Source organism: Manihot esculenta, chromosome 11 (assembly GCF_001659605.2).
Source record: "Manihot esculenta cultivar AM560-2 chromosome 11, M.esculenta_v8, whole genome shotgun sequence".
Taxonomy (NCBI): Eukaryota; Viridiplantae; Streptophyta; class Magnoliopsida; order Malpighiales; family Euphorbiaceae; genus Manihot; species Manihot esculenta.
In genome coordinates, this window is record NC_035171.2 from 31036987 (window position 1) to 31109075 (window position 72089).

A 72089-nucleotide genomic window follows, 5' to 3' on the forward strand; every position below is an offset into this window, starting at 1 on the left:
CCCAAAGATGCTGACAACACCACCATAAATGGAGCATGAGATGGTTTTCAATGTTGGTAAGTCCTTTTCATTACTCTTTTTCTTTATCTTTTATTTTTTCAAATCTTACAATCCAAATACATAGTGAAATTCTTTATCGACACGTACATCCAATCATTATAATTAATTGTAAAATTTATTATTATTTTAATTTATTTATTAATGAGCATACGAAAATCGATAATTTTTGAATTTTTAGTATTTGAGTTAAGATCGGACTCTAGAGAATAAAACAGATTCAAAACTCAATAGATCCCACCAAACAGATCGATCCATCATCGTGCCTTCTGATTCGTGATTAAAGCAACTCGAATTGACTTTAGACTCAAATCCATGAGAGAATAGCTTAACTTGATGATGTGACGAGATATAGGATAGTAGACTCAGCTATTTTACTGCTCTATTAGTATGCACGCTGGAGGAAAATTAAATAGTCTCCTAATAGAGATGGATACGCGGGTATGTCCATATGTACATATCTGAATAATAATATTGAGTAGCGATTATGTATCATTAAAAAATAAAAAAAATAATAAAGGAAAATAGGTAATCTGTATTAACCAACTCATTGGCATGCTTGGAATTGAAAGAGTATGAAGTAGGGATAGGTGGTGGGAGAGATTAGAAAATCTCTACTTTTTGAAAAATGGGTTTGAATATGCACTTCCTCATCATATCATTGGACTCAAAACAAAGATATTTTCCATTTATAATATTTAACCACTTATATTTTAAATATATGAATATGAAAAAAGAAAAAAAAACTAATGAAAATCAAATATTTTCAACTAGAAAAATCATCACATAGAACAAACGATATCTATTCTATGCTATCTAAAGTAAAACAAAGATTTCCATTCATCATCTAAACACCATATACACATGTTGCAATTTAGTATAAATTTATATACTACAAAATTTAAATGGGATTATATAATATATTCTTATTTTAATTATTTATTTTATTTAATATATTTTGAGTTATTTAAAAAACTTTCAAAATTAAAAGAAATATTTTTTATTTTATTTAAATTAAGTTCTTATTTAATTGTTTTTATTTAAATTAAGATCTTATTTAGTATAAATTTATTTTTATTTAATATAATTTAAAATAATGGGCATATTACACTTGTATTTTTCTAGTATTGACTGCACAGGATTCAAAAGTGATAGAAAGTCAACTACAGAGTACTGTGTATTTATTGAAAAAAACTTAGTGTTTTAAAAAAATAAGAAGCAAAATATGATATATAAATTCAATACTGAATCAGAATACAGAGTCATGGTTTAATCCACTCGTGATATTATGTGGATAAGTCATCTGCAGAAAGAAATTGGTATAAATATTGTATCACCCGTAAAATTTTGATATGATAATCAGTCTGTTTTACACATTACTTTCAATCTAGTATACCATGAACAGACTAAATATATTAAGAAAATTAAAAAAAAAATTAATCTCTACTAATTATGTGAAGATAAGAGGGTAATTGAGTGATATACTCACTAAAATTTTAAATGAATATCGAATATAATATATTTCTAAGAAGTTGGACAAACTTAAGAGGAGTAGTAAAGTGTAAATATAATTTGTATATAATTATAGGAGATTACTTACCAATCGATAAATTATAATTATTTTATAAAATTTATACAAATATAAATTTAAAAAGTTATATTTTAAGAGTTGATTTATTTCGCCAGTAGAATCACTGACAAGATTTCTTTTTTTACTCAATTCACTCTGCCGAAAAGATTTGTATTTCCACTGAAACGAGTAAGAAAAATGCACAATATTATAATAACTTTGCTTTAAAAAAATAAATAAAAATAAATCTTACAAGTGGAAAAATGCACAATCATTGAAGCGAAAAGATTAATTTCAGCCTGGTGCTGTGCCGCTCTGATCAATATTATTATAATAATTAATATTTATTTTTTTAATCTCTTCATTGTTGCTTGTGATGCAATGCAGCCTCTAAATGTGCATGAGTATTTTTTTTTTCCCAAGAAGATCATTATTAAGTCAATTTGATTATTATTTCTCTTCAGCAAATAATAACATTAATAATAATGTTTTTTAGAGAAATAATAAATAATAATAATGTTTAAATATTATTAGTATTTTATTTAAATTTTTAATTTTTGAGTGTGAAGTTGTGAGAATGTTTGTGGACAGCACGTGACACTACTTTTCCCGCATGCGGAAAGCGACGTGAAAATGCTTCACAATTAAAAACACATTAATATTTCGCAGGAAAAAAAATATATAATTACGCATTAAGTTTGTAAATTATTAATTACTATTAAATAAATTTTAAGCTAAATTAATAATAAAAATAATTTTTATAAATATATATATATATATATGTTTTTAAATATGAAACAGTGCCTCAAGTTGAAAAACGAAGCAGCCGCAGGACAAAGGTAAGAAAAGGGGAAAGGGAAAATTGAAGCTGACATTTGCTTTTTAATATCAATATTTGTTGGTCTGGAATTAAGAAACCGTCCTTCCCTTTTACTTTTATTGTTCCAAGACCTCGCTCATCTCCTGTCCATTTTGCCCCTGTTGTGCCTCAATAATATCGAGACTGCCACTCCCCAATCACCATTTAAAAAAAAAAATTTGCTTTATTGGAGAATATTCTTTTTTTTTTTCTTTATTGTCTTTTGCTTTTGATATATAATATAACAAGTATTAGAAGTTTTGACTCGTGATTTGGAGTTTTGAAAATTATTATTAGATACATTTTTCATCTTCTTCTCACATTTCACCTATTTCTAAATTTTGTTCATTAAAAAAAACTATTCTAATAAAATTAATTAATTAATTTTTATTTTAAATATATATTTAAATAATCTATATAATTTTGAGAATTAAATATTAAATTTTAATATTATTTCAGTTAGTCTATCTCTCATATAAATTAACAACAACAATGTTACAACGGAAATGATGTATTAATTAAGTTTCAGAATTATAAAAGTTATTTAATATATTGATTCAAAAAAAAAAAAAAAGTTATTTAATATAATTTTTAAAACACAAAAACTAATTACTAGCTATACAATAAAAATTAAATAATAATTTTTTCAAAATTAAAAGATTGTATTTTAATTTCTTCTTTATATAGACAGATTAAATTTATTTAATAGTAGTTTTTTCGATGTAAAATAAAATTATTTTAACTAATAATTTAAAAATTAAATGCATATTTCATGCAAAACAAAAAGAAATTATTTGCTTATTTTTGTGTTTTTTCTAGAGCTTAAAAGCATAAAGTTTCAAAGCAAAACACTTTCTTCCATTTGACTCCTCAATAGTTCTAGAGTTCCTTCACACTTTCTAGAAACAACATTCACCTCGATGTTTTAAAAAGCATTTGTCTTTTTTCTTCAAATTTTATTTTAATTTTTTGTTATTTTAGTGAGAGATTGACAAAAACTAACTTATACGATAGATCCGGAAATCTAAGAGATCTTTCCTTTATTTTTTTTAATTCATTGATATAATTTGCTTATTATTATAGAGAATAATAAAAATTAAAATTAATATTACTGAAATTAGATTATGATAAGATTAAAGTGGAATAGAGTTGAGATTGATTAGAATCTATAAAAAAGAAAAAGTGTAAGGTGGTGATGAGCACTTACAACAGTAAGTTTGATATTCAAATCAGTAGCATGATGAAAAGAGAATGTAACGAGTTGTTCTAATTCTTATATTAGAAAATAATATACTTTTACTTTTAGGATTGTTCTCTTTTATATCGTGAGAAAATAAAAATAAAAATAATATTTTATAAAAATTTAATAATTATGTGACTGTCTGCTCGATAATGGATATTATCAGTTAATTAAATCAGTAATTCCACGATCTTTTACAAAATAAAAATATGTCTGATAACAGTAATTTTATATTAAAATTCAGTTTATTTATAGTGAGTCTTTGACAATATTTTCGTCACTAAAATAATATTTTTATATTATTTTTAAATTTTTTTAAGAGAAAATTATTTTGTGATATAAATATAAAATATATTGTATGACTTCAAAATTTATTATGATCATAACTTTTAATTTTTAACTCTAATTAATTTTATTTAATTGATAAAATATTTTTTAAATTTAATATATACACATATATTTGCATTACACTTTTATTTATTTTTTTAAATTCACTCATTATTTAACATTTTATAATATATACACGTTGAATACCTTATATAATTTATTCACTTTTGTTAAAAAAATTTTGATACAAGATGAATTTTTTATTTGAGAAATTAAAAAAAAAATTAAAACTTTATATATAAATAAAATTAACCTTAAAGAAATAGAAATAAATACTATAATATTTAGAAACTAATATATTTTTGCCTTAAAGTGTGTTACTAGAAACAAATAATACACTATTTTAGAGACTAATGAGTTTTTATTTTAAAAAGTTAATTATTAATAACAAATAATATAACATATATACACTAATTAGTATTTATCTAAAAAATTAATTATTAGAAATAAATAATATAACATTTAGAAACTAATAAGTTTTTGTTTTGAAGAAATTATTGTTAGCAACACATATAATAATATTTAGAGATAAAAAAATTTTAATTTTAATTATAATCATTAGTAATAAATTTATTATATATCTCCAATTATATGTCTCTAAAAAACAATTTTGGACTGGTGTATTATTAAAAATACCAGTCATAATGTTTTTAATAAAGTATATTGAACATATATATTTGGATAATATTAAAATAACGAGAATAAATAATTTATATTAATTTTTAATTGAAATTGTGATAGTTTAAATGTTATAATTATTACTTAAATTGAGATTTGAGTAAGATATATGTGATCATCCATGCATACATAAATTTTTTTATCACATTATTAATATATAAATGGATATTGATGATAGCTGGATTTCACCATCTCGACATAAAGTCCAACCCATGATCGTAAGCTTAACTCAAGGGTTGAAAGACGTCTTCAATAAGTCGGTCTGGACCACCCGATCTCGAGATTGGACCTTTCGTGGGTCTCAATCTTCTCACACCCATCTTAAGAATGAGTAGTAGCTTAAAGAAAAAAACGAGGAAAAAGGGAGGATTTGCTTCTCTCCCAGAAATTAAAAAAAAAAGGAGCCTTGTAAACATGTAAAAAAAATCCAATCCTTATTGATAATAAATGTCTGAAATGAATCCTTATAATTTCTAGCAAATCTTAATAAGTTCTTATTTTAACAAATTGAGCTAAAGAACTAAAAATGTAAATAATTTTGAGGTCATATTAGACAGTATTATTTTAAAAATTAGTATAATATGTTGATGTTAATAAGATAAAATAAAAATAAATATAATATGTAGAATTATTTAATATTATTTTATAAAAATAATTGATCTTTTTTAATTTAAAGTTGCCAAATAATTTAAAATTGGAGCTTAGTAACATATATATAAACAGAAATAGAAATATAAAAATTTATAATAAGGAATTTTATGCATTTTTTCAAAAAAATAATAATTGCATTGGTTAGCTTTTAAAAGGCAGAGAAAAAAATTACAAACTGTAGTTGTGTCAAAGGATCATAGAGGAAAGAGTCATCTACTAACTAAGAATTTCCTAGCTAAAAGATGAACAACTTTGTTTCTCTTTCTATTGACATAGTCGAGGTTAATGCAATGGCACTCAGCAACTAGGCGAATATAATATGCAAAAATTCCCCTAATAGGCAGAAAGCTTTCTTGTCCTGTAAGAGCTTGGATGACATATAATGAGTCTCTTTTAATTACAACTTTTTAAAAGTAATTCGTGACAAATTTAAGGGTTGTTAAGACTTTTAAAATTAATAAATCAGTAATTTATTTAAAATAAGAAATGTGTATCTCCTTAAATTGAAATTACAAAAAATTTAAGAAATTTTTAATAATAATAATCTTCGATTCGATTATCAAAAATATATTGAAGATCATAAAAAAAAAATATAAATAAATTATATTTCTTGAAAAGGAAAAATTATCTATACAGTCTCATTTTACTCATTCTCTTTTCAAAAAAAATATATACGGCTAAATTTGAAAAGAACGACTGAATTAGAGAATTTCGAAAAAAGAGATGTCTTCTGAAATCATCTCTAAATTTATGAAGCCGTCACCCAAACTAAACTCCTAACTCTGAATTCAAAAGGTTTAATTTGAAAGTTACCTTCACCTACACCAAACCACACCACAACTACCAAAAGTAAAAGCAGTAATTAGATGAAATTTTCACATATAAAGTCAACATACTCACAAAACCAAAAAAGAAGAAAGAAACAAAATATAATACTTATCTACAATCTCACCCTAAGATTAAAATTTGTATACGATCAAAGACGAAAGGGTCGGTTCATTCTATAAAAGTAAAAAAATTACAAAAATTAATAAAAAAAATCTTTATACCTCACATAACAAAAATCTCTCAAAACTTTAAGAGTGACTTATTAGTGAAATTAAGAACTCCATCAAAATTAATTTTAATAACAGCAGTAAGAGGTTTGACCCATCCAAACTTATAATTCTTATTTAATTTTAATAACACCCATAAAGGATTGATCCATTCAAAGTTCTAATTCTGATTCTGAACTGGCTTTTGGAAGATCAATTAATCAAAATTTTCATAACTATAATTTTATCATTTTTAATTGAAATTAAAAAAAAATCAGTTGAAATTATTTTTTAAATATTAATTTGAAATTATTTTTTAAATATTAATTTGAAATTAAATCTAATGCACTATAATTATAAAAATAATAAATATATGCACATATTTTAAAAACCACTGGGTACTACTAGCGGTCGATGACATGAGGGCTAGAAGAGAGAGTCGCATCTGGGTCTAAGATGCGATTTGAGAGAAACTATAGGGAGAAAGATGTAAATGCGCCGAAATTATTAAGAAAACTGGTAAGTTTGTCGGGATGCGTGCAAATGAAACTGATCTCTCTCTCTCTTTTTTCTTCCTCACTGTTTCAAGCTCAGACGCAGATCACTCACTGTCACACCCCTTTTCCCCTCTCTCTCTATAGTATTTCTATTGCAATCTCTCCAAATTTTCTCTGGACTGTATCAAGAGTTATGGTTAGGGTTGCATTCTCTCTTCACATTTCTCTTTTTTTAAGCTACCCACAAGCAGCTTCCCTCTAATGTCGTCCCCAATTGGGCTCTCTTTCTGGAGAGAGAGCTTCCTGGTTTTTGTTTCTCTTCCTTTTCCTTAACTCTAAGCTCACTCGGGGGTGAGAGAGGTTATCTGATCACCAACTGTTTCGGTTTAGATTTGAGATAAAGGATAGAAAACAAAGGAAAAGAAGACGCTGGTTTTAAGAGAGAGAGAAGGAAAAGGAGAGAAATTTGGTACCGAGTTTGGATTTTTTTAGAGATTTCCTTTAATTTTTCACCTTCTTTTGGGTAAAGCAGAATTGGGTTTTTGGAGAGGTTGGTGAACAAATAAGGGAGAGAAGGTTTCTCGAAAAATACACACAGATTCTCTGTTTTTGTATATATTGGCCTTCACTCTGCAAAACCCAACTTGAGTTTGCTTTTTTACCTTCCTCTCCATTCCTCACCCTTTTGCTTTTTAAGTTTCATAGATCATTTGTTAAGTTCCAATCATACTTATCCATCTCTCTCTCTCCATCTCACATCTTTGAAGGAACCAACTTTGCTAAGACCTCAGAGGATCTTTATCCATAAGCCCACGAAAAACAGAGGAAGATAATCCTAGAACAAGTATCCTCACTCTCTCTGGGTGGCTGTTTGGTTATTTAGGTAGTGGGTTTCTCTTTCACTTCCTTCCCTGCTGTGGTAATGGCGATGGCGGTGGCGCAGCACAGAGAGAGCAGTAGTGGAAGCATAAACAAGCACCTTACTGACAACGGAAAGTATGTCAGGTACACGGCGGAACAAGTGGAAGCCCTTGAAAGAGTATACGCTGAGTGCCCTAAACCGAGCTCTTTGCGAAGGCAACAGTTGATCAGAGAGTGCCCCATTTTGTCTAACATCGAGCCCAAGCAGATCAAAGTCTGGTTTCAAAATCGCAGGTAAAGATTAGAATATAAGAATAAAAGAAGAAGCGATCGTCTCTTTGGCTTTTTAGGCATTTGTTTCACTGAATTCTTATGAAGTTTTAGAGTACTGGATTGATGGAAGCTTTGAAGTTTTGAAGTTTTGATTGTAATAAGTTTTGATGCCAAGATTGAGTTTTTTTAAGATAATAGATTGGCTAATATTAGTTTCAGCTGGCATGTTGTAGAATTTTAGGTCAGTGAAAGAATAGGTCACCTCTGTACTTGGGTTTCATTTCTGAAGCCAGTTTAATGTTGCTTTTAGGCAAAAGATTAGTTTTATCAAGTGCATTAAGTCTATGATTTCTGATCTAAGATCACTGATATCGAGAATGAGTATTTTCTTCCAATTGGAATTTTTTTTATAGAAGTCTTAGTTGGCATGTAAAAAATGGTTATGATTGGATATGGAGCTAAGTTTGTTTTGAAGATGAATTGGCTTTTTGGGAAGCTAATATCAATCATTTCTGGCTGGGCAGGTGTCGAGAGAAGCAAAGAAAAGAAGCTTCAAGACTCCAAACCGTGAACAGGAAATTGACAGCAATGAATAAACTGTTGATGGAGGAAAATGATCGCCTTCAGAAGCAGGTGTCCCAGCTGGTTTGTGAGAATGGCTACATGCGGCAACAATTGCATACTGTAAGTGAGTCCTTCACATTCTTATACTTTTAATCTCCACTTTAATCATGGAATGTACGGTGTAAAATGTAAATTGAAAAAAAAAACTTGATTGTCTTTATTCTGTCTAATTATTAGAAATCATTCTAGTTTGGTAGTCTTATATGTACCAATTAACATCAAACCAAAATTCTAGCATTTGCATTTCAATTACTTCATTAACATATTTGATATTGTTCCCCCTAATGAATGCATGCCTCACAGCCTTTTATATTTTCTCATGCTACTGTATTGCTCCCTCTTCTTCCCATTTTGTTGCCCCCTAATATGCTTATTGAACTCCATGAATTTGGTTCTTTCTTGCTTTAGTTTCAATATTTGGACAATTTTCAAATTTATATATCTGCAGGCATCAGCAGGAACTGATGCAAGCTGTGACTCTGTAGTTACCACTCCTCAGCACTCACTGAGAGATGCCAGTAACCCTGCTGGGTAATATTTCCAACCCATGGCTATGATATCAATTTTTGTCTCTCTGCATGTTTGCAACTAAGATTAATTTATATTGTTTGGCAGACTTCTCTCCATTGCAGAGGAGACCTTGGCAGAGTTCCTTTCAAAGGCTACAGGAACTGCTGTCGATTGGGTCCAGATGCCTGGGATGAAGGTTTTTCACTTTCTTCCATGTTTTATTTTTCCATTGATAAATTTTCTTTGAGGTATGGTTCATGATATTGATGCATATAATGAATTATTTTTTGAAAGCCTGGTCCGGATTCGGTTGGGATATTTGCCATTTCCCAAAGTTGCAGTGGGGTGGCAGCTCGAGCTTGCGGTCTTGTAAGCTTAGAACCTACTAAGGTATGTGTTTCCATATCTCTAATATTTTAAGATTGTATCTTTGTTCTGCTTCTGCTAGCCTTTATTTGGCAATGCATTTTTCACTATCTGAATATCATAAAAAATGGACAGATTGCTGAGATTCTTAAAGATCGTCCATCTTGGTTCCGGGATTGTCGGAGCCTTGAAGTTTTCACCATGTTTCCTGCAGGAAATGGTGGAACAATTGAACTAGTATACAGTCAGGTAAAAGTCATTATTGAAATCTTGACTTCTACTTGCAATTTATGAATTCTTACTGTCTCCGGAGCTAAAGTGAAAATTGCTTCAGATTTATGCTCCAACAACTCTGGCTCCTGCACGGGATTTCTGGACCCTGAGATACACTACAAGCTTAGAGAATGGCAGTCTTGTGGTATGCACATCATACATATTCTTTTTTCTACTCATAACGGATAATTAATAATGAACTTTTGCAGATTGGCTGACTAATTGTACTTTTAAATTGTGGAGACCTCATAATGTCTTATATCTATTTCTATGTTTTCTATTTTTTTAAGGTCTGCGAGCGATCTCTTTCTGGTTCCGGTGCTGGTCCAAATGCAGCAGCTGCTTCTCAGTTTGTGAGGGCCGAAATGCTTCCCAGTGGCTATTTGATAAGGCCATGTGAGGGTGGGGGGTCAATTATCCACATAGTAGATCACCTAAATCTTGAGGTATAATAGTTTGACAAGTATTTTTGAATTTAACATCCAAGTGAGAGCTAATTTTCTTGACATTCTTTCAGCCATGGAGTGTTCCGGAGGTGCTGCGACCTCTTTATGAATCATCAAAGGTGGTGGCTCAGAAAACGACAATTGCGGTGAGTTGCGCCTGGCATGTTGGACATGTTGGGCTGTTTTTCTGAGGTGGTTGCTAGAGGAAAGAGGCATGCATAATAGTTGACTGTCCTTTGAACAAATTCAGAAGTTACCAGTCCATAGAGCATGATTGAGTTGAGCAGTTGATAATCATCCATGATCAAGAAATTATGTGATTTATAGAATTTCTAGCTAAGTAACTAGGTTCTGTTGCATTTTGTTGGACTGTTAAGTTGCACGGCCACCTTCGGGAAGATAAAAATTATGACTTTTATTGAAATGTAGGCATGAATTCCTTTTTGTGTACATGGTTTATTTTGTCTGCTTTGTTCTTGTCTTGAATGAAAGTAGAATTTTTCTATCTGGAGTCCATTTGTTTTTCTGCGGAAGGGGAAAGGGGAAAGCGGATTGGACAAGTTTCAACAACATTCTCTGCGTTCCTTGTTTCCCCAATTACTAGAAGAAGGTACTAATTTGCTTGATTCTCTGAAGGCACTGCGTTATATCAGGCAGATAGCTCAAGAGACTAGTGGTGAAGTGGTGTATGGTTTAGGCAGGCAACCAGCCGTTTTGAGAACTTTTAGCCAAAGATTAAGCAGGTAGCTGCATGATTTTGTCTCAATTTCTTTCTTAATTTCAGTAGCTTTCTTCTGTTGCTGAAGACAAATTTATGTGCATAGCATCTGTCAGTCAAGTAATAAACTTGCATGTTCAAAACTTTGAATGTCACTGTGTCAGTGTGTTCATCCATTTCTTATCTGTACTTACCTTTTGGCAGAGGATTCAATGATGCTATCAATGGGTTTAATGATGATGGCTGGTCACTGATGAGCTGTGATGGAGCTGAAGATGTTATAATTGCTGTTAATTCAACCAAGAACTTGAGCAGCACCTCCAATCCTGCTAATTCCCTTTCATTTCTTGGAGGAGTTCTATGTGCAAAAGCTTCCATGCTATTGCAAGTAAGTAAACCGGCATTATGAATTTCCTTTTGGTCACGAGGTGAAATCTTTGGCCTGTTTTATTTATTTTTTTCCCCTGGCTTTTTCATGCAGCTCATGCTTTGAAAACTTGGAATTCATATTCTTAAAAAAATGGGAATTCATATTAGTCATGCTTAAACAAATCAGCATTTATGATGCTTGTCCTTAGGTTCAGGATTGATGCGATTTTTGTGTTCTTTTGTTCATGCCAGAATGTCCCGCCAGCAGTCCTGGTTCGCTTCCTAAGGGAGCACCGTTCTGAATGGGCTGATTTTAATGTTGATGCCTATTCTGCTGCATCATTGAAGGCTGGTTCATATGCATTTCCAGGAATGAGGCCTGCGAGATTCACTGGAAGCCAAATCATTATGCCACTTGGCCATACAATTGAACATGAAGAAGTAGGTTTTCTTACATTAGATCTTTCAATGTAACATTTGTAATCAATTATGTGTTTATATGTGTAATTCTTAACTGAACCTCTTATTCCAGTTACTTGAAGTTATTCGACTGGAAGGCCATTCTCTTGTACAAGAAGATGCTTTTGTTTCAAGGGATATTCATCTGTTACAGGTACTATTTTTAGCATCGCATAGGCATTATTTATTTGTTAAGTGTAACTATTAACAAGATTTTGTTTAGTTTACTTGAGTTTGGGGGTTCACACAATTGCAATTTGAGTATAGATGGGTTGGGCTCAATATTCTCATATCACAACTTCTCTAACATTTTCACTCGGACACTCTTATTTCACAATGACAAAGCCTGGTTGAGGGGTCCAGGTCAGATTTATTACCTTAGGATTATTGTTAAAGTTTAGTTGAATACATTTCCTCACTACCATTGAACAAACTTTGGGAAATTCCTGGGGAGACTAGATGCCAAGCTGTTTTAGTTGGCTTTAAGAGGCCTAGTTGCTTTCTTTAACCATATGCATGTCCCTATAATGGCCTTTGTTTATTTTGTTGGGCAGATATGCAGTGGAATTGATGAAAATGCTGTTGGTGCCTGCTCAGAACTTGTTTTTGCTCCAATTGATGAAATGTTTCCTGATGATGCTCCACTATTACCTTCGGGTTTCCGTGTCATTCCTTTGGATTCAAAAACAGTAAGTCAAACTAGACTTCACTTTAACTCTACTTTCTTACATCATGTATGGTTGTTCACTCATGATTGTTGGAATTAACAAAGCAGTAGGCTGTAGATTATCTGTAAAAACCCAATTTTAAATCTTCAATTGTACTTGACCATATGGAATTCCTTGTGATGAACTGCCTTTGTAGTCATCTGATACTTGGGAATTGAAGCACAATGAGGCTCATAGTAGATTTTTTTAGCCGTGGGGGCTTACGTTGTGTTTATCAAGTATACTAATAATGCAACTGTACAGAAGGATGCTCCAGATGCAGTGAATGCATCTCGCACCTTGGATCTCACATCTAGTCTGGAAGTGGGTCCTGCAACAAATCATGTTGCTGGAGATGCGTCATCATCTCATAGTACACGATCAGTCTTGACTATTGCCTTCCAGTTCCCTTTTGAGAGCAATTTACAGGACAATGTTTCCACCATGGCTCGTCAATATGTTCGTAGTGTGATTTCCGCTGTCCAGAGGGTTGCCATGGCTATATCTCCATCAGAATTAAGCCCGGCTGTGGGACCAAAGTTATCTCCTGGCTCTCCTGAAGCTCTTACCTTAGCTCACTGGATCTGCCAAAGTTATAGGCAAGTTCTGCTGGAATCTTTTGATGCATGATTTAGTAATTATAAGATTGCTAATGCAAACATAAGTTTTCTTCTGTCTCCTGCTTAATTATGTGCATAGATCATGCTTCTATTTTCTCGAGTTATCAAAGTCTGCATCTGCTCTGATATATGGAGGTTGATAAAGTATTCTAATTTTTTCTTCTTTTATCAGTTACTATTTAGGGGCAGAATTGCTGAGATCTGATTCTCTTGGGGGAGATTCAGTGTTGAAACATCTATGGCATCATCAGGATGCCATCTTATGCTGTTCTTTGAAGGTACAGTTACATTTTATTATAGAAAACATTGTATGCATCATGGATGTTGCTACGGCTGCTTACAATTGCGTTGCTACAATATGACTATTGAGTATATTACTCAAACTGCATAATCTTAGAAATTCGACCTTTCTGGTGGTTTTGTAGTCGCTTCCAGTTTTCATCTTCGCCAATCAAGCGGGCCTCGACATGCTTGAGACAACTTTGGTGGCTCTTCAAGATATCACATTGGATAAAATATTTGATGAATCTGGACGCAAGGCACTGTGTGCAGACTTCGCAAAGTTAATGCAACAGGTAACTTTACGTAGAAATATTATTTATTTCTTCTGCTGAAGAGTGCGCATGTCTGAGACATAGCTAACTTGTGGCCTGCATTCCTTTGACCGTATCCAACCCATCAGGAGCTTAACTGAATTTCTATCTGCATTATAACAAAATGATGACTCAAAAACATTTGGTGCTCTTGCAGCCAAAAATGTTCACATCAGCTTTTTGCTTTCTGATGGGTGTTTGAAATTTCATTTAAAGAATTAAGAGGTATCTTGTGCATTATTAGTTGATAGAAACTCGCTAACTGGTCAAGTTTATACTTGCTTTCAGGGATTCGCGCACTTGCCGGGTGGAATCTGTATGTCGACAATGGGACGACATGTTTCGTATGAGCAAGCTGTTGCATGGAAAGTACTTGCTGCAGATGAGAACAGTGTCCATTGCCTTGCCTTCTCATTTGTAAACTGGTCTTTTGTGTGATGATAATTCATTCATCTGATGTCCTCTTGCTTCCCAGGTTGAATATAAAAAGAAAATGGAGGAGAATTTTGAAGATGAAAAAAAAAAGTTTTGTAATATTAAAAACCCCCAGGTTTGCGTTATATTAATTTAATTGATTTTTATTTATGCCTTGTCTTTGTACATAGACAGTGTGAAATTTTCTTGCACTTTTGTGAGAGAAACTGAGGAAAGATGAATTCTGATGTTCATTTCTTACCATTCAGTCCAGCAGTTGCTGTCAAACAAGGGATTAGAGCTTTATTTAATCTTCAATGCTATTTATTACTGTTAATTATGTGGCTTGGATTTTGGTTATATTTTTGTGACTCAGACTCGAAAAATGTTCGGTGCTTCTATCTAAACTCTCTGTTATGTGAGATTTCGGGAGGATACGTTGGGGTTAGAACTCTAAAAGATTGTATCATATGTTTTTCATTTATAGTGAAATTTTATCTGTCTTATCTATAGATGTAAATTTTACGGTCGAATTTATCTCTTTATCTAATATTAATATTATGATTGTGAGTAAATATTGCCCCATTGTTTTCATATTACGTAATTGCAAGGATTTTTCCTAGCCACCAAGATTTGTATTGAAGAGGGGCTGAAACTTTTCGGCACAGTAACTCTGTTGGTTAATTAGTGTGCCTGCAAGTTTCTTCTTCATTTTTGTTATTAGTTCTTACGTACCCATCAAGATAAAGATAACATTAAATGTAGGTATTTGACTTTTTTTATGAGCATTTACTGGGATCCTTTGACTTGTAGGGTTGGTGAGGTGTGCATTCTCTAGGGAGACAATCAATTGTGTCTGAAATGTGTGCTCCCAATCTTGTCAATAAATGTGGTGGTCTCTGTAATTTGTATTCATTCATTTAATCTCTAGTCTTTCACTGTTCCCTTGAAAAGGATGGTTCTCTGTGTTGCTGCCTAATTCATCAGTGTAGTTAATTTGGGCAGGCGATATACCAATTTAAGATATATAATAATAAGAAATATAAACATTTTATAATATAAACAAATTTTGTATAAAAGGGATTATTTATTGAAATTAGCTTGTCTACAACAAGTCTCTAACTATTTTACAGAAGGTGCAATTGAAATATCAAGCTCGTCTAAATCATTTTCCAGCAGATGGATTGGGAGTACGATCAACTGTGGTTGTGTTCAGATCATGAAGAAATCTTGTTATAGTCTGCACAATCACTTCATCAAAGCTTTCGTCGTCCACTACAGAACCATTACCGCCATTGCTGTTTCCTCTACGGTTCTTCTTCTGCAACCCAAATGTAATTCTCTTTTTCATTTATTTCTTCATTATTAAAATTTGATAAATTTACCTTCAATATAAATTTCATTGCTTCCGTTATTTGTAATTCTAAACGAATTTTAACATAAAAAAAAACAAGAGAAGTTAATTACACTCAAACAAATCTTTTAGCATGATTATCAAATGAGAAGAAAAAAAATTACTTACACGATAAAACTAAAACTTTATTATTATTTAAAAAAATATAATATAACTTTCCATAACTCTCAAAATTAGAAAAAAATTATAATTTTTTTATTCAATTTAGATTGCAATTTAGAATTTTTCTAATCGGATCAAAATTTGATAAAAAAAAATATATATCAAAAAATTAAAGTAACATAATTAACGATTAAGCTCCTGATAAGCGAATTAGCACGATAATGTTGATTATGGTTGTGGATATTTTTCAAACACCTGGCTCAAAGTTCATATCACTCATCATTCAGGCATGTGTGATTGTGAAACAACCCAACAAAACCCATTATTTATTTAAAATTAATTTCATTGATGACTAATAATGAAACCTAAATTATCATCGCAAGATTTATATTATATTTAAAGAAAAGGTTATGGAGTAAAATACACTTTTCCTCTTTTGCAATCTAGATCTAGAGTCCACCGAGTCTGTAAGCTCATCAAGCATTAGCACCTGTTGAAGGAAATTGAACTTGATCAATTTCAACACGAAGAAAAATTCCCAAGAAAAGCAAAGAAAAGAAAACACAAGTAAACCTGTTTGACAATTTCATCATACTTCTTGAAGCAGCTGCAAAGTCTAGCATTATCATCATCTTCCCTAGACATCTTTCTTTCTTGGTAAGATCTCCAAGAAATATCTAACAGGTTTGCTTAGATTAACATGCATATATATATATATAGGAGGCAGATCTTACGTGAATCAAGCTTAGGTCGGCTTCAGATCATAACCGCTAGTAACGAACATTATTGGAAGTATTACTTTGCTAATAAAAAAAACATAATACAAAGAGACAAAGACGTTATTCGCCGACCACCACTATTTCTTTCTTCTGTGTTACTTCTCCAAATGCGATTCTCGTGCTGGAAAAATCCGTTAGGTGTCAAACTTCTCCAGAAAAAAAAAGTGTGATTAAGAAAAGAATATTAACTAATTAATTATGTTTGCACATGTTTAATCTTATAATCTGTCTAATTGTATTGCATGTTTTTAAGTTTATAGATAGAAAAACTAAATATATTACTTGTGCCCGACATCTACACAAAATTTCTGTTGACCCGTTAACTTTGTCATTATTAATTTTTAACACTTCAACTTTTATAAATAAATGTAACTATTTGACTCTAAAATTTTATAAAATATAATAACTAAATCTTTAAATTTTATAAAATATAAAGTTTAGATAGTCATGTCAAATTTTAATAACAAGAAGTTAAAAGTTCCAACAGAATTTTTGTATAAAAATCAGATGGCCAAATTATATATATATATATATATATATTTCTTTTATTTTTGGCCAAGGACATAATAAAATACTCATATTACAATATTACATGAATATAATGCTTGATCTCTCGTAAAGATGTAGAGAAAGATGCATCACCTAAGAATTAAAATTATCCAATTTATGGATAAACCGTTTCTGGGTGACCGGTGCCGTCTTTACAGTCTCAGAAAAGATTTCGCCTTAGGACAAAACTCTTTCGGCGTTTTCATGCTTTTGACAGTGCAAATTAGACACGCACGCAAAGCAGTGTACAACTTCTCTCCACAAATGACATGCAATTACCTGCAGCCCTAGTACATCTTCAAAGACACGGTTCTCCTCCACTCTATAAATTACAAAAAATTAAAATTAAAAGCAGCAACAGCCCAAGCTTGCTCGCCGGAGAAAAAGCCACCAGCGGCACCTAGTCCCTTCAATTTCGGCCTTTCTGGGCAACATTCTGAGGCTGATGTCTCGAGCATATCCTTTCTCAGATACAGCCAAGTACTTTAAGAAAAAATAAAAATAAAAAGAGATAGTGCCCAGTACAATCACAGAAAAATTGTAGATTATCACATAAGAGAGAAAATAATGCAACCCTGAAACACTCTTCAAACATCACACGGTTTCATATTCAGATATTCCAAATTGAACATACACACCATAGTGGTTCAATCAAATTCATTTCCTTGGTAATAGACAATGGAATATTTACATTGCATCCTGATTTACAGAACATTCAGGAGGGATCAGAAGTGAATTCAAGCTTTGGGAATTGGAGTGTACAACAATTATGAAGATTACACAAGACCATGTATTTCAGTTCGTCTTAACAAAAATGGCCAGTATCATCATTCTTCCCTTTTTCTCGTTTTTCAGTTATTCTCTTTTGTCATCGGGATGCCAGCGACCAAAAATTCAGGAGAAAAGAAGGTAATGCAGTGAACCAGCTAATGAAAGCCATGGCTGTAGCTGTTTCAAACTGCAAACAGTGATTCTCAGAACAGCTGTTAAGATCGTTATCAATAAGGACTGTGATGCCAGCAGAAGCACAAGCTGCAGCAAATGTAAGAGTGGATGTGATCTGCATAGAAACGATCATGTCATTGAGCCCCAACAACAGGGAAAATAAACCTTCATTGAGATAACTAAACTAATAAGTTAGACAAGTTAACCCATTTACAGAAGTAAAGGCAGCAAACTGCACAGATGATGTGAAAATTCGTCATGGTTCAACTTTTAGCAACAATTATTTAGCTTCATTCTTATTCTCGAATTCAATATGACAAACATGACCAAATTATTCTGATCAATTTATCTGATCATGCCAGTTCTTTCACAGGAATAATTGAAATACAATGCAGATACATCCAGTACGGGGAACACAATGAAAATTTTGCTTCATCTTATTATGTGCCTTCTAAATTCAAGCAATTAGTATTCAGAAGGCCATGATAATGCATGATTTACGATGAACAAGTTCTAGGTCTCTTAGAAGTAAAATAACAAATATCCCAAAATTCACACAAGCACCATGCTGATTATATTTAGAGCAGTTGCACCTGTGGAAGATGGTATCACAGCCTATTCCTTGCCATGCTCAAAGGTAGCAATCACGAATATTAGTCAGAGTCGGTTTAGATTTTAGACTTCATTCCAGACAAGTATGAGAGACATAATTTGCTGAACATGTCTAATACATATGAGTCTGGAAACCATAAATGAAGAGAGAGAGAGGATAGCAGGATAGCGCATTCTGTATTGATTGGAAAAATTGAAGAAACTTGCTGGGAAGGATTTTCATGAGCAGAAACAAGCAGTTTAAAGCTCCTTAACTATTTCGATGCAATATATTTGTGAATGGCCCATGACCAAATACAAGCCAGGAGAAAAATGATTTAAGGATTTATATACAACATTGAGATGAGCAGCAGCATGTGTAAAAGATAAAAGGTCCTACTGTTCATATTCAGCATGTTATCTTACCCCATCACCAACAGCAAACAAGCTGACAACTTGATAGTTTTGCAGGGAGCGCATCACCAAGAGGGCATATATGTCCACAATAGCTAACATAAGGCTCCACAAACATTGCAAACCAGCAGCAGCAACAAGATAGCTGATATAGCATATATACATCAGAAAAGTTTTGATGATATCAGAAGGGTGACAATCACATTTAAAGATATAAAAGCATACAAAAGATCAAGCTGTTCCTTTGGCTATCTAAAATAAATGGCTCATCAATAGTTAATTATATCAAATGCAGATATAAAACATATTGGACATCACATTCAGTGAGAATGGACATTGGGAAGCAATTGTTTGGGCATAGAGGCAACAAGTGAGCACAAATCCTTCCACTGTTGACCAAAAGCAACTTGTTCATCAACACTTCCCATCACTTTCTAGGATCAAAAACATTTCAACAAAAAATATCATCAAGAAATTTGATTTGTTGTCTTCACAAATGTTGTGAAAAGAGGCTAGGATGGGAGATCCAATTTTACATACTATTAACATCACATAATAAACATAACTTTGCCAACACTCAGTACTCCATTCATTTGTAACATTCAAGCACTAAATTTACTTGATCTTTTCAGGGTGCAATTATAGGAATTTAAGTGCTATTTTATGTCCCTCTTCTGCATAAGAATAAAAAAATGCTAAAGAAAATAAAACCATAACATCTTATAAAAGTGAGAATCTTAAAAACCTCATCCAGACCTATAGAAACAAAAGAGCCATATTAAGAACATGTAGATGTTCATCCTTAATCTCAGGGATACTAAGCCCAAAGCTAAGAATATTTGTCCATATAAACTTAAGTACAACAGTAAACCAAGTTATATCCCTGGAATTCCAAGTCTGCCCAGAAAAAAAAAAAAGCCAGTTCATATCCAAGACATAGATTACTTATGCTACGGCATTAACTGTTTCTCCAATCTTCCCTACTTTTAGCAGAATTCCAACTTATAAACTAGTCCAAGCTACCAGTATTTTAGTAAATTTCCAATATAATTCATCCAGGGTATAAATCCCACTTGTAATTTCCTAATTTCTAAACCAAAACTCTCTGGAAATACCAACACTGCAAATTCATATCACACGCGACTAACAGGAGTTAAACTCCAAATAACTAAAAACACAAGTAAAACTGATGAAGCACAGTGAGTGTTTACCAGAAAGCAGTGACAGAAGGGAAGTCACTGGTGGTGCTCATAACAGCAAGTGCCGCAGCCGCAAAGAAAAACTGAGAGACACGCAATGCGAGGCCCCCTTTCGTGCCAGGCATTCCTTGTACATCCTTCATCCTAACTCTCGGCCCGTTGTTGTTATTATTTCCGCCGCCCGTCGTCGGAGGATCTTCAACCGGGTGAACAGACGCATGGCTCACATTCATCTCTCCACTCCACGCGCACTCTTTAATTCATTGTTTTCTCTTCTTTTACATTAATTATTTGAATAATTCCACTGCATAGATAAAAAATCAATTAATTTAAAAGAAAAGTTCAATTCTTACAGATAATCATGAATGGAATCTTAAAGGTTATCATCTCAGAAGCAAATGGTTTAAGAAACTGTAAGAAATTTTCATTATAAAGAAATGTAAATAAAAAAGGTGAAAATTCTTCACTATCTTATCAATTACAATCAGATAACAGAAGCTTTTTTTGCTGTCATTAAAAATAATAACAATAATAATTCAGTTTCCTTCTCCTTTTGTTTCTCCGCAAACAAACAGAATCCAAGATCTAAAAGTAATCGTACCTTAGAAAGAAGCATGTGACAAAAATAGAGCGCTCTAAATTTCGGCGGGCGATTCTGGTAGAGCAGATCTCGATGGATCTACAAACTCTGCTCACGATTGTCTCCTCCTCCGTTCTTTTTTCTACCCGATATCAAGACAGAAGACAAAGGCAAATGCAAGCAACAATAGATTGAAAAGAACAGTCAATTAACACTACTCTCAATTTATTATTATATTAGCAGGTAAGCAGATATAAAAAACCAAAACTTTCCCTTTTAATCCCAATTACAGCTAAAATTTTCAATTTTAAATAATAAAGTGTCACTGTTTAAATTTATTATAATTATAATTAATTTTTAAAATAATTAATTTAATTAAACATTAAAAATTTAACTTTTATATTTAATTATAAATCAAAACTTTTAATTTTATAATCGATATTTTAAATTTTAATTACACTCTCAATATAGTCTTTATATTTTTATATTCAAGGGCAAGTCAGTAAAATACTATAAATAACGATATTATAATTTTTATTTTTAATGATATTAAAATATATTTTATAATAAAAATAGTGAATTTATCTGAATAAATAATTGTTGAAAGGTGAAAAAAAAGAATTTTTATTGGAGTTAGTGAAAATAAAATAAGCAGAAATTGTGGCCTCTTACCCATAACCCATGAAAAAATAATTGAATTTTAGAAAATAAAAAATAAAGGACAATAAATTTAAAAATTTAGAGTGAAATTGTATTATTTTAAAATATTTGAATTAAATAATAAAATATCAAATGTTTTAAAATATATATATGTGTCAAATCTGAGAGTATATGAATAATTTCTTTAGAAAACTGATATTAGTACTGTTTGTTTGGATTTTACCACAAATGAAGCGACTTTTGGAGGAAGACACAGCGAAGACATGACATCTTCGGCGGCGCCATTTTTTGCTATACGAGATTGAAAAACTATATTTCTGTTTTCCTTCCTCTTTAACTTCAATTCATGCTTGTTTGTGCTTCTTCCTAATTTGTTTGTGTTGTTGAACTTGACACTTCTAGTTCTAGCAAGCTTTTGGCTTTGCCTGACTCTAATGGAGAAGTTTGTGGCTATTTGAGGAATGATGTACTTGGTCTTAATAGCAGTAGTGTTGGCAACAATGATGTGAAGATTTCTCTCTGACATCAAAGCTTGGTTCTCTGAGTTAGCAATCAACTAGGACTTTTTTTTATGGGTTTAATCATCGAGTTTGTATATAGATTTGCATTTGGACTTATTCTATTTCATATAAAAAAATTATTATTGTTGATAAAAGAAGATGGTGCCCACTGCGCACTGCCAAGCGTTCCCTCTCCAACTTTTCAAATAAAAAGTCCGTCCAGGGAAGGAAAGGGGCTCGTGTGCGCACGTGAGAACCATAACAGACGAGTGGCGTTATCGGGAAATAATTTTCGATTGAGTTGAACTATCGTCACGAGACTTTTATCACTGCCAAAAACTTCATTATTCTATCGACGTACACGTGTTAATGCGTTGACTAATGGTAAAAGATATCCCTCCGATCGACGAAGTTTTGCAACTAAGGTTACTAATAAAAAAGCTTTACGTCACAGACAAACCTCATTGTTTGGACGGAGAAAAAAGAAAAGTGCAACAGAGGTATCTCACGTGGGACCCATTTATGATGACAATGTTACCACGTATGGACATGGTGTCACCACCATCATTATTGAGCACATTTGAATTTCTCACTTTTTCCTACGGTCTCAACTTTCCCGTCTAAATTATTTGAATAGAGATTTTCTTATTAATCACCAAGTTTTTTTTTTTTTTAATTAAACCATTCTATATTCAAAATTACTAATTAATTCGAATTTGTAAGTTTCAAAAATATTTTTAAGTAGTTGATTTTATAATTCAAAATCTCTCAAATACCCCTGTGGCAAATCATATTAATAGTTGGACTCTAATTAATGAGTCGATCACAGCCACAGATTGACTACACCTAATATGTTTATATGATTATTATTAGTTTGTTAATTATTACTAATGAATTTAAATGACAATTAAGATGATAAACATATATTGGCATGTTTATAGTCTATATTATATTATAATTATAATTATTACTTTTATATAATTTTGTTATGCAACATTTTTAAAGTTTAACATGTTATGAGATTTTTTTAAATAAAATTTAGTGATACTAAGGATTCATTTGTTTTACAAAAATATTTTTTATATTTTATGATATTTAAAAAATTTAAAAAATTTAATCAATTAAATATATTTTTTTACCCAAAGAAAAACATAAGATATTTTAAGAAAAATTATTTTCTTTTTCAAAAACAGAAAATTATCTTTCGCATCTTGATATTTTTATTAAACTCTTTACACATAAATTTTTTAATAAATTTTATTTTTTTAAATTAAAATTAAATAATACATTTCATTGAAAATTATTTTTTACAAAAAATAATTAAAAAAATATTAATATTTTCAAAATATAAATTATTTTTTACAAATAAATATAGGCTAAATATATATTTAGGCTTTTTTTTATCATTCATATATAATATTCTTAATATTATTTAAGGCTCTATTTATTTTAGAGAAAATATTTTTTATATTTTTTGACATTTAAAATATTCAAAAATTTATTCAACGAAAAATATTTTTTTGATAAAAATATTTATTTAAAAAAATAATTCTTTTACACTAAAATTCTTATTAAAATCTTTATATAAAATTTTATTAATAATTTTATTTTTTAAACTAAAATTAAAAAAATATTTTTTTATAAAAAATATTTTACAAATACAAATTTTTTGTGCAGATAAACAGAGCCTGGAAAGCGGCTGCGAGGTGAATCCACTCTCATTATTGTTTTTTTAAGATGAAACTCGTGAGCTCCTTAGAATTGCAACTAGGCTAAGCGATATTGGTTTTAATCGAAAAGTCTATTGAATTAATTTAATTTTGAAATTTAGTTTTATTATTTTAAAAAATTAGTTTGATTTAATTTTAAATTTTTAAATATTTTATTCATTTCAAAAAAAGTTTAATATTTTATCTATTTAGTTGGATTCAATTTTAAAAAAGTAAAATTTTTTAAAAAAATAAATCAAATTGTAACATTAATAACAATAAATTATATTTTAGTATCTAAATTTTTAAATAATTAATGAATTTATTTATATATTTTTAAAATCGAACATTTAAATTAATAAAATTTATATATAATTATTGTAAATTTATAATTCAATAAATTTATTATTAAGTTGAAAAATTTTCACATAATTAGGAGAAAATAATTTTTAGACCTGCTTATTTTAATAATTGATCGATTTTATAAAATCTCACATCTTATAAATAATTTAAGTGGGTGATAGATATTCTCTCTTATTTTTATTTTTACATGTTATGCATATTTATAATTTCTTATATATATATATATATATAATATTATATTATAAATTTATTGAGTTACTTAAAAAATAAAAAAAAATGTGATCTATTATTACACTATAATAAATATAGTTTTTAACGATAAAAAATAACAACTAGTTTAATTTATTTTTAATAAATATATATAACAATCAATAATATAATTTACCGTTATTATATTAAACTGTAACCATCATCATAAAATGTTTTTATTAAAAGTGAGAGTATTTATTATTAAAGTATAAATATATTTTTTTTAATTTCGTATAAAAAAATAAAATATCACATAGACCTATTATAAATTAACAAGTAAGATAATTTATAAATCGAATAAATTCATAATTAGTATAAATTAAATTTTTTTATTTTATAAAAAATAATATGTACAGAGTTATTGTTGATATCAAAAAATAATATTATAATTTTAATTATTGATTATAATATTATTATAATTAATATTAATGATTAATAATATTCTCATAATTTTTTTTAATGATGACTTAATGATGGAATGAAATAGTTGTTAATAATTTTAAAACTATCCATTTTTAATATTTAAGGACGATAAATTTTTCACTGATTAATAAACGCTTTTCTTGAGTTTTAATATAAAAACTTTTCTTGAATTTTAATATAAAACTATATAATATTCATTTAATTTTATATATTCTTTTAATTGTTTTTATGATATTTTTATAATAAATCTATTTGTCTGGATATGCATGTTAATTATATTGTTTAAAATTACGAAGATTTGTCCATAAATTTAAAAATATGAAGAAATTTATTTTTTAGACAAAATTTATAAATAATTATATGACCTATTAACTTATAAAATTTTTAAATAATAAAATATTTAATTAATTTGACATTAATATTATTAACAAAATTTTTAAATTTGTTTGTGATATGTTTGCAAAATTAATTTAAATGCTGTTTTTAATAGAATTTTAAATAAAAAAATTATTCATATATTTTCTTTATTAATATATGTTTTTTTATTAAGTTAATTATTCATAATAGTGACGAGTTATATTCCTAAAAATTATTAGCAATTAACATATGCATATTTGCAATTAATACATTATCACTTAACTCTATTATTAGCGATGTCATTCAAATATTATCATTAAAATAATATTTCTTTTCAAAATAAATTATTTTAAAAAATTACAAATTTATTATAATAAAAATTAAATTAACATAGAATTTAAATACTTAAAATAATTATTTAGTTAATTTAAATTTAAATATAAATCTATTTCTTTAACTACTTAAATAGAAATTTATTTAACCAATCATATTCAATATTTTTAAACAATAATAAATATCTACATTATTTTCTAATCAATCAAATAAAAAAATAAATTATAATTACAAAAACTATGAAATTTCAATTATTTTCTCCTTTTATTTACACTTATATATATTATATATAAATATTGACTTTTCAATAACTTTTCAAACTCTCAAAATATTTTCTACCAAATATAATATTATTTTTTAGTTTGGTTTACTTAATGTTTTATATTTATATTTTATAATAAAGTACGTTAAGAGTGTTTTATTTATTAATAAATTAATATGATATAAATATAATTTAATTTTAAGTAGTAAGCTGAAATTAAAAAAATTAATATTTTTAATTATATCTGAAATATCATTTAATTTTTTTATGTTTATTAATTATTATAATTAGTAAACGTTAAATATGTGGAACAAGTTTTGTCTTGTTGGATTAAGGGTGTAAGATTTTGACAAATAAACAATTTATGACCATAAGTTTAATAGAAACCACATAATTAATTGTTGAAACCATTTGAGAATAACAGTTGGCCATTAGATTAAGTTGACTCACCTTTGAAATAATATGTGTCAATGATGGATGGTAAATTAATTTTCTTATGGCATGCATGAGAGCTATAGTCTAATGAATGCATAGTTTTTCCGTAATTTTAATTTTTTTATAAATAATTAACTTTCTAATAAAATATGCTTTTTATGAAATGATTATTTTATACATAATAATTATAACTTTTTGAAAACAATATGTGAATCAAAATATTCAATTGAAAGTTAAAATTTCGCTAATAAAATAAATTTACCTTATTTTAAACAAAATAACTGTAAAATTCAAATTGTGATTAACAGGCATAATTTTCATTTATATTAGGTAATAAACATAGATATTTAAATCCCAATTGGAGTCATTCTACTGTTTTTTTTTTATTTTAAAAATAAACAATTTGATGAAAATCATTAAAAATAAAATTATAAAAAAGACAATATAGATTTTAAATTTAATTAATATTATTAATTAAATATATATTTACACTCTTATAGTAATTGAGATTAATTTATTTTTTATTTTTTTTGAAATGCTATTGAGATTAATTGATTAAATATATAAATTAAAATCATAACTTATTCAATACTTAATGTTATAAATTTTTATGAATTAATAATGTTAGAGAAATATAATTTTATAAAAATTTAGAACTAAATCAGAAAAATTTAAAATACAACTAATAATAATTTAAATTATTTCTGATAACTTTTAATAAAATATCAATTGTATAATTAATTTATATTTAAATGTTATAATTTTAAGTTTTCCATAAGCTATAATTTTAATTTCGATGTTGAATGACTAATATGAAATATTAAAGGGTGCAAGTATTATTTTATTGCCGACCATTACATGCATGGATATACACATACATGCAATATCAATAATAACCATCCATCCATCCATCCATCCATCCATCATGGAATTGGTTTTTGTGAATTCCGGAGTACCTCTTTTGTACTTTTCCGCCTCTCCTTACTCCATCTTCTGTTCTTCGCAGCTGCTCCTGCTCCTGCTCTTCCATTTTTATTTATTTTTTAATTTTTTTAACCTTTGCTTCCTCTCTACTCTCGATCTTCTAGGTCTCCCTCTTCTTCGATCTCTCTATTCATTCAATTTAGGGTTTCTGGCTTCAGCTCTCTCGCCAGCTATTACTCGAATCTCGAGCTCTTCATTTTCAACAAGACCTAGATTTTTGCTCGCTCTTTTAGGCTTTATAGATCTACACAGCTTCCGCTTCTACCTTTGCTGAATCTCTCTGACACTTTTTAAGATGTTTTGGAAGCTTACAGCTCTCTCTGCATCCTCTCCTGTGAGTGAGAATTCATAGCTATTTTTTCAATTATTGATTTTGTTTTGCTTCGTTTTTTACGTGATTTGCATGATTTGTGGAGTTGCGAATATGTCAATTGTAATTTTAAATGGAAGCTTTGTTCTTCAAGTTTTACTTGTGTTTGCTGTTTAATTGCTGGTTTGAGCTTGCTGTTGATGGTTGCTGGGGTTGGATTAGGGCTCGTACACTTGGGCTTTAGTGGTTTTTGAATTCCTGCGATTTATTTGCTTCTCTCGCTGTAGTTTGCTTTTTCATCAATGAATGTAGTTTTAGTAGCAGAAGTACCATCGGCAATTACGGGTGTTTACTATTTCATTTTACAACATTGATGTTGGCGTTCAATTATTATCGCTGGAACTCTTTTCCCTGTAGAAATGAAGTGAGCATTTTATTGACATGAATGCTGTTTTAGGATATAGTTAGGCTTCCATTTGGTATTTTGGTTGGGAGGCCAAAAAAACTGTTGTTTAGATGTTTTGAAGTTTTGATGACTAAGAAATTTCAAATTTAATTGTAATCTAATTTCTAATATCATCTAACATATTTAAGAAGCTTTTTTTCTCCACAGTAGCTTCAATAGCTATGTCAAACAGATTCGTAATATATGTGTGCTTCTGCAATAGAGGACATTTGACAAGTGGTTTTTACTTTATCAATTGTGCCAATTCAATGGTCAATTCTACTGGACTATAGTTTTTTCTTATAACCTTGAATTTTTCATGGTCAATGTTGCTTTAGATTTAAACCAATTGCTGTAGTGCATTACTATTTGCTTTTGTTCACATGTTATCTGGTTCATCTATTCTAACATGCTATTGCTGTTGTAGGTGGAGTCTATACTGGACAAGGAAAATTTCACGTTGGAAGAGCTTCTGGATGAGGAAGAAATAATCCAAGAATGCAAAGCTTTGAACAGTCGCCTTATCAATTTGTAATATTTCTGTTATTCCATCTTTACTCTTTCATGAATATTGCATCTTCTTTTTTGTGTTTTAGGGAATATATTATATAGTTGATTTTGGTGTAAGGTCATCATAATTTTTTTTTTGCAGCCTACGAGATAGAGCCCAGGTAGAGCAGTTGCTGCGGTATATTATTGAAGAACCAGCAGAGGATGCTGAAAGCAAACGTGCTTTCAAGTATATCACTTTAACTTGTAAAGAGAATATGTTTTGTTTTGCAGTGTCTCCTAGTTCGCTTCTGACACTCTTCTATTTGTTTATTTTTTTAAGGTTTCCCTTCATTGCCTGTGAGATATTTACATGTGAAATTGATGTCATTCTTAAGACTTTAGTGGAGGAAGAGGAGGTAGGATTCAGTTTCTGTATATTCCTTCCACTGTGTTTTAATAATGAAGTTAATGTGGTAATAATTTCCCCCTAATCTTTGTTTTTTCTTGCTACTGTAGCTAATGAACTTACTCTTCTCTTTCTTGGAACCGAACCGACCTCATAGTGCTTTGCTGGCTGGGTATTTCAGTAAGGTCTGCTGTTGAGTGTTCTGTTTCCATTTTTATGTGATGCTTTTTTTTTATCTTGTATGTTTTTTCTTCTTCTGAATCACTTTTTGATGCTATTTTCTGTTGGACTTTAGGTGGTTGTTTGCCTTATGGTACGCAAGACTGTCCCACTTATGAAATATGTTCAAGTAAGTAACTGTTTGTCCCTAAAATCTGGATTCTGTACCAATAATATCTGTTTTATTTCTCTACTGAGCAAATGAGGCATATATAACGTTTGGCAGATCTTGAAAATTCTTTTATGGGTTCAACATAGAAAAATATATATACATTTAGAATATTTTCTAAAAAAGAGGGGTCTATTGATCCACCATTGCTTGCTGGTCATGTGCACCTGGGTATACCTTTATGCTGAGATTGTGCTGCTATTGGTCTATATTTTGTGGTAACGAAGTTTGTTACCAAGTCCAATCATGATTTTTTACACAATTTTTACAGGCCCATCAAGATGTTTTCCGTCAACTGGTTGATTTAATTGGAATAACATCCATCATGGAGGTAGTTGAGATATTCGAGTTTGTATTGGTTTCAGTTTAGTTAGTTCTTGTAATTTGTGTTGTTTTTTGTTATTGACTGCTTTATGCAGGTTTTGGTTAGGTTGGTGGGGGCAGATGATCATGTTTATCCTAATTTCATTGATGTGATGCAATGGTTGGCTGATAGCAATTTGCTAGAAATGATTGTGGACAAATTGAGTCCTTCTGTAAGTGATTATCTGCTGAACTGTTGAAGGAATTCACAGTTATTTTTTTACATGCACATAGAGACATGCACACGGCTTCACCTGCACATACAGAGTTGATAAAATTTAGTTCATAGTTACTTTCCCTGTTGGATGGTGAAGTTGCATGTGGTTGTATATGGAACAAAATAGTTCCTTAGGTTACTTAGTGCTACGAATATGTTTGTTTATGCATATCAGTTATGTAGGACAACGGATTCTTTTGAACCATCATCGGTTCTGATAACCCTACTTTTGGTTCAGTTTTCAGTTTTAGTTTATACAATTATCATGGGATTTGGGTTTTCTGAGAGGTGCAAGCTGCATATGCTGTATCTGAAGATACATTACACTAAAGGATGCTGCCATAAATTGACTTTGATTTGATTTTCTTGTGCTGAAAAGCAGGTGGTTGATGAGCCACTTTGGCAATTTCTGAAAGGATAATTTTCTAAGTTTTTTTAAAAATAACATTGGCAATGTTTCTTTGTGCTTGTGCAGCAGTTATTAATAGAGATACTCTAGTCTCTCTGTTTGCTTTTTGGCTTGAAAGATAAATGTGTTTTTGATTGTCTTCCTATTTTCTGTTCCTGCTAAGTCTATGATGTAAGTGAGAGAATTCCAGAGGGCATAAGGTAGACAGAAACAATGAGTTGGAAAATATAAAATTAATAGCAATAGTGAACCCTAAGATTGAATGCATTTTATCATCCTTTTCATGCATTTCAGTCAAGTAAATGTCCTTTCTCTGTGGATCAGAGCCCTCCTGAAGTTCATGCTAATGCAGCGGAAACATTATGTGCAATAACTCGAAATGCTCCCTCAGCTTTGGCTACTAAACTCTCTAGCCCAAGGTTTGTGTGACTTGGTGCTCTTCTATATTGACTGGATTTTAGTGGATCCTTTTTTCTCTCTCTCCACATATGCATTTAATTCATATTGGCGTCCAAAATTTTCCATATGCAGTTTTGTTTCAAGGATATTTGGCCATGCATTGGAAGATTCACTCTCAAAATCTGGCCTTGTTCACTCACTTTCTGTGTGTATATCTTTATTGGATCCAAAAAGATCTGCAATTTCGTCCCCCCTGCTGCATTCTTTTCGAAGTCAACATATTTACGAGTCTCCAATTCCTGTAAATCCAGAGACTATTGACGCAATGCTGCCTAAACTTGGTGAGTGATTTACGTTTCTGGCTGAAAAAATGGTCAGACAATATTTGTTGCTGTCTTGCTGGTCATGTCATAATTTTTTAGAAATATGAAGACCAACTTCCTCCTCATATTTTTTTCCTCTCCCTCTTTCTCTCTCTCTCTATATATCACATAAAATCTGAAGATTTTTATGTATCAAATTGAGATGGAAATAATATCAGTAATCCTTATTATCTTTCCCTTGTTTGTTGATGATTTTAAGATTTCTTGTCTTCTTTGCAGGTGACTTACTTATGCTATTAAATGTGTTGTCTGATGACAAAATTTTACCTACAACCTATGGGGAACTGAAGCCTCCTCTTGGGAAGCATCGCCTTAAGGTTTGTCATGTTTTTGTCATAAACTTGATACAGAAGATGGTGCAGAACATAATTCTTTTTTTTAATCCCAGTGGAATTAGGTTAGCAGGTTGGGTGCTAATTTTCCTGAATATGATGTAGTTAGTAAATCATGTCTTAATAAGTTTTTCTTAAATTGTAGTTTATCCTGAACTGGATTTGTTTATTATAGATTGTTGAGTTCATTGCGGTGCTCTTAAGAATGGGAAATGAAGCTGCTGAGAAGGAATTGGTCAGCTCCGGAACCATTAAACGGGTCCTGGATCTGTTCTTTGAGTAAGTTCCTAGCTCATTGCAAAATTGTGAAGTCATGAATTATTAAATTGTTGACATTGGCATTGAGAGAACACTGGTTCCTTCTCAAAGGACATCTTGCTATAATGTCGTTTCCTTGGCTGATTATGCAAAATCTCTGGTGTTCTAATTGATACAGGTACCCATACAATAATGCATTGCATCATCATGTGGAGAGTATTGTATTATCATGCTTGGAAACCAAGAATGATGCTATGATCGATCATCTCCTTCAAGAATGTGATTTCATTGGAAAAATACTCCAAACTGATAAAAATCCAATAATTTCAGATGACACTAACCAGGTAGATGGATGCTAATCTTTCTTGTTTTGCACCTGAAAAGGATGAGAACTTGTATTAATATGTGATCTGATGAATCAAGTGCTCTCTCTCATCAGTAAATGTGGCATTTATAGTCTTTAGTACCTTTTTTTGAGCTATCGATCAATGTTTCTATCCTTGTGCAGCCAACTGTGCCTTCTGCAGGAAAACGGGCGCCACGGGCAGGAAACCTTGGTCACATCACACGGATAGCTAATAAACTTTTACAGTTGGGAAACACCAATAGCCGCATTCAGACATATCTACAGGTGGGTAGTAAGATAATACTGTTTAAACGTCTTGTGAGAATTTAATGCTTTTTTCAGAAGCCTGCAGAGTTTAATCATAGGGAATTTTTCCGAGTTTCTGTGATGATGGCTTTAATATCTCTTCCCCCAGACAGGTTTACCTTTTTTGCTCAAGAGCAGTTTCAAAATATTTATGTAAATTTTTTGCTGGAAACTGGACTTCCTTCCAAATTACCATTTCAGTTATCAAATATTATTTTATATGTTTCCAGTACCACATACCATTATGCTATATTCTCTTATCAAATATCAGTATATTTTCGGAGTGTGGTTATGTTTTGGAAATGTTATTTTGCTCTAATGGCTTTGTTGAAACAGATTCTTTTTGTTTCCTCCAGGAAAATAGTGAATGGAATGAGTGGCAGGCCAGCATTTTGCTAGAGCGTAATGCAGTTGAAAATGTTTACCGATGGGCTTGCGGGTATACTTTTGCCTCACATCTGTAACATTTTGTTGGGACTTGTGGTTAAAGATATTGATAAATTCTCTCTATTTTACTCTTGATAAAAATATTATAGGCTATGTTCACTTCATGAGATGAGAGAAATGGGGTTTCATTGTAGTTTTCCCTTATACTAACTGATTTCTTAGACATAATAACCTCACCTGTCTTGTACTCTCCGTTTTCTCTAATAATGTTTATCCTCTTGTTGGTTGATATTTGACTGGAGTAGAGCAATTGAAATGACAATGATAGAGCAATTTTCTAGTAGGTCATGTCCTAGTGGCTTTTCTACCTGACTTGGTCTCTATTCTTTTAATGTGTTAATGGTTGATGCATTTATAAATTTCACCAGCAAGCATAACATTGATATTGGAATTCTTAAAAAGAAAAAGTGAAAGGGGAGGAGTAAACAGTGCAAGGGAGTTTTTGGTGGCTTTTAATCAACAGTGGAATTAGAGATGTTGAACTTGATTCGTATTAGCTGTAATTTGATTAATGGTTATTTGGTGGCCACAAACTGGTCAAGTTTTGAAGAGTGGGAGAATGTTCAAGTAAAACTTCTCTTATCTGATTCTGCAAGATCAAAATGAGGGATTTTTAACTAGTGGAGGATGGATACTATATGTTTGTACTCGGAGCTCGAGATGGTGACCTTTTCCTGTCTCAAAAATACACATTGAAATGGTATTGCAGTTTGATTGGTCTTTCTTTGAAGGATCATTATACTACTTGCTTCAGATGTCTTATACGATCTAGAGTTACAACACATTTCTGTTTTTTGTGGTGATAAGCAAGCTAAATTGTGAGGCCTAATGAAGTTTCTACAGGGTGTGTGCACGTGAAAGAGAGACATGTTTCTTCTAATATTTCTTGCGTTTGAATGTTCAATCATAATGTTCTGATTTATTAAAGTATTAATGGAGGTTTTTGTTTTGTTTCTTGCTGTCGTATGCAGCCGCCCAACGGCATTACAAGATAGGACAAGGGACAGTGATGAGGATGACATTCATGACAGAGATTATGATGTAGCAGCTCTAGCGAATAACTTAAGCCAGGCTTTTAGATATAAAATGTATGGAAATGAGGATAATGAAGAGGTATGCTCAGACTTCTCTTTATTCCATAACTTTGTCCTTTTCTTTATCTTTTTATCTTTTTATTATTATTTCTGCTTCTGTTGCTGGATTTATGGTTCTTAACCCTCTTTATCTCTTGTCCAAGATATAATGACATGTTACTATATCCTGGTTGCAGGACCATGGAGGCCTTGATCGAGATGATGAGGTAACAGTTGGATTCTCTGCTCTTCATTTCTTTCTTTCTTTTTCTCTTGTTATTTGTCTCTTATTAGGGGTGTTGATGATGTTTTTCCATGTAGAAATAGGATTGGTAAGATGTGAAGAAGTATGAACAAATCAGAGTGGAAGTTATCAAATTAGATACTAACTATGTTGTTCAATATTGAATTTTCAGGATGTCTACTTTGATGATGAGTCTGCTGAAGTTGTTATATCATCCCTGAGGCTTGGTGATGACCAAGGGAGGTGAGTCTTTATCCCCTGAAAGTGAAAATGTAATGCATCTATGATCTATTGAGATGTCTTGATGTTTTTGACATGAACCTGTAATAAGGTCTGGACATGCATAGAATTTACCTACTTATCTTATTTGCTTTGGATATGGAAGGCATTTTGACACGGTGGATTTTTCATTCCCCATAATAAAAATAGTCCAGCATTTGGGAAATTCTCCTAAACATGGGATCGTGGTCTTAGCATGGAAAATTCTTGAGCCATCTGTTCATGAATTGACAACGAATGTTCTGTTCTTTTATGCATGCAGTAATCTATTCACAAACTCCAACTGGTTTGCCTTCCAAGATGATAGAGTTGGTAATGCCCCTGCAAGTACATCACCTATGGAGATAATGGACGAGATAAACTTGAGTGGAGCTGCTAATGGTGGTAACAGCAGTAGTGATGATGAGGTGGTAGTTGGAGAAGATGATGAGCTAACTGAGAGCAAAGACAATGTTAATTCCACATCCACTTCCAACACAAACTTTGCCAATGGATTTTCTGGGAATGTTCCCATTCATCAGAGTGAGAACGCAACTACTCCACAGGACATCGGATTTTTCAGATTTGATACTCCAGGCAATGAAGATTTTTTTGGAGACAGGCCTTTCCCTGAATGGGTCGGATGGGGAGAATCATTAGATTTGCAAGTAGGTGGGTCAAGTTTGAATCCATTTGAAGATCATGATATCTCGGATGTCAATCTTTCCACTCAAGCTTTGGTAGCAACTAACGATGTTAATTCCCCTTCAAGTGGAGAATCAATACTACCAAATGGCTCATCACCCTCCAAGGATTCCAATGATGGATCAGTGGGCAGTGATACAAGTCGTGAATCTGCAACTGTTCCCTCATTGTTTGAAGAGGATGTTGAATTCGTTGGTGTGGAATTAGAAGGAACAGAGAAGGCAATGGAACAGGCTCTCAAGGAGGGCATAGTTGGTGAAGCAGGTCCTTTAAAGAGGAACACGATCCCGAAGGCACCAGAAAAGGAGAATCCTGATGATGGTGGAGCTGGGATTAAAGAGTTCAACGATGCAAATTATTGGAGGGTTGATCAAGAGGTTGCTGTTCTTGAGTGATTACCACATCCAGACTTTGTCGGCCCAAACTGAAACTTGTCCCCTACAGCCAGACCCCATTTTTCGTAGGCAAGGGCTCATGAAGCAGACTTATGTACAGTGTATTTTTTTCCCAGATGGGGATTGGATGGTAGGTTGTGTTATGATGTTACTGTTCTTAGTTGTTATTGTTACTGTTGTTTATTATTCAAGGTTTTTGTTTTATTCCCGTCAGAGACCAGGGGGTTTCCTCACCCGATCATATTTATGTTTCATTGTGCTACCACCATTGCTGGTTTCTTCTTTTCCTGGGTTTATTTCTTGATGATTGATTTGCTTTCTGCATCGGCCGTCTTTCCTTAAGCCACTCTTTTAACCAGGCCCACAAACAAGCAAAAGAATCCTAGGCTATTGGATCCAAACCGTGGTGAGAGACCCGAATATTCGCTTTTGTTGTACCTTTCTCACCATCTGCCTCTCGCCTGTTGCAGCAATCTTAGCCAGATGAGCTCTTAAGGGTCGGTTACCAATTTGGAGAGCTGCCAAAAGATTGGAGTTGGAGGAAGCCAGGCTTGACGAGAGGCCAGACAGAGCTCATAGCTTTTTCAGACTTTCATAGGCTTTGAGGGAGCTGGAGCCAAACCAGTGGCCCAATGAATGTCTTTAGAGGTGTGAAAGCCGATCATCATCCCGCAAAGCTCAACCTTAGAAAAGATTAGCCGAACACGTCATTAAGTAGTACATGTAGAGCTTCAGCTAAGGCTGTGGAAAGCTACTCGATCAGCCTTTTGCTCTACTCTATATAACATTCGAATCCATCCAGGGTGAAAATCAGAATATATATCCAATTAATCATACCGTTAAATTATTTTTCGGTTGAATATATAATTTGTTTACTCATTTTTTTGCAAAAAGCCACTTTATTTATTAACTTTTTAATTTTATTTTATTTATTCATTTAATTTTTAAATTGTAAAATAATTTAATCTCTTTAAAAAGATAAGTTATTTTATAATTAAAAATTAAAAAGATAATATGCATTTTAAAATCTGAATTATTTATAATTTAGATTGAATTATTTACAATTTAAAGGTGTAAATAAAATGAAAATAAAAAAAATTGATAGGGTAAATTATTTTTATGTGAAAATGTGAGAGAACTATTATGCATTTAATAATTATGTTCTCTTTTTAAATTGAAAATTTAAAATAGAGACACTTGACATTCTATCTTTTATTTTTTAGAATAACCTTCCATTGTTAATATTACATCAAACATATCCTTAAAAATACATTATATTGGAAATAAGAAAAAAAAAATTTCACATTTTGTGCAGGACTAACAAATTCCAGCCACGTGCACAGTACCGACTCTTCTGGACATCGTTCTCAGTAGAATCTTCTGGACATGCCATGCAAGAAGCTGCCTAGATAATTAATAGTTGCGTGACGAAAATCAGAGTCCGAAAGGAAAGAAACCATTTATTTCCCCACCATTCTTCTTCTCCATTTCCCTCTTCCACTGATCGATTCTTCTGCAATCCAAACACAAAACAATCGAGAATCGGAGATGATAGAGGTGATTTTGAACGACAGGTTGGGGAAGAAAGTCCGAGTCAAATGCAACGAGGACGATACCATCGGCGATCTTAAGAAGCTCGTCGCTGCTCAGACTGGTACCCGACCTGAAAAGATTCGTATTCAGAAGTGGTATACCATCTACAAGGACCACATTACCCTCAAGGATTACGAGATTCACGATGGCATGGGCCTCGAGCTCTACTATAACTAGTTTCTCCATCACTCTGAGACTGGTCCGTTTCTCCCTTTTCGAATTAGCCTAATACGCCATGTTTGTTTGTGTGTGAGATTTGATTTAATGGACTAGTGTACTTGACTGATGATGGAGACTCTCTATGATTTGGGTGTTTAATTGAATTTCACTGGCTTGCATCCGCTTCGTACTTTGTGTCATATAATTTGGATGCTGATTGGTTGTGCTTGAACTTGAATGCAATAAATCTCCTAACGGTATTTGGATAATGAAGATCGGAGATTAAAGGCTCCCATATTCAACTTGCTTTTAGTAAACTTTATTTGCATTGTTTGCTTTATATATATATATATAAATTGCTTATTCGAATGCAAAAGCAAAAGCAATTATTAGCTACTATCTGGTTTCAGAGATTGGATAATGTGCATTAGTTGCTTAAAATTCTAAAGCAAATTCTGTGGAAGGTCTAGGTCTCACATTATTTTTATCAAGTTTTAGCTTTGCCAGGTGCCAGAATCTGGCAGAGAAATACATCTTAATTCCTCTCGCTTAGGGCTCTATTCCTAGATCTTTGCCAATAAAATTTAATATATGCCATTGCTGGGTAGTAATTATCCAAGCAAAGTTCATTTGTTAACTTCAAAGCGTTTCTATAAAATCAGTTTTAAGCAAGCCAACGCTTTTCCACTCGTTTTGTTAATAAATATTGGGCCACGGGCAGTTTTCACTAATGGATTTGGTCTTTACTTTGCGTCTTCCAGTTCAAGCTTCTCTCTGTTCCACCTTAATTCTTTAGCCTATAGAATGCTGCTGTCTGCTTTAACAGGAAAAAGTTCAGACAGCAAGCCCAGAACTGAAAGCCAAAGTGAAATGTCCTTCAATGTATAGACGTTTTAATGGTTTGTTGTCGTTCTGTTTCTACCTTGTTACAACTTATTTTTAGTGTATGGACATGGGCACAATTTACGAAAAATGAAGTTCAATCGTAGCAACAAAGAGAATGAATTCTAGATTCTAGGAAGTTTGAGGTCCATGGTAAACAGCTGAAGGATAAATTGAGTCGAATTTAATTCATTGGTTTGAATAAAGAAATGGTCCATATACACATGATGCATTAGGAATAAGGAAAAGGAACGTGAAGGAAGGTTGGGAGTTTTTAACTAAACATTTTGATGGAAATTCAATTAAAAGATGAAATGGGCAGAGCACATCAAAATCAGACATTTTCACACTAATTTTCAATTTATTTCATTTGATTCATTTATATGCATGTGGCATAAAACTGTGATTTTGAACATAGAAAAGGGAAGAAATTTCTACAAGTGAAATTTTTAAGAACCACACATAAACTAGATTAATATTGGACTTAGCAAGTGTTTTGTCCTGTTTGGGTATCGATATTTTATTTGAATTTCTTAGATTGACTTGAGCGTTGGTTTTCTTCATTAATAAAATTGGAATTTAAGGTTTGCTGGTTGTTGATGGTTTTGATGAATGGAGAGAACAAGAAAGTAGTTCTTGTTATTAACAGCGTCCCTCACACCTTCCTAGTTGTTGGAAAGTATGTTAGCTAGAGCTTGCATTTTCATGTTGTATTGTTGGGTGAGCTTAACTTTGGAAAAAGGGGTGAACCTCGCTTAATGTTTACGCATCTGTTCTAATTCTTGTTCATGATTCTAGTGGCCATGGAAATCAATTTTATACACTTCGGCTTGAACCGACATCATTAGCTTATTCGTCCCAGTTTCATCAGTTTTATTTCCAGGTGGGTAACTTTTAATGGTTAGTCAAATCATGTGTTCTGTTTTTGGCTTTTTTCATTCTTTAGTTATAGCCTATACGGAAATCAAACTGTTGGTTCCATATTTTCATTAGATTCTTTATGCTTTCCCTCCTGTAATAATGTGCTGGAGAAATATGGCCACCATGAAAGCTAATCACATGGGACTATTGTGGAAATAGCATTTATTTCAGTTTTTGCATTGCTTTCATAAGAATGATGAAACGTGGCGTTTTGACTATTATGTATTTGACTAATCCCACTATAGGTCTATTTCTAGTTGGAGAGTGGACTTTATGATGGTTTGCATGATCAGATTATTTGCATGTAGAATACGGAATCAATGAGTTCAGGAATCCCATCAAGGGTTTTTCTGGTGTTTGCTGGTGGCCCTTCATGTAAATATTCTCCACTAAAAAGTGTAGCGTGTATGATTATGTTGCTGCTGTAGATTATGCTCTTGAATTTGATGCAATTCTTGTTTGCTTGCTTATCTTTTAAGGAAGAATGCAATTTTAGCGTACTTTACCCCTTGTTTTCTTTTCTTTAATTGATGGACTGGCAATTGGATGGTCTCTCCACTATCAGATATCTTGTGTGTTTTTTGAAATTAAATTTGCCAATTGAAATGATAGTGGAGTTCTCCAATTTCTTCAAAATTTAAATCTTCAAAATTTAAACTTTCAAAATGACATAATAAATGATGTCTATAGTACCTTAGCCTTGAAGCAGGATGTGATGTGGCAAGACTTTTTTCAAGCATAATTCACACCGTAGGTCTTTGGGATGTTATGCTTGTATGTCTGAATGTAATATGCATGCATGTTTTTTTTTTAAATAGTGACTGACCCAGCTTGGGCCAACACGACATGGGCTTCCTGAAATATTTGAAAATTTTTAAAAATACATGAGTGATTTTTTCTAAAACATAAAAAATATTATCTGTATGTTTAAAAAATTTTATTAATCCATCTTGTTTCAAAATTATTTAGTTAAATTATTATTATATTTTATAGAATTAAATTTTTTAATCCATTTACCAAAGAAGTTTTTACTATTGAATTTTTCATCTTTTCTATTATTTTTTAATCTAAGACGTTTATTTTTAATTTTTAAAATTTCAAATTCAAGTATTTATTTAATTTTTTTTTTAGATTCACGCATTATTTAATTTAATTTTATATATTATTTTTATTATTAAGTGAAAATTTTTTATTTGTTTTATTTAATTATTAATCTATTTATATAATTAAAATTATATAGAAATAAATTTTAATGGATAAAATTATTTATTTATTTTTAAATAAATTTCAATAGTAAATTATATATTAAAAAATAATTTATTTTATTGATTTTTTAATTATATTTATTTTAAAATTATTAAATTTTTTAAATATTAAGAAATAGTTTAAATATTTATTTAAAAAATAATAATTAATGATAAATTGATTTGAAAATAATATAAAATTAAATAGAATTATAATAATTAACGGTATATTATAATAATAAAAAATTAATAAAATAAAAAAATAAAATATTTTATTTATTTAAATTATACCCTTAACTAAATTTATGAGTTCCTCGCTGTTTCAAAATGCAGCGAGCAAGTTGTATCTTTGATGATAAAAAGGCTAGAAAAGATAAAATGAAGAAATAGGGATTTATTTGGATATATGAAAAGACAAATTACCAAACAATTGATGGTGCAGTGGGATAAGGGATGATGAGCATTTGGACAATCAACATATAATATTGCTGTCTTGTCCTTTATTAGCCGGCCTTTTAAATTTCTGACGAGGATCTTAATCATGCAGCTCTTGTCTAGCAACCATTCTTACCTTTTTCTCTTTATATTTTTCCCATGTCATCATTTTGGCTCTGTCCTTTGGCTTTCTCTTTTAGTCAGGAAAACATTCTTTCTTGACAATGAAATCGATCTGTTTATTTTTCTTTTTCTTTGCCATCCATATTCATCTGCTGATGCCTTTTCCTTTTTTTTATCTCTCTATATCTTATAATTCAAACATTTATGTGAATTTTTAACTTCATTCAAATTTTTTCATTTTATTAGATTTGATGCTTTCATATATATTCTTTTCCAATTAAGACTATTCAACTGTACTGGATGTTTTAGTAGTCAATACTGTTTAGTCAAACATTATGAAAATAATTGTTGATAATTCACTTTTTCGACCTATAATTAATGGTGATAATATTAAATAATATTATCTATTTATATAATAATATTCATTATTTTAGTAGTTGGTAATTATTTTAATAATAAATAATTATTTTAATAATTAATTAAATATTATAAAAAATATTTTTTTATAAAATTATTCTTTTTATTTTTAAATATTAATATTTTGATCAGAACAAATGTTAAATCTTACCTTCAAAAACATTATGTAATATAAGTTTGAGTCCTATAATTTGAGGCTACATATGGTGTCCCTTTATCAGCAGACTACTTGAAACTAAAGTTATATCTTGCATTTTGATAACAACCGCTTTAGATTTTGATTGGGAGATTACTACTAACACTTTTTGTTTGGGGAAATTTCTGGGAAAGAAAGTGAAAAAAATATAGGAAATAAAGAATATCATTTATTTTCCAAACAAGGGGAAATATCATTTTTTATTTTCCTTTCCTACTTCCCACTCACCCAAACAAATACTAAATTATTGTGAATTAGGGTGGATCTTGGACACAGAATCTCAACGTCATTTTGCCTACTTTTAATCACATCTCTTTTTAGCTCATAATCAACACACCATGACAACAGTGCATCTCTTTATAAAACATATGCCTCTTATTTGAAATGACAAAATGTTGAGAGCATTTAAATAAATTTATTTTTTTAATTTTTATATTTAATAAAATTAAAAATATAAAAATTCAATTTTTTTGAATTTTAATGATGATTGATTTTAAATTAAAAATAAATTTTATTAAAATTGTTAAGATTTTATAAAAAATTATTTCATTTTGATATTTAAAAATTCTATTTTTTCTTTTCTTCTATCTTTTATTTTTTGTTTATTTTAATTTTAAATTTATTTATATTTACTTAATTAATATTTTTTTAGAATTTAATTTAATATTAAATATTAATATTTAATGCATTTATAATTGATAATAAGATATTTATCATATTAGTTTGTTAATTTTTTAAAAAATATTGTCCATCTTAATTTATATTTTAATGGTAAAGTTTATATTTTAAATATTATGAAAATATTAATAATGTTGTTCAAAAATTATTTTCAATGTGAAAATTATTGTTATTTTTAAAATAAATATTTGTACTTATCTTAGGAATAATAAAAATAGTGAAGAAATAAATCAATTTATATTTATTATTAATTTATTTAAAATAAATAAATTTAATTAAATTTATTATTTTAAAATCTATTCCAACTAAAGAGTTTTTTTTTATAAATAATAAAATTCAATTTTTTTTCTTGTAAGAAATATATTTGTAATAAGGATAAATAGTAGAATTTTGAGTTTAAAGTCAAAATTTTTAATTTTTTAATTCTTGTTTCAAAAATAGCATCATAGTTCATTTTAATGAAAAAAAAAATCCTAATGTGTCATTTGTAACATGCAAATTAATTTTAAGGATTTTTTTAAAAAAAATTTAGTATAAAAAATACTCAAGAAAATTATTGATATAAAATACTTTACTAGTCAACGTGAAAACTAAATTATTAGGTTAAACCTTTTTAAGGGAGAAATTATTTTTAAATTTCAATAAAGTTATTTAAAACATTTATAAATTTATATAACGTTTTTATGCATGTTTTCTCATATTTAATGGTAAATAGTAAAAAATTAGAGTCTATTTTTGGTGGTATTATAAATTAAAAACATTTATTCAAAATTATTTTGAATTTGTCAAAAAAAAAATTAAACTAGTTAATAAAAAACAAATTTTATATATTTATTTCAAATTTATTGGCCAATGAATTTTGTAGTTATTGAATATTCTGAAGGTGAGTACTTAGTTTTACTCATCATACAGATAACACTTGGGGATAATATCAACTCCAATCCGCTGTAGAAAAATTCGAGATTATATTTTAAATTTTTCGTGATAAGTCGAAATATCTTATATCGTGATATATTTGACCAGGGTTACCAGGTAACCAGCGGTTAAGATAAAATCCCGATCATAAACTGATCGAGTGGAGAAGGCCACAGCCGCACACGATAATATAATATCCATCTTTCAAATCTTACAAGTAACCGCCTAGTAAACCTAACAATTCTTTAATAATTTTAGGTAAACGCAAAATAACACTCAGTATGGGGTCCACCGCACGAAGGGGTAGTGTGGCCACGTCACCAAATCTCTGTCGTTTATGATCCTTGAATATCTTTACTGCCAACACGGAGGTCGCATTTAAATTTATAAAAGAAAATTACTATTTAAATATTATATTATATAAATTTATTAATTAATTTTTTTTAATTTTAAAAATATATTATAACGTATTTAATATTTTAAATAATCTATTAATTAACTTTTTATTAATTTTAATTATTAATTATTTTACTATTTAATTTTTATCCTTTTAAAAAATTTATTAGTTAATTTTTTAATTTTATAAAATTTTATTAATTAATTCTTTCTCATCAAAAGCATTTTAAAATTTTATATTATATTTAATTATCAAAATTAATAAAAAAAATTAATTAATAAATTTTTTAAAAAGTTAAAGATTTTTTAATTTACTTTAAAAAATAAAAAATTAATTAATGAATTTCTTTATAATATAAAGTAAATAATAAGTTTATTTTATTGCATCATTATCTTTTTTAATTATAAATTATATTTTTTAAAATAATAATTAATAATTAGCTTCACTAATAACTTCATAATAAACATCAATTTGGAAAATTAAAATTTATTAATTTTAAAAATAATTTAATAATAGAGCATCATGAATGAAATGTGTATAAGAGATGTTAATATAAAATTCAATCTTTTAAGTAAGTTACATTTCTTAGTCCTTTAAAAATATTAAAATTCAATTTCTTTATTATTATTATTAATAATAGAAAAATTAAAATCCTAGGGACGCTTCTGATTTTTGCGTAAAATTTTAATTATCCATTTATCATAATCCATTTTATAAAAAACAATAAATAAATTATAGCAAAAATTATGTAAGATTTTAATTTCTTTTAAAATAAAAAATTTTTAAATTAAAGATAATTAAATTATTTCATGATATATGTATATTAATTTTAAAATCTCAAAATTAATTTTTGATTATTGGAATTTTGCTTTAAAACTTTTAAATGCTATATACATGGTAAAAAAAAATTTTATGGATTGATATATTAAGAAAATATAATTAAATTATTATATTAAGTAAATTTCATATAAAAATAACTATAAATTAATTTTTAGTACGGAAGGAGTATAATCAATAATAGGATGAATACTTTTTAAAGAAAATACTATTTTAAATGATTTTAAGAAATAATTTAAAAAATTATTTTGTTATTACATCGTTTTTATGATTAAAATTCATTAATTTTAATTTTAATTTTAATTTTAATTTTAATTTTAAATTTTTTAAAATATCATCTAACTAATATGTTTTAAAATTTTTTTACAGTATATATTACTATGTAGATCATTCAGTCTCAATTACAACATATTACCTGTAAAAAAAATTATAAAAATAAAGAAAAAAGAAAAATAAAAGGGAAGGTGAGAAAAGCTAAGTGGGCGGCAGTCACAAGGAAGTGGAGGAGAGGGTGGAGTCAAATCCGAAGCCCAAGGGTGGACTAAACAAAAGGCCGGGCCAACGTAACGGCGACGTAATTATGACCGCACGTGGCTCTTCTTTGCTGGCCTTCGGTCCCACTTGCACGTGTGCTTGTTTTATCTGTATAATAATTTTTTACTCATTAAATATAAATATGTCCTATTTCATTAATCACCCACTCATAAATCAATAATAGAATTATAAATAATTGTAGTATTAAAAAACTTTACTAGTTAAATTTTTTAAATTTTAAAAATAGATTAAATATTTTAAAGTGTTAAAATTATTAATTAATTTTTATTAATTTTAGATATTAAGTAAAAGAGTTTATTAGTTAATATTTTAATTTTATAAATAAATTAATTAATTTTTTGATTGAAGATATTTTAAATTTTTATATTTAAAATTAATAAAAAAATTAGAAATTTTTAAATTTTAAAAATTTTCATGGTGTATTTTGATAGGCTCTTATTTTATTTTTTTTTATTTTACTATAATATGTAATCACCGTTCTATATTCGTATCCTCCTATTATATTTATATTAGCAGTATATTCATATGAATATACTGTATTTTTTTTATTGTGAAACGGCTATTTAATTTCATTTGATACTATTTAAATATAATTTCGAGCATCATGAGATTTATTTTTCTATAGTCTAACGGACATTTAAGGCCAAATTCCTCATATACAAGTCCCTAACCCAACTCATCAAAATAAGTCAGGACTTATACATAGAGTAGGTCTATGTGTTGAGTCCTAATAGAATTAAAGTCTAATTTTTTTTAGTGTGAGTTCAGTTATGGCTGAAATCTTTAAGTTCGAGTTGTAATGAAATTTTAAATTAAATCAATAAAATTTTATTTTTTGAATTAAATTAAAATTAATAAAAATTTTAAATTAATTTAAATAAAAAATTAAAAATACAATAAATTCGCATCACTTATATTTGTATATAAAAATCAATATTTATAGTTTGCTTTCAAAAAAAAATTCAATATTTATAGTTTTATAAATAAGCTATTAAAAATATGTGAAGTGGGGATTGTGTGTAAATATTATAGTCTCTCTGCTCTATTTCCACCGAAAAAACTTATCTACATTATATTTATGTAAATTTATAATATAAATATATAATAAAAATCACATAAAAATTAATGAATTTATATTACAGATTTATATGGATTCAATTTAGATAAATATTATTTTTTATTTACTAGTTTAATTAAATAAATATTTCTTTTATATATAATGCATATATTCAATAAATAAAATGAATTTCAACATAAAACTTATTCTAATTTTAATTAATCTATTAATGAATTATATATTCAGGTGCATACGGTTTTTTTTTTCCTACAAAATTATGTTATACTAAAAGTAGTAAATAAAATAATGGAATAGAACAGAAGAGGATTTGGTGTCTATTTTGTAACAAATAAAATTAAGAAAAAAAACAAACATAGGGATTAGTGTGAGTAAAAAGGTGAAGGAGGTTGGCCTGGCCAGACCAGACCCAGACTGGCCGTCAAGTTGCCGGCACAGTCAAACACTAGTCATGTTTTCCGGACTCGTACAGATCCCAAGTTTTGGATAGACTTTAAATATATTAATTTATATTTGATTAAACTGCAATTAAATCCCATTAACATTTATCTAATCAACCACACATTACACTACATTCAACCTCACCAACTTTAATCTCATCTGCCAGTTACGTACACTGAAACTTCATATTAATATTCACCATTTCAATTTTTTATAAAATATACGACAATAAGAAAAAAAAAAAAAGGCTTAAAGAAAAGGAAGCCTAAATGAATACCTCCAATTTCATAATTTTTATTTTTTTTATATATATTAAAAAATATATTTTTTATCAAAATTTTAATTATATTAATTTTAAATATATTAAAATTTATTAAATATTAAAAAATATTTTAAATAATTTATTAAAAATAAAATAAAATAAAATTATAATAATCAATTTATATATTCGAATAATAATTTTAAAATAATTTTAAAAAATAAAAATAAAAATTATGAGATAGAAAGAATAATATTTATATTTAAGATAGATGGATGCAATATTTATATTCTAAAATATTCATTAACATTATATTTGTAATTTGTAGAAATAAAATATATATTTAATAAATTTAAATTCAATATAATTATATTAAAATTAATTAGTATAATTTAGTTAGAATTATATTTAATAAAAATATAATTTTAATTAATTAAATTAAACTCATTAAATTTTTATTTAATTAAATTAATAAAAACTTATTTTTTTTAAAAAAAAAGACTAAATAACCCAGTTACGTTTGAAAATTAAAATTGCCTACTCGTCTTAGATGTGTCACTGGTTGAAAACACATAGATGTTTGCTAAGGAGAGCTCAGGACAGGATAGGATTGGGTAGGACATCAAATGGGAGCATCCAATGTGCAAACACCAGGTCAATAAGGCAATGCCAACCAAAAGAATACTAAACTCAAACACATCCTATTTGGTGTATTCCAGCTGATGCTTCATATTAACTAAAATAAATTCATCCGGTAAGAGTTCAGTCATCTGTCCTTCTGTAGAGCTAAAACACATATAATGTGAAAATCCCACAATCCAATCCATGAGTTCAAGTTCAAAAAAAAAAAAAAAAAAAGGGAAGTAAACCACCATTAGACTACTGTAGTGAGAGTTTGAATTTTTTAGAAAGTAATTTAACTAAGTTAAATTCTCCATAATAAAAAAAGTGAAAACTTTAATTTATCCATGACTAATCAAATGAGTAAAATTATAACGTTTCCTGAAAACTTGAAATTATTGAGTTGAATTACCCTAATCCAACAAGGCTCAAGTTGAAGGGTATCATGCACCAAGGAAACAATGTTTCTTTTTCATCTGTAATGTTCAAAGCAGGAAACATCCTCCCCACCTGGTAAGTATATAGCAGAAAAAAGATGTTCACCTGATTTTAAGTTAACAGCAGGTTTCACAGAAATATCAAGTTCTGCACTTGTCATCTCAAAGTCATGAATAAACAACCTCGGTAGTGCACATTTTTCTCACATTGCTGTGAAGGAACACAAGTTAAACTATCATAGATGGAATATGAGCAAAATATAGGCAAGAACTTCATAAATATTCGTCGGAAATATTTGATACATGCTAAAATGGAACACATTCAGAAAACAGCTTCAATAAGAGATGGGAGTTATTTATCCTGTTCCTCCCATCTACATGCAACAAGAACCGAAAGCTCTTAATATCTTTTATTCTTTTCGCATCTACTTTCATGGCCGACACACAACCTTATGCAAATATGCTCAAGGGACCAGTCTTATTTGAGGCCACCTCTAGACCATTTTCAGCACTCTGCATCCGGGTGATCCATGGCCTGCAGGAAAGATTACAAACTTTGATATGTTTGTGAGACAAATAAACTTGGAAACAATTGTAAAATTTGTTTAAAACCCATATGCCTGAAAATCGATATTTTTCCTCATGGTAAAGTGGCGATCTTTTTTTGCCGTTCTTGCTTACCTTGCAGTATTGTCCCTGCTAGTTGGATTCATCAGAATTGTCAACTTTTTTGCTGTTTTTGTAAAGACACTGCATTTCCAATAAGAGTGAAAATAGAAGTTTTAATTCATATAATTAGCTGTCATGTTAACCTTATAAAATCAAAAGGAAGAGGTAGAAAGGTTAACGATGAGGAAAGAATTTCCTTCACAGCGTTACCTGAATGGTTCATTCTGTTTAACAGAACCAGTTGCATCTTGGTAGAGCACATGGCCCAAAATATCTGATCTTTCTACGCCAAACATGTTGGCCAGCCTACTGTGCAGCTCTTCGTAGGAGCCTATAACAGATAAGTCCAAGGTTCGACCTACATCCTCTGATTCCAAGAAAACCTTGCAGTGACCAGCATCCAAGCCAGTTTCGGCTGTATGAAGACTCTGCCATGACAAGCCGGCACTGACTGACTTTTCTGGTGATGTTTGTTTCTCAGGAGTACATCCTAGAACATCACGTTTTTTTGTTTTTTCTGGACTCTCGTTAGATGAAACTTTTCCGCTGCGAACTTGAGAGTCCGCATCAGTGGAACAGCTATGAGAAATCTGCTGCTCAGTGACAATTCGTTGACCAAAGAGTAAAATTTGATGCCTCTTAACATGATCAGATTTCTCTGAATTTGTATTAGAGTTCCCCATTGTCAACAGGCAAGATAAATTATCACTGCTGTTTGTATGGTCTTTCATAAAACTTTCGGACTTTCTAGAGTGTGAATTGAACTGCTGGAGACCGGACAAAAACAGCCCTGACTGCAGTTTGTTGTTAAGCTGGACATCTGATAAAGATATTCCAAATTGAGCATGCCTGGCTCCCTGTATGCCTGCAGGAGAGTTATCAGATAGATAACACAAGGGGCTGCTAGGCCCAAGGGGGTTGCCTGAAAATGATGGCCATTGAAATTGGCTGTCGAGGGGGAAGTCTAAGTATTGCCGCAGCTTCTTCCTTGGTGGTGAGAAGGGTGAGAGGTGTATGACTGGCATGTTCGATACCAATTCAACCAACCATGGGCTGACACATTTTACATTCTGCAGCAAGTCCGGCTCATCCCATGTCACCTGCAATGAGAATTTGCAGAGATATCATGAGGATCAAAAGGAGATGCTAGAAGCAGGCTGTTCAGCACGGAAAACAACTGTCAAACGCAAGGGAACAGTTGAATTATAAAAGTATTAAGAATCTTTACTGATTCTCTAGTAACAATGAAATCCATGAAATGGCATAGTCAAAGCACCACATGCATCAAAGGTTTTTATATTTTGATAATCTGAGATTAAGTAGATCTTTAGAAAGAATATTAATAAAAATTTATTTACTAACTAAAAAGAAATCACAGACAGTTAGCATCATGATTTGAGCAACAATGCATAGATAATCCCCTAATAATTTATTTGCTCAAACACAAACATTAAATATTTCTGGTAACTTGTATGACGAACGCTATAATTTAAATATCATACAATTATTGAAAATGCCATGTCAGAAACACTTATCTGGTTCCCATATCAGATTATTGAATGATCAAAGTACAAAAAATTACAATGTTTGTCAGGTAGAGGGCAGCACAAGGAATAATACACAGAGCTCCTAAATAAAAAGCTGAAAGCCAAAATGATGGTGACCTTATCAATCAAATATGGGACAATGGCAAGCTCTTAACATAAATGAACAAGTACACTAGCCATAATGCAATCTGTTTCAACTTATCAGAGACTTCCATTAAGATACTAAATGCCCTGCCATTGATTCAAAGAAACTTTAATCAAAAGCGACTCATCAACAAGCAGTACTCACAGCATATGACCACCACAAATATCATTAGAGACACCCATTTATATCAAACAACTGGGTTGCCGTTCCAGGTATGAAAAAGAGTTTAGCAGTAGCAGCAAATCGCTGACTGAAGATACTATATATAACTGAATACCAGAAAAGCCAGGAAAATGAAACAAGAAGAAATTTGACATATACTATAGCATCCACTTCTTCATCCATACTCCAAGAATTTGTTATTAAAGAGGCCTATCGTACGGATAGTGTCGTAAATGAGAGTAAAGAACTGAATGTTTAACAAATTAGACACTTGTTGATTTTGATTTGAAAGAAAATGATGCAAAAACTGAATGTTCAACACTCATAATCAAGTGACGAAAAGTGTAGAACCTGGAGAAGCCGCCAAGGAGAATTAGGCCATCGAATGGGATCAAAGACCTGAACAGAGGACACAGTTCCCATGAACCAGCTAATCCTTGAAGAATCCTCCGTCTCAAAGGCCATCTTGAACCTCATCCCAGAGCACCACTGGATCCTCATTGCAGCCCTCACCGAAGAAGCCTTAACACAAAACTCCGGTGTGCTTGCTCGAGGGTAATAAACAACCTCAAACGGCTGACTGTTGGCTGCAAGCGCCGCCGCATCCATAACCTCTTCAGGCCTTACTTTTCCCTTTCCTCTGAGTCCCCCATTTCGCAATCCTTTGTTTTCATCTTCTTTCAGAAAAAGGGAAAACCCACCATATGGGTTAACGTAACTCGAATTTGTAGTCCATCCAGAGGGAGTTGAGGACGATTCAGGCCCACTTCCAATCCCGATTCCCCGCTTGGCGCGGCGAATCCCAACGCAGAGATCGCCATTTTCAGCTCTCAGGAACACAATTGAATCCCCAGCAACCAGTTTCTTGTGGTTCACAAACGTGCTCCACCCCGTAGTCAATAAATGCCTTCTCGGAGTCCCTCTATAAATATGCCTGAACTTCCACATCTCGCCGTGAACATCCTTGGCAACAACAGTCTGCACTGGAGGATCTGCAGAGTAATCCAGCCGGGGAAATATAGTCTCTGCACAGTACCTTGGCACAGAGAAACCTCCACCATTATTAGCATCAGATTGGGTTAATGTCTTTGCGAAAGAAGCAGGCTTCTCAGTATTATTGCCATTACTATTATCAGATAAACCCATTTCTTCTCCGAAATCAAGCTCGTTCTTTGACAATGGGAGAAGGCTTATCTTGGCGTAGACTTCGTCGGTTTCTAAATCGGCTAGGTACTTGACGGAGGCCACGCGGCAGAGGATAAGAGCCGGGATTCGCGAGGAGGACGAGAAATCCACCGGAGACTGGGCGTGCTCAGCGTGGCCTTGAGGAAAGTAGAAGACTCTGGAGTTCACCGGAGGGATCTGTACCATGCTTCCTGCACAGACGTGCCACAACTGTGGATCCAAGCTTTTCTCCAGCTCTTTCATTGCTTTCAGCAGTGTCAGAGGTTGTGGTGGTGAGAAGGGCTCTCGGAATGCTACAAAAATCAAAATGAAATCAAAATCAAAATCAAAATTAAAGGAAGAGGAAGAAGAAGAAGAAGTAAGCCACACTTCATTAGCTAAGGACTAGAGCTTTCTTTATATTTACGAGACCCTCTAAAGAGAAAAGAAACACAGGCTGAGCCAGAGAAACAGAGCAAAAGAGAACACTGTGCTTCTCTCTGTTACTTCCAAAAATGGAACACCTTTTAAACTCTCAAGAATCTCTCAGTGACAGCCTCAATATGGATTAAAGTTCCAACGTTTACTTCAAAACACTTAAAAACTCCAAATGAAAATTTTGAGACCTGAAATTTCTCAATTATTCATCACTCAAGAAAACCCTACCCCTCTTTCAGGCTGAGAAAAAGCTGTTCTCACTTGTTAATCTCCGTTCTTCCTCTTCTTTTTCGCTTAAAAAAAGCAGGATTCTTGAACTACGTGACAGTATATTTCCATGCAGAGACAGGCTCAGAAATTAATCGGCCATCAAATACTTGAAGCTCCAACTAAAACCCAAATTTTAAATCACGCCTACTTCACTAAACTCCAAAACAAAAGCTACCCTTTTCTCATCTCTCACCCGATTTTTAAGATCACCCTGAAATTTTTTGTTTTTGTTTTTGTTTTTGTTTTTGTTTTTGTTGGTGTCCACCAGATCTCACCGACTCCATCTCTCTCTCTCTCTCTCTCTCTCTCTCTCTCTCCACGGAGCAGAAAGGAAACAAACAGATAAATCTTGAATGGACAGAGAGTAAATAAAGGGTTAATTTATTGAACTAGGGATAAATCAAATTTTTCTTAAAATAATCTCGAGTGATGATATAATGGCTAAAATATCGCGATTTTTAATGCTTCCTAACTCATAATTGTGATTGCATAGACAGAACAGACTTAACCATAGTTTACAAAAACGCACACACAGTTGTCGGATTGGTAAACGCAGTTAATTTCTAGGAAAAGAAAAAAAAACGCTGTTAATAGGGATATCATTCTGCCGGTTAGGTCCGATATTTAGAGTGTTAGGCCTCATTTATATGCCCATTAAATTAATTTACAAATAAAAATAAATAAATTGATTCTTTAATTTTTTTTATTTTAATACTTATAAATTAATTTATTAATTAAATTATTATAATATTTTGTTAAAAATTTAAAATTACAATATACCTTTCCTTTTAATTATTTTTATAATAAATATATTTATAAATTAATTTTAATTAAATATATTAATTTTTATCTATTACTTATAAACACTTTTACAAAATAAATAGTAACTTAAAATTTAAAAATATTTACAAATTTAAATTAATTTATAAATACTTGATGCATATAAACTAAATTTTATAAACTAATCCAAACACAGTCTTAACTCTAGCCTCTAGGTGCTTTTGTAAGGCTGGTGTGTTTCATGGCAATTAGTATTAGACAGTGTATAGTATGCTCCTTTACCCCTACTTGGGAGAAGATTTTTTTTGTTAAGGTAATAATTTTTTTTTCAATTTTTAAAACTTTAAATTTGTATTTAAAAGATAATGAGAATTTTTAAAGTAATATTTTGAGATGCTCTTTAAAACCTCCAAAAAAATTTTAATTTGAACCTTTACAACTTTTAAAAATCTTTAATTTAAATCTATCAATTTAATGAATTGAGTAAGTTTTCTATTAAAAACCTTAGTATCTTTTAAAAAAAACTCTGTTTTACCTAAATAATAAAGAAGTATTAAGATTTAAAAATATAAAAAATTTTACCCTATAATTTCTCTTATTCTATCTCATTCTAAAAAAGAGTTTTTATATAGAGATGCTTCTTTATCATTTAAAAGATGAAAAATACTGTGGACAGCTGTTGAACATTCTCTATCCTATTACGTTAAAATATAATAATTAATTAAGGAGAAAGAAATTAAATTTTTTTCACAAATAAAATAGAGAATATTATTAATTATTATATATTTCTCTCTTTAATAATTATTATTTATTATATTTTTCTAGGTTAAAAAAAATTAAATAATCACTTTTTTAAATGATTGTCCTTTGACATTTCTGTTAGTATTGTTTACATTAGGGTGAGCATTTGGTCGGTTCGATTTAAAATCGAACCGAACCGAATAAACCAAAAATCAAAATTTTAGTGTTTATGAAAACCGAACCGAATCGATTTTGGTCAGAAACCGAACCGAACCGGTCTGATTCGGTTCGATTCAGTTCGGTTTGATCGGTTTTCATTTTTAATAATTTTTTTATTTTTTACACTTTATTTTTAATATTTTAAAATTTAATTAAAATATTTTAATTTTAATATGATTTAATCTCTCTATATTATTGAAAAAATATATTATTATCACTAATCAGTTCGGTTTGGTTTTTTTAATTTTTTTCTGATCGAAATCGAACCGAACCAAAATAACCGAAATTTCTGAAATTAAAAATCAAACCGAACCGAAATGTATAAAAAACCAAACTAAAATTTTAAATCAATTCGGTTCGATCAATTTTTTCGGTTTGAACCGAATACTGCTCACCCTAGTTTACATGGTGCTAATTTGTTGCGGAAGTTGGTAAAACAAGTAAATAAAAAAAATAAATGATTAAGCGTAGAAAATAAAGTGAAAGTAATGTTTTGAGATAATACATTATAAATAATATTGGAAGGATTATATTTATATTTAATTATGTGTTATAAGATATTTACCGAGTTTATAATGGCATAAATTTTTTTAAATAAAATTCAAGTATAAATATATATTTAGTCTTATAATATTTTTTCAAAAAATTTGAGAATATTTCAAAAGTATTATTAGATTTTTAATTTAAAAAAGTTAAAAATTACATAAAATAGAAAATAATTTTTTTTTTTAAAAAAAATAGGGAGTTGGAGGAGTCGAATCTTAAACCTCTCAAGACTACAAGGATGCACAAAATGGGAAATAGTTTAAATTTAATTTAATTAATTTTTTTTAATAATTGTTACATTTTAATGTATTTTTAAATGAGATTATGAGCCAAATTCATTTTTTAAAAAAATAAAGGTGAATTAACTCATGTTCGCATCTAAGTGAAGTTAGATACTAAAGGATAAAAGAGAGCCCACCGATTATTTATGAGAAAAATGGGGCCTCTTATTCATACAAAAGAATAGCACTACTATATTCCTATTTAGACAAAAATGGGGCCTGTTTGACGTGGAATTATTATTAGTATTATTATTTACTACTACGTCATATCTTTTTTTATAAATAAAAGTAATGACAATATATTTTTTATTTGGATTAAATTTTATTTTCTTCTAATTTTAATTAAATTCAACTAGCATTGTTTGTTTAAAATTTAAATGATGAAAATAGTAATTCAGTTCGTCAATCAAAACGAATGCCCTTTATTAATAACTTAGCGTTTTGAGATGAATGTAAGTATGATCCCATAAGTTTGATATAAATTAATTTATTTATGATTGGGTGTGCAATATAAAATCGTCTCAAGTTGTATGGTATCCGCATAAAATAAAATAAAATTAAATATTAAAATTTTTGTAAATTTAATTATTATAGATAGTAAATTTTAAAATAAAATAAAAAGTTAAATTAAATAATTTAATAATTTAAAATTTATAAAATAATTAATATTAAATACTGAGATACTTTGATCTCATTTAAATTTAATTCAATTAATTTATTTAGTTAATAATTTAATTTTAATTAATAAACTAATTCTTTATTCGAATATAACTAAATTAATTAACTAAAATTAAAATTATCACATATCTCGTAATAATATGATAAATTTCAGTTACTATTTAAGATCAAATCTACTTCTCAATTTAATTAATATTTATACAATATTCAATTCTAATTCAATTTAGTTTTAATACCTCCTAAATAAGTATTAATTTTAAAATAAAATTATTCAAACATTTTATAAGTATTGATATCAAGAATTGAATAATAAATAGATAAAAGAAAATGAGAGAGAATTACTCATTCAAATTGGATCAAGTTCCATAATAAAAGAATTTAATTACTCATATTTAACAATTCAGAGATAAAGTTAATTTAATTGTTATCAACAAATAAAAAAAATAAAAAAATAAAAAAAAAAACTCTAAATGTGTGGATTTTCACTTTATATCTCCTCTTTGAATTTCTCGCAATATCTGTTTTAGGTAGATGTTCAAAAGTAGGCTAAAAAGTCTATCGATTATAATGTAATTATACTATTTGAAACTCTTAATCTATGATTTCAAAAAAAATCTAGAAATTAAGATTTCTAACAAAACATGAGCCTTACGCAGAGAAAAAAGCCAAATATGAAATAGGCCATGAAAACATGGATTTACTATGTATTTTTTATTGTATATTTGGACTTTAAAATTTCATTTAGAGAAAAATATAGTGTACACGTGCAAAACACGAAAGTGCCCATATTTTTATTTGTTTCATAAAATTTATTTTCAAAATTTTTTAAGGAGAACTTGATGGGTTTTGGGTTACTGTTCTCCTTTTAAACTCTGTCTCGCCCATGGTAGAGAAAAACTTGTGGTCATCAAAATGTATTTAAAATGTAGTTTAATTTTTAAAAATGTTATAATTAATATATATTAATCAAAATTTTAATTACTTTTTAGTATAATGTAAATAAAATTTTATTTAAGCACTCTTCCTATTTAAGCAAAACAATTAGTACTAATTTGTGAAGCTGAGAGTTTTTTTAAGTTTTATGAAGGCGGAATTTATATGAACTTGTACTATAAAATTATACTGAATAAATTTAAAATGCAATGATATGATATGATTAATATAAAGAATAATTAAAATTTATTTATTTATATATATACTAATTTCATCATAAATCGAAATTTGATAAGAATTGCAATGGATTAAAAAGCTCAAATTTCAAGTATCATATATATTTGATAAAATTCCAAACATACAAATTGTCATTATTGTCTAATCTTAATGTTCATGATCATAATCTCATTATTATCATTATAAACCAAAAACTAAATCCGTTAAAAGAAAGAGAAATTGAAAGGCTTTGGTGAAGTAACAACATCACTAACGACATAAGACATCAAGACAATTAGTTAGACAATTAAGACTAACTTCAAGACTTCTTCTTGTTATTATTACATGTAAATATATTGAGAGAGAAGAAAAGAAGAGAGATAAACCAAAAGGAAAAAGCTCTCTAGAGAAAATCATATGGAAATCGGTTGGTGAAGAATCGACATTGATACCGACACACTATACATCACCACATTAATTTAGATGTGACCTTAATACTATATATATTCATAGGATGCTGTACGATAATGTGAGATCTGGGGTCAATAGGATGACGACACATGAATTAGGTTAAGGATTTATGCTAGTAAATTATCTTAGCTAATGTTTTTTAAAATTATTAAACTTTAATTTTCTGATAGTGTACCGTTGTCAATAATTCAAAATGCAATTATTTAAAAAATGTATAATAATATAAAAAATAAAATTTACAATTTTTTTTTATTAAATTTATCGCTATATATCCTTTTTGTATTCTCATATTATTATAAACTATATTCTTCTGTCACAGATAAGTTTTTTTTTTTTTTTTTTTCATATCTATCAAATAATATGTCATTCTTCTTTTGAAATGGTAATTTATTGATTAGTTTTATATTAAATTAAATCTCTATTTAATATATATTGAAAAAGAAAATTTTATTACTTTAAAAAATAACTAGTAATGAAGTAATATGAGTGGGATATATTAGACAACTTAATATAAAATTTATTATTTTTAATTATATTAATTATGTTTTTTAATTTATGTGAAAAATAAATAATGTATATAAAAATTAATTTTATTAAATATAATGAGAGGTTCAAGTTTTATACACCAAGTATTCACTAGCCGAATTAGTTTATACAATTAATCAATTTAATATATAAATATATATTTTATAATAATATTTATAAGTTTTTATATATTTTAATTTAAAAATTAAAAATTAAATATTTTTAAAAATATTTTAAAGTGAAAATTATTAATAAAAAGTATATTTGTATATAAAATATAAATATATAAAATTAAATGGATTGAAATATTATTCGAGTAATAATAATTAAATTTAGAATTAATTTAAGATAATTAAATTTAAAATGAATAATTAAATTTAAAACGAATTTAAATGAGTAAGTTATTTTCTAGAATTTAAGAATTTTATTAATACTATTGTATAAAAATTTATTAATATTTTTTTATTTTTTAAATTAGAATGAAAAATATTTTTTTAAAAAAATTCTATAAAAGATATTTTTTATCATGCAAATTATATTATATAAACCAATGTAACTTTAAACTATACAAATTTATATTAATACTATATTTTTGCATCAAAAATTTCTGATTAGAGATATAAATGATAAACAAACTGAAATGTTTTTTTAATTCCTGTCAATTTTATTCATTATAATTTTTTGTGTTTTAACGGTAAGAATTTAGTCCTGCAGAAAATATTATATATATATATACATAACAGATATGATATTATTATTTTAAATTTAAATGTGAGATTTATAATAATTTTAATTAATTTATTATTTATTTATCAACTAAAAGTATGTGTATTGGGATGCGTATAAAAATTGAGTCCTTAGTTATTTCTCTAGAAAAATTCTAAGTGGCCTCAAGATAATAAAAATTCAATTATTAGCAAGCTATCAAATGATATATTTTACTTAATTAAATATATACACACAAGTGCAAAGTAAAATCCCTTAGCTATCATTCACGGAATTGGAGCCATTTGCAAGAAAATGAAGATTTTCTAAGTAGTTAAACAAACGGCATAGAATGAGTTGTGCAAATTTGTATTGAATAATATATATTGTCATAATCGATCTAAATTAAATAGAAATCAACTTATGTAGTACACATCTTGTTTGTAAATTGACAATTCAATTATTTAATTATTCAATTATTCAATCGGTTAATATTTTAAAAATAATAGTATTTACCGTTAGGGATAAACAATTCGATTAGTATGAAAGTTTAAGACACTTTTAATTAACAGCATGTTTAGATATGGTAAGAGGGAGAAAAATAACTAAATAAAATAATGAAGTATTTTACTTTTTTTTTTTTGGTTTGGAAAGAAAGGAGAAATTTTAGGGAAAAGAAAATAATCTTTATTTTTTAGTTATTTTCTTTAAAAAAATAAAGAAAAGAAGTACCATTTATTTTCAATTTACATATATATCCTTACATAAACCATAAAAAGAATTAAAAAGGGTAAGTGGTAAATTTATAAATATATAATTATTTTTTTCATTTATCTTCCAACGAATAAAAAGAAAATAAATAAAATTTTCTTTTTCTATATTTTTTACTTATTCAAATAAAATAAATAATAATAAAATAAAAATATTTTTTTATTTTTTTTCTTTTATTTTTATTCACCTTAAGAAAATTTTCCAAACAAGTTCAACGAGTTCAGAATTTGGGCCCTCCCCATATAAGTTTAGGTGATAGCCTTTTTACATCATTGGATTGGTTTAAAGGTTTTCTTTTTTGCTTTTATATTTGAATGGCTTTGTTTTGTTGGAAAATTATTGAGGTTTTTTTTGTTCATTTGGTATCTAATAATTTGTTGATTTTGACTAATTTGAATTTATGTTAAAAAAATCTATTAAATCTCTCTTACATCTTAGATGTATATTATTATACTTACAATTACGGCTTGTAATCCTTCTAAATTGCTTAATTATGTGGACCAACTTAATATTTGATTAAGAGAAAGAATTACATTATTTGGTAAAAGTCATATTTAATAATTATGTAATTGGATCTCTCTTTTGAATTGGAAGAGATTAATTTGTAATTTTACTATTTATATTATGAATTAATTATTTTTGAATTGGAAGAGATTAATTTGTAATTTTACTGTTTATATTATGTGATGACTGCTGGATTTCTTCACCCCGGCCTAAAGGCCAGGCCCATGAAAACAGCCCATGATTCGAAGGCTTCAATATTCCCCTCGAGAGCCAGGTCCAGCCCGCTCAGTCACAGGGCCGGACTCCGCCTAGACTCCTCAATCAAAACCGGCCCAAACCTCTCGGCCCAGTAATCAGGCCCTCACCAGGCTCAACTTCAGCCCTACCATTCAACCCAGCCCGGAAAGGGGAAAATGACCAAGATGCCCCGCTGGTAGGTCCTTCCGCATGCGTATCAGAGGAGAATCATACATATCAGAGGAGAATTAATGGCCGTTACGCATGGAGCAGGCGCCTGACACATCCGTACATACGGAGCTAAGCGACAGAAGACAGCTAGCATTGTGGCAGAGAGACAGATATATATATATCACAGTAGAGGCCACGCAGGGGGACTCTCTTCTTCTTCCTTCTCCTTCCTGGACACCATTTTTATTCTTACTGTAACCTTTGCCTAAATATACTACTCTGAGCCATAAAATCTGACTTGAGCGTCGGAGGGCCTCTGCCGGGGCACACCCGGTAGGCCCCTGACCATTCTTTCTTATTTTACAGGTCCCTTCACCAGGAAGAACATGGAGAGATCCACCAGGGAGCCCAGCAAGAAGGGACCCAGAAGAAAACCAGATCTATCATGGACCAGGAAGAGGACAATATTTATCAAATGGCGCCGTCTGTGGGAAACGAAAGAGATTTTACTATCTCTGAAGTTTCTAGATCCACCCATTGAGATCCACATGAGGTATGAAAGTTTAAGCGAATAACCCAGCTGAAAAGAGAGATCCAGCTGGTTTAAGAATATCTTGACAGTCTCTTAATCTTCATTTTTCTACCCTCGTTGTTTATTTTAACATTTATTAAATATTATCACTACTAACTTTTTCTTTGAGATCTGACGAGGTGAAACTTCAGATCGAAGTGCTTGCCTGTAAGTATAAATTTTATTTTTTTCTGTAAAAAAAAAAAAAAAAATGCATAATATACATATTTATTGAAATTGTGAGGTCGGCCGTGTATATATATTGTAAGGGTTGGATGGGCAGGTTGGCTGTAAGATTCCAAGTCAAAAAAAAATAAAATAAAATAAAATAATAAATAAATAAATAAATAAAAATAATATATATATATATATATATATAGAAATAGCAGGAGTGAAAAGAGCTCGAGCTGCCAAAGACGCGCCGACCTGAGGAGGAAGCTGCTGGTCTGGTCAAGACCCGACAAATGAGGTCGGGGTGATGTAGAATTGGACCAGATGTGAAGGCATGATAGAGCTGACACCATGTCTGCAAGGGAAGAAACCACAACCTTCAAGAATTAAAGCAGACACCACCACCAGATGATCAACTTTTGAGTGGGAAGGCTCCAGCAGACCACGCTCAACAGGTCGGAGGAAAAGCTCAGACAAGTCGGAAAAGCGAAATGGGAAAGAACGACTTCAACAAACCAACAAGAGATTCCCAATAAACATCGCGAACCCGACTGGGCATTGAACCACATGAATAAATCAGCTCATGCTTAATAGTTGACGGACCCAAGCTTGAGATTGAAATCGTGAAGTCAGATAGATGTAAGCTTGGGGTCAAAGCCATGTTAGAGGATGATCCCGCATTCCTGGTCGGATGGCCAGACTGCCCTCAAGATTTGAATTAGCAAGTTAGTGGGTCAGAATAGCAAGACAGGAAGGAGCTCGGCAAATCCGACGACCACAGCGATAGATTGCTCGTTCAGGTCGGATCTGTGCTCGAGCTCAGAATTGTGATCGAGCTCAGAGCTGTGTTTGTGGAAAGCTGGCGAAGCACAAAGATGGCTCTGTCATCGGCAAATTCGACGACCACACTCATTCAGATCGGATCCGTGCTCGAGCTCAGATCTGTGACCGAGGTCGGAGCTGAGGTCGGGCTCACATCCCAGGTCGGGTGAGATAATGTTACCGAACTCATATTCAAAGGCGAAGTAAAACAGATGAGTATTTACAGAGCAACCTCGATCGATCAAGCAATGCTCGAACTGTCCCAAGGCAGCGCCAACGAAGTGCTAGACCGTCCATCTATTGCTGTCGGAAACTGCGTAAATGGAACTTCCCACCTGTGACATCCACGCCTTCGTCATCTCTATTACCCGCTGTTACAGTACTAAATCTTTTTAATTCGCTTTCTCTGGATTGTTGAGGTGGGGGATTGAGCTCGGCCACCTGAGTCCGGTGACCTGAGAGGTCTAAAAAAAAAAAAAAAAAAAAAAAAAAAAAAAAAAAAAACGGTCAGAGCGGATTGCTCGAGCCCTGGACCACCGGTTAAGCCGAGAGCTTCCCTTCAGCTTCCGAGGCTGAGGCTTGTCGTCTGAGGCAGAACAGGCTTGGGTAGTGAGAAAAGGGAGCGATTTAAGATTGGGCTGAGGTCGGGCAAGTGAAGAGGACAGCGGTGATGGACAGAGGCTCGGGCTCGGCGGCCTCAAGGTTGAGAAAGAAATCATCTTCGCTAATGCGTCATTCTCTGCCACGAGTGGGCTGTGATGTGGAATACTGTTACACATGGGTCTCAGCCATTGGGAGTCTCAACAAATCAGAGGAAAACTCTGGAGGTTAGAAAGGCAGCGTATGGAAGTTTGGAAACCACGCCAACAAGGGTTACACATTCGTTAACTTCACCGACTCAAGAGCCGTAGGGAAGTTTCATGCCGCAGTTCACAATCAGCGTTGGGAGCTTTTTCAACCAACCAAAATTTGTGAGATAGCCAGTGCAAGACTCCAGGGAAAAGAGGGGCTGGTGAAGCACTCTCGGAACTCAACTTTCAAGTGTGGAACTAATGATTATTCGCCAGTATGTTTCAGCCCACCCAGAGATGGTTCAAGGGTTATAGTGAAGCAAATGATCATAGGGAAACGTGTCATCATCTCGGTGTTGCTCAATCGCTTATTGAGAAGGGCCACATAAAGGTCAGCTTCTCCATTTATCATAATTCAAATTTTGAGTAGCAATTTCTATTTTATATTCGTAAAGTTCAGTTAAAAATAAAATATGATAAATGAAAACTAATTAATAAATTACGGAGTGAATAAATAAAATTAACTAGCCATATTTTAAGTAACATTTATACACTCAATTAAATTATATATTTTTAGCAAACGCTAAGATGTTTTCAGTAACATCAGACTTCCAATTATTATTATTATTTTTAAATATAAATACCTTAGAATATCAGGTCTAATTATAAAGCTTAAATCTTAGAATAAAATTTTCATGAGCATACAGATATATGCTCAGAGGCATACTAGCTTAGGGGAAAAATTTTCGCTGCTAGTTAAGAGTAGCATGAATACCCTAATAAAAGGGATTATATATTTAAACATATTGCTTTTGTAAAGTAAAATCTTGGAGAAGTTTACATATGCAAATATATTGTTCATTGCATCTTTGGAATCACATGAGATAATACTTGCATGCATCTGAAAGATGAAACCGAATGACATGTGCGACATATTATTGGTGAACATTATTAAATTAACAACGAGCATCCGCGTTATATACGCTCTGTGCAAGCTTTTATTTTGCAGAAAAATTCTAAATCTCGCCCGAAGACCCTGAGACATAGAGACCTCAGAGGTAGAAGACCGGGATCCCCAAGATCTCCCGGATTCAAGACCGGGATTCCCAAGATCTCCCGGATACAAGACCGGGATCCCCAAGATCTCCCGGATTCAAGACCGGGATCCCCAAGATCTCCCGGATTCAAGACCGGGATCCCCAAGATCTCCCGGATTCAAGACCGGGATTCCCAAGATCTCCCGGATTCAAGACCGGGATCCCCAAGATCTCCCGTATACAAGACCGGGATCCCCAAGATCTCCCGGATTCAAGACCGGGATCCCCAAGATCTCCCGGATTCAAGACCGGGATCCCCAAGATCTCCCGTATACAAGACCGGGATCCCCAAGATCTCCCGGATTCAAGACCGGGATTCCCAAGATCTCCCGGATTCAAGACCGGGATCCCCAAGATCTCCCGTATACAAGACCGGGATCCCCAAGATCTCCCGGATTCAAGACCGGGATCCCCAAGATCTCCCGGATTCAAGACCGGGATCCCCAAGATCTCCCGGATTCAAGACCGGGATCCCCAAGATCTCCCGTATACAAGACCGGGATCCCCAAGATCTCTCGGATTCAAGACCGGGATTCCCAAGATCTCCCGGATACAAGACCGGGATCCCCAAGATCTCCCGGATTCAAGACCGGGATCCCCAAGATCTCCCGGATTCAAGACCGGGATCCCCAAGATCTCCCGGATTCAAGACCGGGATCCCCAAGATCTCCCGGATTTAAAACCGGGATCCCCAAGATCTCCCGGTTACAAGACCGGGATCCCCAAGATCTCCCGGATACGAGACCGGAATCCCCAAGGTCTCCCGGATACAAGAAAAGAAGACCTCACTGAGGTCCCACCAAAAGAAGACCTCACTGAGGTCCTAGCAAAAGAAGACCTCACTGAGGTCCTGGCAAAAGAAGACCTCACTGAGGTCCTAGCAAAAGAAGACCTCAACAAGGTCTTGACAAAAGAAGACCTCACTGAGGTCCTAGTAAAAGAAGACCTCACTGAGGTCCTAGCAAAAGAAGACCTCACTGAGGTCCTAGCAAAAGAAGACCTCAACAAGGTCTTGACAAAAAAAGACCTCACTGAGGTCCTAGCAAAAGAAGACCTCAATGAGGTCTTGACAAAGGAAGACCTCAATAAGGTCTTGACAAAAGAAGACCTCACTGAGGTCATAGCAAAAGAAGACCTCACTGAGGTCCTAGTAAAAGAAGACCTCACTGAGGTCCTGGCAAAAGAAGACCTCACTGAGGTCATAGCAAAAGAAGACCTCAACAAGGTCTTGACAAAAGAAGACCTCACTGAGGTCCTAGTAAAAGAAGACCTCACTGAGGTCCTAGCAAAAGAAGACCTCACTGAGGTCCTAGCAAAAGAAGACCTCAACAAGGTCTTGACAAAAGAAGACCTCACTGAGGTCCCACCAAAAGAAGACCTCACTGAGGTCATAGCAAAAAAAGACCTCACTGAGGTCCTAGCAAAAGAAGACCTCAATGAGGTCTTGACAAAGGAAGACCTCAATAAGGTCTTGACAAAAGAAGACCTCACTAAGGTCATAGCAAAAGAAGACCTCACTGAGGACCTAGTAAAAGAAGACCTCACTGAGGTCCTGGCAAAAGAAGACCTCACTGAGGTCATAGCAAAAGAAGACCTCAACAAGGTCTTGACAAAAGAAGACCTCACTGAGGTCCTAGTAAAAGAAGACCTCACTGAGGTCCTAGCAAAAGAAGACCTCACTGAGGTCCTAGCAAAAGAAGACCTCAACAAGGTCTTAACAAAAGAAGACCTCACTGAGGTCCCACCAAAAGAAGACCTCACTGAGGTCATAGCAAAAGAAGACCTCAACAAGGTCTTGACAAAAGAAGACCTCACTGAGGTCCTAGCAAAAGAAGACCTCACTGAGGTCCTGGCAAAAGAAGACCTCACTGAGGTCCTAGCAAAAGAAGACCTCAACAAGGTCTTGACAAAAGAAGACCTCACTGAGGTCCTAGTAAAAGAAGACCTCACTGAGGTCCTAGCAAAAGAAGACCTCAACAAGGTCTTGACAAAAGAAGACCTCACTGAGGTCCTGACAAGAGAAGACCTCAATGAGGTCTTGACAAAGGAAGACCTCAACAAGGTCTTGACAAAAGAAGACCTCACTGAGGTCCTAGTAAAAGAAGACCTCACTGAGGTCCTAGCAAAAGAAGACCTCACTGAGGTCCTAGCAAAAGAAGACCTCAATAAGGTCTTGACAAGAGAAGACCTCACTGAGGTCCTGACAAAGGAAGACCTCAACAAGGTCTTGACAAAAGAAGACCTCACTGAGGTCCTAGCAAAAGAAGACCTCACTGAGGTCCTGACAAGAGAAGACCTCAATGAGGTCTTGACAAAGGAAGACCTCAACAAGGTCTTGACAAAAGAAGACCTCACTGAGGTCCTAGTAAAAGAAGACCTCACTGAGGTCCTAGCAAAAGAAGACCTCAATAAGGTCTTGACAAAAGAAGACCTCACTGAGGTCCTGACAAGAGAAGACCTCAATGAGGTCTTGACAAAGGAAGACCTCAACAAGGTCTTGACAAAAGAAGACCTCACTGAGGTCCTAGCAAAAGAAGACCTCAATAAGGTCTTGACAAAAGAAGACCTCACTGAGGTCCTGACAAGAGAAGACCTCAATGAGGTCTTGACAAAGGAAGACCTCAATAAGGTCTTGACAAAAGAAGACCTCACTGAGGTCCTAGCAAAAGAAGACCTCAACAAGGTCTTGACAAAAGAAGACCTCACTGAGGTCCTAGCAAAAGAAGACCTCAATGAGGTCTTGACAAAGGAAGACCTCAATAAGGTCTTGACAAAAGAAGACCTCACTGAGGTCATAGCAAAAGAAGACCTCAACAAGGTCTTGACAAAAGAAGACTTCACTGAGGTCCTAGCAAAAGAAGACCTCAACAAGGTCTTGACAAAAGAAGACCTCACTGAGGTCCTAGTAAAAGAAGACCTCACTGAGGTCCTAGCAAAAGAAGACCTCAACAAGGTCTTGACAAAAGAAGACCTCACTGAGGTCCCACCAAAAGAAGACCTCACTGAGGTCCTAGCAAAAGAAGACCTCAAAAGAGGCAGAAGACCTCAATGAGGCAGATGACCTTAAAGAGGCAGAAGACCTCAAAAGAGGCAGAAGACCTCAAAAAGGCAGAAGACCTCAAAGAGGCAGAAGACCTCAAAGAGGCAGAAAACCTCAAAGAGGCAGAAGACCTCAATAAGGCAGAAGACCTCACTGAGGTAGAAGACCGGCAAAGATCTCAAAGATCTCCCGGAGCAAAAATAGCCAGAATCCCCAAGATCATCCGATGCAACAAGCAAAAACAACTCATAAAGAACATAGTTCTGATCTCACATAAAAGATTGGGGCACGGGACCATAAATGAAAAAGCTAAACTCCGACCTCCCAAAGGAGCTCAAGTCATCAGGTAGATAGACTTTAATCTCACACAACAGCCAAAAGTACCAAAGCATCATACCGATCTCAAGAAAACGAGCGCAGTACTGGTAAACCCGATAAGACAGACCGAATTAAGGCAAGGCGATTCCTAAGCAAACTGCATACCAAAATACAAAGCCAAACAGAGAATCACGGGCAATCATGAGAGGCAACGACCTCGAGAATTGACCGCTCACACTAAACCAACTCAGCTGACCTAGAGAAAGGTCCAAGCAACAAAGAGCCCGCAAAAGGCTCGAAAGCAGACAGCCCATAAATACTCGGGGGCAAAAAACATACACGAGAGTCCAACGCTCAAATAAAGAATCAAGAAGGCAAGACGGTCAAATCCAAAAACAGATAGTCCGACCCCTGCAATCCAAGGTCGACCTTCCCGGAAGCCTGGAGGGGCCTCACATTTGGATCGGCAAGGCTATAAGCCTATAAAAGAAAAGTTAAAACCAAACAAATGAACAGTCAGACTGAAACACAGCCCGAATAATGGTCGACAAGAAAGCAAGAAATCAAGTCCGACTTCACAAAAGAGCTCGGGGCATCAAAGTGAAGAAAGTGAAATTCCGAACTTCGGAGCTCGCGATATAGACATCGTCACAGGCTATAGGCACAAAAGCCTAAGCGAAAAGCAAAGAACCGAGCTCCCAGCTCGGATGAACTCGTAACAGGAAAACAACAAAAGAACGAGTACTCTATCCCAGTGGAGCTTACAGCTCAAACCACACCGATTACCGGAAGGATATCTCAAGAGGAACAAGGTATTATATTCCTGAGCTCGCGACAATGACGAGATCGCGAGCCAAAAACAAGAATGCCCTCATGAGAATAAGAAAAATTCGCAAGTTAGAAGCTTAACCAGACTCCGAGCTCTTAGCCCGGATCGGTTCAACCAGCAAAGACCCAGTAGAGCCGGCTTGATCCAACAAATAAGTAAAGTTGACAAAACCAGAAGATAGTGTGAGTAGAAAATAATGATGAGGTACATGCCGAGGTGAAATATCATTTGTCATCGAACACACATTTCCATAACGCCATACATTCAAACATCAAAGTAAAGAGACAAAAAAATAAAAAGGGAAAGAAATGGAACTTTCAACAAGAGCAGTTCTCAGACCACACATGAATAGAAATTAAAGATTTATCCCCTCACCAGTCATGGAATAACTGCTGAGGAGATAAAGGGGCAATTGATGACTGCTGGATTTCTTCACCCCGGCCTAAAGGCCAGGCCCATGAAAACAGCCCATGATTCGAAGGCTTCAATATTCCCCTCGAGAGCCAGGTCCAGCCCGCTCAGTCACAGGGCCGGACTCCGCCTAGACTCCTCAATCAAAACCGGCCCAAACCTCTCGGCCCAGTAATCAGGCCCTCACCAGGCTCAACTTCAGCCCTACCATTCAACCCAGCCCGGAAAGGGGAAAATGACCAAGATGCCCCGCTGGTAGGTCCTTCCGCATGCGTATCAGAGGAGAATCATACATATCAGAGGAGAATTAATGGCCGTTACGCATGGAGCAGGCGCCTGACACATCCGTACATACGGAGCTAAGCGACAGAAGACAGCTAGCATTGTGGCAGAGAGACAGATATATATATATCACAGTAGAGGCCACGCAGGGGGACTCTCTTCTTCTTCCTTCTCCTTCCTGGACACCATTTTTATTCTTACTGTAACCTTTGCCTAAATATACTACTCTGAGCCATAAAATCTGACTTGAGCGTCGGAGGGCCTCTGCCGGGGCACACCCGGTAGGCCCCTGACCATTCTTTCTTATTTTACAGGTCCCTTCACCAGGAAGAACATGGAGAGATCCACCAGGGAGCCCAGCAAGAAGGGACCCAGAAGAAAACCAGATCTATCATGGACCAGGAAGAGGACAATATTTATCATTATGAATTAATTATTTAATTATTAACCTAAATTATTCTCATTATCTACCGTAATTGTCAAAAGGAAACCCCTAATTTGATAGTGTATTAAAAGAAGTGCCTAAGCATGATGAATGGACGACAGTAATTCAACCCTAACAATTTCAAAAGCTGTGCAACAAAATGGGAGGCAATTCCCCTTTTGATTATTATTTTATGTGACTTTTTTTTATATATTTTATTTTATCTTTCTAGATATAAACAATTTATAGAATTAAACTAAATTTTATTCATTTTGAGTGAGTCACGTAGAAGTAATTTAAAATTACTTTTATAATTAAGGATTATTTTGCCCAAAAGATATTAACATGTATCCTTATTTCATGAATCAGAAACTCTATGGTGTGTGATAAAGATAGAGAATGCCCTCTACTTGAATAACAAAACATCAAGAGATAAAAATGAGAAAATTGACAAATTCTAATGTAATAAGTATCTTAAGAGAAATTTCAAATTATAATTACTATATACACTTTGGGTTATAATAATCATTTCAGATTTTAAGTAGATTTTATTATATTTAACTATTCAAGATGTACATTGGATAACAATTCAAATATTTAGTCTATAACAAATCTGATACAACTTGCTAAATGGGTTTGACAATGAAAAGGAATATGATTATGTGAAATATCCCAATATACTTTTTCCCCCTTATTTGAAATTAAAAAATTCATAAGAATTAATGTTTTTTTTTTAAAAAAAAGTTTAATCATCCATTAGAAAATTAAAAAATAATGTAATATAACGGATCGAGAGAGTGAATTCTCTTAATTGAACCTAATAGTGAGATCATATTTGACTGATTCACGAAAGGATGGAAAGTCTGAACTCCACTTGATCAAACTTACATTAAAACAGTCTATTCACAAATTTTTTAATTTATAGTATCATACTCCTTACTCCTTGTAATCTTTGACCAACTAACAACACCGTGATAATTCAAAGGTACCAACTAACCAAGGCCAGCAGCACCTTGATCATTCAAAGGTACCAACTAACCAAGGCCAGCACCTTGATCATTCAAAGGTACTGTATGATCTATATTACACCTTACCGTTAATAACACCTGTTGTCTCCAAGTAACCAAAAAGGAAGTAGGTATGCAAGGTACTTCCATTGTCATGATGTTGGGCAAACTGCCACTTTTGTAAAGAATATATACATGCTGATATGGAGTAGACTATGCTAGGATTCCGCCAAAGTCTCCAAAGAAGCATGAAAGAATGGGGGCTATGAAATAATTTAGTGTCAGCATGCATATTCCATAAATTAACAACTATAGGACATTGAAGAAATAAATGCAGAGAATACTCATCCGAGCCTTCACAAACAGGACAAGAAAGGCACGTTACCTTTTTTTAAGAGCAACAGATTTCACCCTAGGAGAAGAAGGTTCTTACACAATTGCCATGTAAAATTCAAAACCTTACTAGGGACTTACACAAGGCCATGCAAAATTCAAAACCTTATGAGGGACTGGAACTCGCCATAGCTTGCACCTCAAAGTAGGGGAAAACTAACCATGAACATATAACTAATATGATTCCAGACATTGATAGATACTATATCACTAATATGATGGCCAGCTCCAAAATGCACCACATTGTTCACTTTTCAAATACTCCTCAAAACATAGCTAGAATTAGAATTTAAACGATCTTTTAAAAAAGTAAAATAAAAAAAAGTACGTACATGTGATTAATTAATAAAATTAAAAAATCACCATGAACACCAACTATGGTTAGCTAGCAAAGCCAATTGAACTCATGCACATGACGAAAAACCTAAACTCCTTGATCTTTATGTGCACATAACCATTCCCAACTTAACCACCTAATCCCATCACTTCTAGAAGAAAACACCACCAATGGTCCAACCTCCCACGTATCTTTTGAGTAAGAGAAAAACACTCATGGCACAACCTGGGCAATAGATTTGACAAGCACCTCCTTACTAGCATGGGAGGGATACCTCTTTTTTCAACTCTGCAAAAGACAACAAACCTTATCAACAATGATGATGATCTCATTGGGAATAACCTATGACAAAAATGTTCACAAAAACCCACACAAATACTGGAGCAACACATTATCTCTTTCATTAGAGAATGATAATACACAACATTCCACACTTTCCATATAATCAAGCACACTAATAAAATAAACTAACAAATTTATTAAACTCACCAAAATTGATGATTCATTCTTTATTTTGGGAGTCATTTTCACCACAACAGCCGGCCGTTAAATCTAAAAAAATATTTAATGGTAGTGGAACTAGCTCTGTAAATAAAATATATGTTTTATTTAATTGAATATATACATAGAGTGCAAAGTAAAATTTTTCTCTTCTTAACTATGGATCTAAATCCCTCCGCTATTCTTAACTGAATTGGAGACCTTTGAAAGAAAATGAGGATTTTCTAAATAATTAAACAAATTGCTTAGAATGAGTTATATAACAGTATGATTTATGTTGAATAATGTGTATTATCATTCGTGATCTAAATTCAATAAAAGCTAACTTATGTAGTCATTTCGTTTGTAAATTGACCATCCAACTATATTTAAACTAGTAGTGGTTTAAAAGCAACAGTGCTAGCAGTTAGGAATAGAGAACCCGACTGCTTGAATAATAAAAAGTTACTCTTTGAGTATTTTCTTTACATGTGGTAGAATCACATTAGGGTTTGGTTATTGCATTTGGATTTTCAAAAATTAATGTGATGTTATAATGGATAGCGAATTTTAAATGAATATGAAGTATTAATTTATATGAGTTTACTCAATAATATATATATATATATATATAGAATCGATTAAGATAAAGACAATAATAATGAGATTGACTTTAATATATATATAGAATCAATTAAGATAAAGACAATAATAATGAAATTGACTTATAGAAGTAGATACTTTTTAATCCATCGAAAACAATAGAGTTAGATGCTTTTTAATCCATCAGACAACACAATACTCTATTCACGAGAATATAGGCAAACAATACAAAACAAAAGACTAAATATTGTAAGTAAATACTACTTAGATAGATAATGGTGATATAATGTGGTATATTTAATTCATAATAATGCATATATTTTAAAAATTTTCTATGCACAAATATTAATAAAAAGTATACTGTTAAAACTTTAAAATTTTATAAATTATAGTTTTTAAACTTCCATTTAAATAATATATATATATTTATTAATTGATTGTAATTAAAAATATTAATAAATTAATATACTATAATTTTAATAAAATTCTGAAATCTTGGAAATGACTCCCTCTTATAGGGAGAAAAATTTTTGACAGAAAAAATATTTTAATTATATTGACCAATTAACTTAAATAGGCTCAAATTTTAAAAAATATAAAAAACATTATTTAGAAAACATTTTCTATAAAACAATCAAAGACTTGAAGAATCTAACTTTTTAAATTGAATAAGGAACTATAAATCATGTGCCAGGAAATGATTTTGATTTCTAAAATTTGGTCGGAAAGCTTAAGACACTTTTAATTAACAATGGATATGTTAAAAATAAAAGGGAAGAAAAATAATTAAAGAAAATAATGAAGTATTTTATTTTATTTTATTTTTTGTTTGAAAAGAAAGGAGAAAATTTTGGGGAAAAGGAAAATAATCTTTATTTTTTAGTTATTTTCTCTCTAATATAGAGAAAAAAAATAAATAAAAAAG

At 31.4% G+C, this 72089-nt stretch overlaps 5 protein-coding genes across 9 annotated transcripts; 3 read left to right on the forward strand and 2 right to left on the reverse strand.

Moving 5' to 3' along the window:
• Positions 1 to 7018: 7018 nt before the first annotated feature.
• Positions 7019 to 14546, forward strand: LOC110626626 (homeobox-leucine zipper protein REVOLUTA). 2 transcript variants are annotated; one of them, XM_021772651.2, is made up of 18 exons: positions 7028 to 8128; positions 8632 to 8791; positions 9180 to 9262; positions 9347 to 9437; positions 9536 to 9631; positions 9743 to 9856; positions 9942 to 10025; positions 10171 to 10326; positions 10398 to 10472; positions 10963 to 11069; positions 11249 to 11432; positions 11666 to 11854; positions 11946 to 12026; positions 12427 to 12561; positions 12844 to 13178; positions 13372 to 13477; positions 13625 to 13774; positions 14081 to 14546. In XM_021772651.2, the coding sequence occupies exons 1-18, from the start codon at positions 7896 to 7898 to the stop codon at positions 14228 to 14230; spliced, it is 2529 nt and encodes an 842-aa protein (XP_021628343.1). In that variant the 5' UTR covers positions 7028 to 7895; the 3' UTR covers positions 14231 to 14546. The 2 variants fall into 2 exon arrangements, with proteins under 2 accessions (XP_043817777.1, XP_021628343.1); XM_043961842.1 differs by lacking the exons at positions 12844 to 13178; positions 13372 to 13477; positions 13625 to 13774; positions 14081 to 14546 and adding an exon at positions 12737 to 12815 and having other exon boundaries at positions 7019 to 8128.
• Positions 14547 to 17629: 3083 nt separating this feature from the next.
• On the reverse strand, positions 17630 to 20989 carry LOC110625758 (CASP-like protein 5A2). Its single transcript, XM_021771382.2, has 4 exons — positions 20801 to 20989; positions 20212 to 20503; positions 19013 to 19145; positions 17630 to 18110 (listed from the first exon to the last, which is right to left on the reverse strand). The coding sequence occupies exons 2-4, from the start codon at positions 20430 to 20432 to the stop codon at positions 17919 to 17921; spliced, it is 546 nt and encodes a 181-aa protein (XP_021627074.1). The 5' UTR covers positions 20433 to 20503; positions 20801 to 20989; the 3' UTR covers positions 17630 to 17918.
• Positions 20990 to 27020: 6031 nt separating this feature from the next.
• Positions 27021 to 35438, forward strand: LOC110626324 (serine/threonine-protein phosphatase 6 regulatory subunit 3). Of its 2 annotated transcripts, none has more exons than XM_021772150.2 (19): positions 27021 to 27388; positions 28237 to 28340; positions 28462 to 28548; positions 28642 to 28717; positions 28818 to 28892; positions 29003 to 29056; positions 29367 to 29426; positions 29515 to 29631; positions 30379 to 30503; positions 30616 to 30824; positions 31086 to 31183; positions 31374 to 31477; positions 31635 to 31800; positions 31965 to 32087; positions 32465 to 32547; positions 33527 to 33668; positions 33826 to 33855; positions 34045 to 34115; positions 34414 to 35438. In XM_021772150.2, the coding sequence occupies exons 1-19, from the start codon at positions 27350 to 27352 to the stop codon at positions 35228 to 35230; spliced, it is 2580 nt and encodes an 859-aa protein (XP_021627842.1). In that variant the 5' UTR covers positions 27021 to 27349; the 3' UTR covers positions 35231 to 35438. The 2 variants fall into 2 exon arrangements, with proteins under 2 accessions (XP_021627842.1, XP_021627843.1); XM_021772151.2 differs by having other exon boundaries at positions 30409 to 30503.
• A 1086-nt stretch (positions 35439 to 36524) lies between these two features.
• On the forward strand, positions 36525 to 37172 carry LOC122725079 (ubiquitin-like protein 5). The gene has a single exon (XM_043961635.1). It carries the CDS (start codon positions 36779 to 36781, stop codon positions 36998 to 37000), a length of 222 nt encoding a protein of 73 aa, XP_043817570.1. The 5' UTR covers positions 36525 to 36778; the 3' UTR covers positions 37001 to 37172.
• Positions 37173 to 47665: 10493 nt separating this feature from the next.
• LOC110626591 (auxin response factor 18) lies at positions 47666 to 52158 on the reverse strand. 3 transcript variants are annotated; one of them, XM_021772596.2, is made up of 5 exons: positions 51802 to 52158; positions 50290 to 51416; positions 48295 to 49184; positions 48097 to 48165; positions 47666 to 47950 (listed from the first exon to the last, which is right to left on the reverse strand). In XM_021772596.2, exons 2-5 carry the CDS (start codon positions 51364 to 51366, stop codon positions 47866 to 47868), a joined length of 2121 nt encoding a protein of 706 aa, XP_021628288.1. In that variant the 5' UTR covers positions 51367 to 51416; positions 51802 to 52158; the 3' UTR covers positions 47666 to 47865. The 3 variants fall into 3 exon arrangements, with proteins under 3 accessions (XP_021628288.1, XP_021628287.1, XP_021628286.1); XM_021772595.2 differs by having other exon boundaries at positions 51729 to 52158; XM_021772594.2 differs by having other exon boundaries at positions 51769 to 52157.
• Positions 52159 to 72089: the final 19931 nt, after the last annotated feature.

Excerpts from the sequence above, each read along its gene's own strand:
- LOC122725079 (XM_043961635.1), top strand. The coding sequence starts at position 36,779 with ATGATAGAGGTGATTTTGAACGACAGGTTGGGGAAGAAAGTCCGAGTC.
- LOC110626626 (XM_021772651.2), top strand. The coding sequence starts at position 7,896 with ATGGCGATGGCGGTGGCGCAGCACAGAGAGAGCAGTAGTGGAAGCATA. Across the intron at positions 9,263-9,346 it reads GATGCCAGTAACCCTGCTGG|ACTTCTCTCCATTGCAGAGG; the intron begins GTAATATTTCCA and ends ATTGTTTGGCAG. Across the intron at positions 12,027-12,426 it reads GGGATATTCATCTGTTACAG|ATATGCAGTGGAATTGATGA; the intron begins GTACTATTTTTA and ends TTTGTTGGGCAG.
- LOC110626324 (XM_021772150.2), top strand. The coding sequence starts at position 27,350 with ATGTTTTGGAAGCTTACAGCTCTCTCTGCATCCTCTCCT. Across the intron at positions 30,825-31,085 it reads CGCAATGCTGCCTAAACTTG|GTGACTTACTTATGCTATTA; the intron begins GTGAGTGATTTA and ends TCTTCTTTGCAG. Across the intron at positions 32,088-32,464 it reads GCATTCAGACATATCTACAG|GAAAATAGTGAATGGAATGA; the intron begins GTGGGTAGTAAG and ends TGTTTCCTCCAG.
- LOC110626591 (XM_021772596.2), bottom strand. The coding sequence starts at position 51,366 with ATGAAAGAGCTGGAGAAAAGCTTGGATCCACAGTTGTGGCACGTCTGT. Across the intron at positions 49,185-50,289 it reads CTCCTTGGCGGCTTCTCCAG|GTGACATGGGATGAGCCGGA; the intron begins GTTCTACACTTT and ends TTCTCATTGCAG. Across the intron at positions 48,166-48,294 it reads AAACAGAATGAACCATTCAG|TGTCTTTACAAAAACAGCAA; the intron begins GTAACGCTGTGA and ends TTGGAAATGCAG.
- LOC110625758 (XM_021771382.2), bottom strand. The coding sequence starts at position 20,432 with ATGAATGTGAGCCATGCGTCTGTTCACCCGGTTGAAGATCCTCCGACG. Across the intron at positions 19,146-20,211 it reads CCTTCTGTCACTGCTTTCTG|CTATCTTGTTGCTGCTGCTG; the intron begins GTAAACACTCAC and ends ATGCTATATCAG. Across the intron at positions 18,111-19,012 it reads TGTTTGCTGTTGGTGATGGG|ATCACATCCACTCTTACATT; the intron begins GTAAGATAACAT and ends GTTTCTATGCAG.